The sequence below is a fragment of the Musca autumnalis genome, unplaced genomic scaffold (assembly GCF_047663935.1).
Source record: "Musca autumnalis isolate F117 unplaced genomic scaffold, ASM4766393v1 scaffold_4, whole genome shotgun sequence".
Classification (NCBI taxonomy): Eukaryota; Metazoa; Arthropoda; class Insecta; order Diptera; family Muscidae; genus Musca; species Musca autumnalis.
The window spans coordinates 137,228,661-137,300,749 of record NW_027411977.1 but is presented as its reverse complement, the minus strand read 5'-3'; the positions used below and the strand labels follow the sequence as shown (position 1 = coordinate 137,300,749).

Here is a 72,089-nt window from a genome sequence, read left to right as displayed (position 1 = left end):
TACTTTGCACATTATTAAATTTCTACCAGACTAAGATGAGGTTCCAATATGGACTCAATCGGCAAACTCCTTCGAGTACCTCCCACACAAAATTTCGGAAAAGTTCAGTTTAGGACCTGCTCTCGAATCGCCTTGGTTTTTGTTGTAACATCTTGTATTCACTGTCCCCTATACGAAGGTACAAGTTTCCTCAGGGGCAAGTCCATACTTCCTGAAATAATAGCCTGAAAGTTGGAAACAAACCCTATGACACCATGTTTATGGGTGGAAGCGCAAGATAATTCTCGAACGGAAATGCCGATTCCGGCCAAAATTTGGCATTCGTAACATTGTTTCCAAACTTAGTTAAAGTTCGTAGATAAGCCAAATCGGTCCAATCCTTCAGGTACCTACCCCACAAAAGTTCAAAAATATTCGGAAAAATTGTGCGCACGATAACTCTTGATGGGAGTGACCGCTTTGGTCCATACTTTACACATTCTCATAATATCTACCAGATATAGATCAGGTTCGAATATGGACTATATTTGTCCACTCCATCCCGTACCTCCCACACAAAATTTTGGATAAGTTCACTTTAAGACCTGCTATTGAATCACTCTGATTTTTGTTGAAGCAACTTACATTCGTTGCCGCAATTACGACGGTAAAATTTGTTTCAGGGGCAAATTCATACTTCTTGAGAAAACAGCCCGAAGGGTGTAAAAAGCCCCTATGGCACCCCCATGGTCTATGTCGGTCCATTCCTTTAAGTACCTTTTCCGCAAAATTTTTGAACTTTAATCCTAATCAACATTTTTGTCGGTTCATACGACCAAAATTTTGAAACCCCCTAAATACATAAGTTTTTTGTGAAAAAAAAATTTTCAATTTACACAGGCTGAGGGTATATCTCTGTCGGCAAAGCCGACTGATACTTTTTTACTTGTTTTTGTTGCAAAAACTTGTATTTGGCACACATGGAATTCTCGAACGGAGCAACCAGTTCGGTCCAAAATCGAACATACTTAACTAACGATCAGACCTCATAATCCTAAGCAGCGTGTAATTAATCGATATAGCCATAGTGGTTCAGAATCGTTTTTTCCTGGTAAAAACTCTGCAACTTTTGAAACGTTGGAGATATTTTCATATTTTTTTCGACAGCTAACACAATCAGCTTTCCTGTGCAAAAAGGTCAAATTCGGTGTAGCAGTGCCAGAGGAATTCAAGGTGAAAAATAAAATTTTGAGTTTTTTTTTAATATTTTGCATCAAAATATGAGTGTTATTGAGTTTTTCATATGTCCCAATCAATCAATAGGCTTCTTCCTCTGTGGGGCCCCATTAACCCTCAAAATTTCGTGACGATCTCAACATAAATCTATGCCAAATTTTTGATATCGAAATTAAATTTAATCGATATATAGGCATCCTCCTGAAAGACCCTTTAAAAATGACAAGCACATTATCTAAATGAAGAATCTAGGGATCCTCATAAAAGAAATCAGCAACAAGTTCAGTAGGTTTCCTAGTAGGATAACAATGTCACTTCTGTAAGAGTTCAGGTTTTCCTCTTATTGAAAATCAGTAGGGTTTTTCTTAAAATGCCACAATAGAGCCCATAAAAGCCAATAGAGCCCTTCATAGAAAACAAGAATGACTTCTCATAGAAGACAAGATTAACGACAAGATGAGAAAAACAGTGGACCTCTGTTGGAGTAGTTACATCAATTTGTTAGGCATACTGTATTCATATAAATCGGCCTAAAGGCTTTGGATACATGTTAAATAACAAATAAAAATAAATAGTAGAAATGAAAATAAAAATAGCTGTAAAATACGTTAGAATATCAATGCCTATATTCTTGTTTCATTTACACCAAACAATGCTTTATGTTTGCATTGCGGCCGGTATGTGTCCATAATCTATATTGTAAAAGTCTTAAAAAAAATTTATGAATTTCCGTTAAAAAAATTTTTTTGATAAATAGTGTCTATTCTCGTAAACATGAGTACTTTATTCTTATGATTGGATGTAATAGAGATTTTAAAAGGTGATACATTTGAACTGTGATCTCAATATTGTGTTCGTGCACTTTTACTTTGGGCAAATATAAAAATTTTTAATGGTTTAACCAGTAATCGAATGATGACGTGAAAAAACTCGTTAGCTTGAACGTAGAGTTCAGTTTTGAGCATTATTCAAAAACACTTTATTTGGTCCAGTTATATTTTATAGTATATTACACAAGGGCGTAGCCAGGATCAAAATTAGGGGGGGAGGGGGCAAGTTGTGTTTTTTTTTGTGATGAGTATAGTTTTTACATACAACATTTTAAAACCTTTATTTAGGTATTTACCTAATGAAAAACAAGTAAAAACGTACACGTTGAAATATTCTAAACTAATATGGAATAATTAGTTATCTTTCCGTTACGGAAGTAACATTGCCCACAATTTTAGGTGAATTTACTTGACCACTGCGTAAACCAATTATCTATCACCTAACCAAATCCGGTCAGCTACAATTTCGTACAATTCTTGATATTGGGCGGTATCGTTGTTTAAGGGCTATACCAAAACGTGGACCTATGTCCACAACTATTGTCGGAGAAGTCTTTTCGTCACTACGAACCCTAAATGCTGGATTGCTCCCAATTTAAACAGAAAATTTAAATAAAAGGTAAGAAAGTCAGTCCGCTGTGCTGACGGAGGGTATATCTCCTCTATACCCTATATCCTCTGAAAAAGAAGCAAAGTCAATAACTATGCCATATACAATATATATTGATCACGAGTTTGTTTCAAAATATGTGGAAACTCTACCGTTGAGCTATACTAAATCATTGACATATAGTCTAAAAATATTTAGTAAGCAATGTTCTGAATCACAGAGAACTTGAAATATTAAATTAAGTTGAACTAAGTATATTGAGAGTTACCTTGTATACTAGCTAATTTAGAATGTAGGGTTTTTTGTGCTTTTGGGACCGTTATCTCAAGAAGTATGGACTAAATCCGGACTACACTGTTCCCAAATTTTGAATGTGAGGTACCCGAAGGACGGGATTTATATTGTCCATTTTCCAACTTGATACATGACTGGATGAAATAATACGGCAAATTTTGGAGCAAATCGATTGCTCCTTTCGAGAGTTATCGTTCACACCATTTTAGAGAATGTATTCCGAAATAAGCAAAATATACAGCTAATGACATTGGAAGCACATCCTCTTGTTGTGCGAGCATAGTAATTTCTTAACAGATCACGGTGCGCCTTAACTAACATTAAATGAAAGGTACTTACACCTGGGAAGTTTTTGCGGATTTTGAAACTACAATGTTTATATATGAGAAAAATAAAAACAAACAATCGCCAGAGGGTAAAAGTTCACAATTTTAGGTGTATCTTATGTTTTCAGGATTTTGTTTGGAAGCGGCAAATCCGATAGAAATGGGACTAAAGAAAATTTTTTAGAGGGCTTTCATTGCTACAACATTTTCTTTAGTGCCATTTCGATAGGACTTGCTGCTTCCAAGCAAAATCCTGAAAACCTGAGTTAAACCTAAAATTGTGAACTTTGACCGCGATTTATTTAAAGCGATTTTTTCATGTTTTTGGATTTTTCTCATCTATGAACATTGCTATTTTAGAATCCCCAAAACTTTCCAGGTGTAAGCGTTTTCATTCAAAGTTAGTTAAGGGGCACCGTACTTGACTTTGTTTTATATGGAGGCGATACAATCAGTGCATTGTCCAAATTTGAATTTCTATATCTCAACAAGTAAAAAACTATAAGTCGGCTTTGCCGACACAGATATACCCACAGCCAATGTCAATTGAAACTTTCCTCTTCGGACAGATCGAATGTATTTAGAATCTTTTCAGAATTTTGTGGCCCTTTTTGGACATTTGCATTTGCCGACAAAAATTGGGATTAGGATTTAAGTTCAAAAGTGTTGCGGAGGAGGTACTTGAAGGAATGGACCGACATGGACAATTATGGAAGTGGATCTTATTGTGGGAGTCAAATTTTGAAGCAAATCGGTTGATCAGTTCGAGAGTTGTCGTGTTCTCCAGCCACTACATATGGTGTCATAGGGGGTTTTTCACCTTTTGGGCTGTTTTCTCAAGAAGTTGTTGCCCCGATTTCAGCTACAAACACGATTAAGAAGGAAAGCGGAAATGATGCGTGGCCGGTTGGCATGGTAGATAGGGGTGTTGCCAAACCATATTTAATTCGAAAATACAACACTGGGGGCTTATAGGAATCTGTAGGTACGACTCGATGGGACTCAAAGGGTTCTATAGAGGAGCTCAAAAAAGGAAAATGCGATAAATGTCGGGAAATTTGCGGAAAGGTTGGAAAAGAGGGAAAATTGGCTTCGGTTTTGGCTTGAGGAGGAAAAATGGCTTCCTTATTTGTCTTCAAGGTGCAGGAAAAGCAGTAGTCTTTCCAACAAAAGGTGTCAAAAAGAAAAAAAAAACTCCCAAAAAAATAAAATAGCAGTTTTTTATTGTATACCAAAATATTGGTGTTATTTTTATTGTGTTGGAGCAGTGCCTGTTTAATTTAAGCTTTGATGCGAATAAATACAAGTAAGATACTTTTTATTTGTTTGCCATTGCAAGGCCAATATTTGAATGTGTGTTATTTTGTCTTGTTAAAGATATCGCCAAAAGAAGAGTGCAATATTGCTTATTCCGCTGCCAGATTATGATGTGGCCTAAAATCCTGGTGATGTAAAGGGTGCTGATTATTTGTGAACAGAAACAGCAACGCCCGCAAGAAAAGTAAAAAGTAAAATTAAGTACCAGAAAAAACCAGGTAAAAGTCTGTTATAGTACATACCGAGTTTTGTGAAAAATTAAAAATTGATTTGCCAAGAGTCTGAGTGCCAAAATAATTATCCAGACAGTCCGCCGAAAAGAAGAAATAGATTAATTATTAATACTACTTTTAACAAAAAAAAAAAAGGAAAACTGAAACTTAATGACTAAAATATAACTAAAATGGGTAATTAAATTTAAAAAATCGCGCGATTTTTAAATATATTGTTCTTCAGCTACTCCCCTAATTCTGTTTGACTTGATTTGGAGAGAAAGAATATACTAAAAAAAATCGCGCGATTTTTTATTTTTTATTTTTATTATATTTTTCTTCAGCTACTCTCCCTTTTTTTCTAAATCTGTTTGAATGGATTTGGAATGAAAAAATATATTAACCCCCAGTTTATGTATTTCGAAACGAAAATGTGTGCGCATGAAAGACACCCAAACTTTGGTTTTTGAAATATTATTTCATTTGCTTTTGCTTCAAAACAAAAAACAAATTTGAAATACACACTCAAATTTGGTAGTTTTTCTTCCGCATTCGTTTTCTTATCGACATACATAAACAGGCCCTAAAACAAGTAAAAAGTCGTTAAGTTCGGCCGGGCCGAACTTTTTATACCCTCCACCATAAAATAGTCTTAATTAAAATGGAATAATTAGGGTCCTTTTACAATTTTAGGTGGAACATCTTTTCGACAATGGTTAGACTTCTACTGCCTCCCACTATTGTGAACACAAATGTTGGGGCAGATATAATTCCTTTTGGAGATGAAAGCCCTTGGTATGTGTATATTAAAAACCCCGAAGGACAGATGCGCCGTGATTGGAACTTCCGCGTTATGGCGTGGTGAAGTTTTTGCAAGAGACCCTGTAATCCATCATGAATTAGCATTATATCTTTGTTTGTGGTTTTTGTAGAGCACTTAAGCAACAGTGAACAAAGATATAACGCTAATTCCTTATGCCCCACAGGGTCTCTAACAAAAATTTCATCACGCCATAACGCGGAAGTTCGACTGACGGGGGATCTGTCCTTCGGGGTTCATAATATACTCACCAAGGCCTTTCTTACCCAAGAGGAATTTTCCGTGCCCCAGACTTTCAACTCCGTTTTGTTGCACAGTGTTTTCTGATCTAATCTAAAAAAATGTGTTCAGCTAGGTGAAAGGTACCACCTACGGGGCTATATCAAAGAGTCAACCTATCCTGCAGGGAACTTCGAGAGTCAAATTGAGGGTAGTTTCATCAATACAATGTAGACCCTCAAAAATTGACCCATGTTGACGAATTTTAGTGAAGAAATTTCGTGACCACTGAAAATTCCCGAAAATCGGTAGGTACAGTTATATGGGGGGATATACCAAAACATGGACCTATATTGACGATTATTTTTGAATAGACAAAATTGTAGCTAAAATTCTCAAAATGACGATCATTACAGCTAGTTCGGTTAAAAATTGCAGCTAAAATTCTCAAAATACCGAAAATCGGGAGATACCTTTATATGGGGGCTATACCAAAACATGGACCTATGTTGACGATGTTTCGTTGGAGATGTTTTATGACCACTGAGAACTTCAACTGTCAAATTACAGCTATTTCGGTTAAAAACTGTAGCTAAAATTCTCAAAATACCGAAAATAGGGAGGTACCGTTATATGGGGGCTATACCAAAACATGGACCTAGGTTGACGATGTTTGGTGGAGATGTTTCATGACCACTGCGAACCTCAAATGTCAAATTGCAGATATTTCGGTTACAAATTGTGGCTAAAATTCTCAAAATACCGAAAATCGGGAGGTACCGTTATATGGGGGCTATACCAAAAAATGGACCTATGTTGACTATGCTTGGTGGAGATATTTCATGACCACTGAGAACCTCAAATGGCAAATTACAGCTAGTTCGGTTAAAAATTGTTGCTGAAATTCTCAAAATACCGAAAATCGGGAGGTACCGTTATATGGGGGCTATACCAAAACATGGACCTATGTTGATGATGTTTCGTGGAGATGTTTCATGACCACTGAGAACCTCAAATGTCAAATTGCAGATAGTTCGGTTAAAAACTGTGGCTAAAATTCTCAAAATACCGAAAATCGGGAGGTACCGTTATATGGGGACTATACCAAAACATGGATCTATGCCCATATCCTTTGGGATATAAGTTTGTTGATCACTAGGAACCCTAAGTGCCAAATTATAGCTAATTCGGTCTGCAAATGTGGCGAAGGACGTCAAAATACCTCAAATCCGGAGGTACCGTTATATGGGGGCTATACCAAAAAGTGGACCGATATTGCCCATCTTCGAACTTGACCTGCCTATGGAAAAAATACCCTCGGGTGCAAAATTTCAGCACTCTATCTCAATTATTGCGGACGCTAGAGTGATTACAACAGACGGACAGACAGACGGACAGACGGACATGGCTAGATCGTCTTAGAATTTTATCCTGATCAAGAATATATATACTTTATAGGGTCGCAAATGATTAGTTCGATGTGTTACAAACAGAATGACAAACATAATATACCCTCCATACTATGGTGGAGGGTATAAAAATCGCGCGATTTTTTTTAGTATATTCTTTCTCTCCAAATCAAGTCAAACAGAATTAGGGGAGTAGCTGAAGAAAAATATATTTAAAAAATCGCGCGATTTTTTTAAATGTATTTTTTCTCTCCAAATCAATTCAAACAGAATTAAAAAAATGGAGAGTAGCTGAAGAAAAATATATTTAAAAAATCGCGCGATTTTTTTAAATATATTTTTCTTCAGCTACTCTCCACTTTTTCTAATTCTGTTTGATTTTTTAAATTATTTTTTTAAAATATTTTTCTTCAGCTACTTTCCATTTCTTTCTAATTCTGTTTGACTTGAGTTGGAGACATGGAGTAGTTAAAGTCTGTCTCGGGTTTGTTTGGTTTTTGGTCAGACCGAAATTTGTCCACACCTTTTCGAGCATGAATGCTTCAACTATTTGATGGGGAGTTTTTGGAACCGGCACAAATTTTTTGCTAACGATGTGATGCAAACTTCTTTGTATTTTGTTAAAATATATACTTTGTGATTCTTGCTGAAAACTATAAAAATATATACATACATATATGCATATAGACATTGGTACAGAAATACTCACTTATCACAATGTTTCTGAAAAACATTACGAACGGTACTTGATGCCGACGATCCACTTCCCAAAGATTTTGCGATTCCTACGCAATCGTCTTTAATTTTATTTAAAATTTTAATTTTTATCACATTCATAGACGCCTGCTAGTACACTTGAAAATAAGAGCTTGTTTCTAGGTGGCTTTAACATGCTACAATCGTAAAAAAGTACAGTCATCAATTAGTTACATATTACAAACTATTGAATGAATATCTTTAAAAATATTTTTTGAAATTACACCCCAAATTTAGGGCTTCATTTACACCCCAAATTTAAGTGAATAAATATTTTGGTGCGTGTATGCATACTTTGGGGCCTAATTGCATTTTCGTTGTTTGGGGTGATAATGCATTTTGCAAATGCACCCAAATTTCAAAAATGCATTTTGGCCCCAATGAAATTATGGGGCATAATTGCAATACTTTTTTGGGGCCAAATTTCCTAGTTTGGGGCCTTTTTGTATTGGGGCAATTTTTCAAATTGTAAAAACACCCCAAAATTTGGGGTCCATTTTCATTCCCGTTTGGGGCGTTATTTCTTGGGGCTTTATTTCTGTACGCCATGCCAACCATCAATAGGCTTCTTTCTCTGTTAGACCCCCATCAACCCCCAAAATTTCGTGAGGATCCGATAAAAATTTCGTAGTGTGACTGCACAAAAATTGAAAAAGGGATGCATTGATTATTGCGATATCTCTGTTGTTTGACCACCTATGACAACCTACTTCACATCGTTGTAAAAGTGATATTTTCTACTTTCCTTGCCAGGTTTTGCTTTCGATATACCTCCTACAGAAGGGAGATATTTACTTTGAAATAAAACGTTGGTCTTTTTTCAAAATATTTTTTTTTCACATTCCAACGCCAGAATAATATCCGACCTTTATCAAAAATCAAAAGGTTTTTTCCTCTGTGGGACCCCCAATAACATGACATGACATGACTATGTGGACTCAGGATTTTATCCTGATCAAAAATATGTATACTTTATAGGGTGGCAAATAAGGATTTCAAGGCGTTACAAGCGGAAAAACAAACTTAATATACCCTCCATACTATGGTGGCGTGTATAAAAATTGCATATCTCATCTACTTTTCAACCGAAATCATTGGTTTTTCCAATTTTCGAAAGCTTACTTACAAATAATAAATTAAATATTATAAAAGAAGAAATAAATTATACTGTTTGGTTTCTTCTAAGCAGCCTTGAGAACAAGGAATCTCATTTTCCTGTTTTTAATGCGTTTTTTACACTTCAACCACTATAAACTATCCACTTGTTAACCGCTTTAAAAAAATATAGCTTATTCGAAAGATATTAGTCGTCCATGTGCAGTTATAAAATAAAAAATAGTACATCAGAACAACTGCAAAAATTTTTTCAACTTTCGTATCACATTATAATTTTCCAAAACTTTTTGAAGGCTCCAGGGAGGGGGGGGGCGGTAGCTGCCCGCTTTTAGGGCTTGTCGTTTTCTAGACTACAGTAGGTTGTTCCCTGGCTTGTTTTGCCAACGATTTTGCTATCTCGTTACCCTTAATCCCTATTGCCCTGGTACCCATCTCATGTTAACCATATCATGTTGCGAGTACTTATTTAAATACTTTATGCATTCAAGAACTGTCCAGCTGGCTGCTTTGATATCCGTTAGGATGTTAACAGTGGTAGGCTTTGTGTGATTGTGAAACTAGTTCAGACACTCTGTTACCGCTCGGATTTCTGCCGTAAAATCGTGTTATAATCCGGCAGTTGGAGGGAGATTCTTGTTTCCCGTAATTTAGGTATTCCTTAGCCGAAATTATAGAAATCCGTCCCAATTATGTCCGCTTAGAGTTGAATATTTATGAAAGCCATTTTTCCCTTATAAAATGACATTTCGATGAATCTGGAAAACCCATAGGTATTTTCTTCCATGAACTCCAACAAAACTAAATTGGTGCATCAGAACTCCTGCAGTTTTTGTCGAATGTTGTAACATAGTGTAATTAAGTAATATGTTTATGTAAATTGCCTTCAAATTTTAACAATAACTAAAATTGGAGGAATGCACAGTGGCCAATTTTACGAAAAACCTGGCCAAAAGTCTAAAAATGAATAGATTAGACCTAACCTTGGGTTCTTATGTTTATCTATAAGAAATTACATGAGTTGTCTACAGTTTGTCAGTAGTACTGATGACAATGTCAATAGTAAGTCAGTATAGATTCACTATTAACATTTCCAGCAGGGTATATATAGTAACATGGGGCGCCTTCTCTCGAACTACAAGTGCTAGAAAAAATCCTTTAAAGGAAAAATTGTGAGTTTAATGAAGGACTATCATCTCCCAAAATTTGGCAGTTGTGTCATAGGTATGATAGCGGACTCATGCGGTTTTGTATTTCCAGGGTATTGGGAAAAACAATTATGGTAGGTAAGTTTTGTGATATCTTCTTTACCTTTTGTGATATCAAAAACATACTTTATACTGTTAGAAGACAGTTACTGAAGAATATAAATCGCAATATTTCGCATGAAAAAAAAGTAATTACAAAAGTCACTATGTTATAATAATATACGCTAGCGATCATCTGAATAGGGTTGAATTTTTTTCTTTTTATATGTTAAGGTATCTTCTGATGTGTTCGTATTGCAGATCCATACTATTTACTTTTTTAAAGTCCTATACTATGCCAACATTCCCAAGAAAAAACTTGACGGTGTTGCCATATTTTCGGAAAATATCCCAATTATAATAAATATATAATAATTCGCAATATATAATAAAAAGCAATAACATGTGAAGTTAAAATCAAATATTATCCTAAACGTGTCCTCTTTTAGTAGTATTATGATTTTTGTACATAAATTCAAGGTACCTAGTTCAATTAAGTACTAGAATCTGGCTGTTTTTGTGAATTTGAGAATCATGTATGATTATTCAATAGAAAACATGTTCCTTTTTCGCATAATATTGATATTTAAAGAAGAAGTATGGTAAATTACAGTTTTAGAGTCCGCTGGGGAATGTTCCATATCGATGACGAAACTGCCTCGTGTAAATTCTCAAAAACAGTATTTTAAATTATAACCATTTATATATCAAAACTTATAGCCAAGATATGCTAATATTTTTACCAAAAATAATATTTGAAAAAAACTTTAACGGGGTCGATATGGGAACATTTTGAATAAAAACGTGGCGAATATAGGGAGCCATGTTACCAAATATAAAATAATCCAGTCACAGTATTCGGAATTGAACTCCTCCGTAACGGCTGGACCGAATTTGCTGAAATGTTTATACGAAGTTTTTAGGTCAGAGAATAGAGCTTTGTTCCTTTACTTTTTTACTTTGCCCAAAATTGCTCTCTCATGAACATTTTTACCAGAATAGTAAAGGAACGGAAAAATGGTAGATCTGGCAGCAATATCAAAAAGAAACAGAAAAAATCAATTTCGTCTTTTATTTCACATTTTTTAATTTAAATTAATGCATTTTCTTCTTCATTGTAAAATAATCGTCAAACAAAAGTCGAAAAATCAATTCTGCCATTTTTTACCTGCAGAAATTTTTCTGGTAGCCTGTGGTAGAAGAGAAAGGCATAAGTGCTCTCTCTCCTCTCTCACTCTCTTAAAAATTGCTTCCAGTTTTGCCACTTTTTGGGGTTAAGGAACGCTTTGCAGGTTAAAAATGGTACAAATGGTAAAAATGGTAACCTCAGGTAAGTAAAGGAACACAGCTTAGGTTTTTAGCTATTTTTCATACTGGTCAATGGAGTGACCATTGTACCTCCCCCACAATGTTTTTTTTTTAAGAAAACGTGAAATCAAACGTTTGAAATAGAATATCGCGATCGCGTCCAATTGTTATACCCTCAGCCTTTAGGCTAAGGAGGGTATTTACACTTTGATACGACCAAAAATGTGCCTCATCGAAATAATGGTTTTAGACCACTTGGGGTTTTTACGATATCCGTTTCAGACAATTTTGAGTAGATCTAGCAATGTCCGTCCGTCTGTCTGTCTGTCTATCTGTCGGTCTGTCTGGCTGGCTGGTGCGCACGATAACTCTCGAACGGATCAATCGATTCGGTTCACATTTTGGGTATCAAAATATTTTGTCCAGATTCGATTTAAGTTCGAAGATGGGCCATATAGGTCCACTCCTTCAGGTACCTCCCCACAAATGTTCAAAAATTGTCGCAAAACTTGTGCGCACGATAACTCTTGTAGGGAATAACCGATTTGGTCCATACTTTGCACATCGTGAAATTTCTACCAAACTTAGATTAGGTTCCAATATGGACACAATCGGTCCACTCCTTCGGGTACCTCCCACACAAAATTTCGGAAAAGTTCAGTTTAGGACCTGGTCTCGAATCGCTTTGATTTTTGTTTACGCAAGTTGTATTCGCTGTCCTCTATACGACGCTGTAAGTTTCATTAGGGGCAAGTCCATACTTCCTGAGAAAATAGCCTGAAAGTTGCAAAAAACCCTATGACACCGTGTGTAGTGGTTGGAGCGCAAGATAACTCTCGAACGGATCTGCCGATTCGGTCCAAAATTTGGCTTTCGTAATATTTTGTCCAAACTTAGTTCAAGTTCAAAGATGGATTATATCGGTCCACTCCCTCCGGTACCTCCCCCACGGAAGTTCGAAAATGTTCGGAAAATTTGTGCGTACGATAACTCTTGAAGGGAGTAACCGATTTGGTCCATACTTTGCACATTATGAAATTTCTACCAGACTTAGATGAGGTTCCAATATGGACTCAATCGGTAAACTCCTTCGAGTATCTCCCACACAAAATTTCGGAAAAGTTCAGTTTAGGACCTGCTCTCGAATCGCCTTGGTTTTTGTTGTACCATCTTTTATTCCCTGTCCCCTATACGAAGGTACAAGTTTCCTCAGGGGCAAGTCCATACTTCCTGAAAAAATAGCCTGAAAGTTGAAAAACAAACCCTATGACACCATGTTTACGGGTGGAAGCGCAAGATAATTCTTGAACGGAAATGCCGGTTCCGGCCAAAATTTGGCCTTCGTAATATTGTTTCCAAACTTAGTTTAAGTTCGTAGAAAAGCCGTATCGGTCCACTCCTTCAGGTACCTACCCCACAAAAGTTCAAAAATATTCGGAAAAATTTTTATTTGAAAATTTTGCCTATTAGGCGAAGGTCATTTTTTATTAATTTTTTTAATTAATTTCTCGTTAGAGACGAGCTTACTGACCAAGATGCTTTTTGAAAAAGGAAAGCCGACGATACGAACCCACACAATCACCACTGTGTGACATGCATGTTTCGCCTTTGGTTTAGGAAGGCTCCTCAGACACATCGACTGTGGGGCGGCTTCGCTATCCTCTAACTTATTTCCTCTTTCAAATGCAAGTTGTTTTTTTTACAAAGTTGAATTTTTTGTTCAAATCTTTGTATGGCTTTCATGACAAACGCTTAGCGTAGCCTTTGAAAGTTATGAGTTTGGTTCTGAACACTAACACACCGTGACAACACTTTTTTCCATGTGTTTTTCAAGGACGTGGGTTCGAACCCCAGCCTGGCTCAAGCTGATTTTTATTTTTATTTGAAAATTTTGCCTATTAGGCGAAGGTCATTTTTTATTAATTTTTTTAATTAATTTCTCGTTAGAGACGAGCTTACTGACCAAGATGCTTTTTGAAAAAGGAAAGCCGACGATACGAACCCACACAATCACCACTGTGTGACATGCATGTTTCGCCTTTGGTTTAGGAAGGCTCCTCAGACACATCGACTGTGGGGCGGCTTCGCTATCCTCTAACTTATTTCCTCTTTCAGCTTGAGCCAGGCTGGGGTTCGAACCCACGTCCTTGAAAAACACATGGAAAAAAGTGTTGTCACGGTGTGTTAGTGTTCAGAACCAAACTCATAACTTTCAAAGGCTACGCTAAGCGTTTGTCATGAAAGCCATACAAAGATTTGAACAAAAAATTCAACTTTGTAAAAAAACAACTTGCATTTGAAAGAGGAAATAAGTTAGAGGATAGCGAAGCCGCCCCACAGTCGATGTGTCTGAGGAGCCTTCCTAAACCAAAGGCGAAACATGCATGTCACACAGTGGTGATTGTGTGGATTCGTATCGTCGGCTTTCCTTTTTCAAAAAGCATCTTGGTCAGTAAGCTCGTCTCTAACGAGAAATTAATTAGAAAAATTGTGGGCACGATAACTCTTGATGGGAGTGACCGATTTGGTCCATACTTTACACATTCTCATAATATCTACCAGATATAGATCAGGTTCGAATATGGACTATATTTGTCCAATCCATCCCGTACCTCCCACACAAAATTTTGGATAAGTTCACTTTAAGACCTGCTATTGAATCACTTTAATTTTTGTTGAAGCAACTTACATTCGCTGCCTCAATTACGATGGTAAAAGTTGTTTCAGGGGCAAGTCCATACCTCTTGAGAAAACATCCCGAAGGGTGTAAAAACCCCCTATGGCACCCCCATGGTCTATGTCGGTCCATTCCTTTAAGTACCTTTTCAGCAAAATTTTTGAACTTTAATCCTAACCAACATTTTTGTCGGTTCATACGAGACCAAAATTTTGAAACCCCCTAAATACATAAGTTTTTTGTGCAAAAGTGTTTCAATTTGCACAGGCTGAGGGTATATCTCTGTCGGCAAACCCGACTGATACTTTTTTACTTGTTTTAATATCACAATTAGATATAAAATTTCTAAATTTATCAAGTGGGTCGCAACAACGCCTTGTATATTGTTTTCAATGCTTGGAATAGCTCGATAAAGATCACGTTTTGTAATACATTAAAGTCCCGATTATTTAAACTTATGTTTAAAAGTCATTGTTTGTAAATTACTGAGTTTTTAATGTTAACGATTTTAAAATGTTGAAGTGTTCAATGAAATGCGATTTTCTATCATAAATCTGGAGATACGATTGCCTGAGGGTTATGCCAAAGTGCTTAGTTATGGTAAATTTGGTTTGAAAATTTTACCGAAAATTAAAATAAAGTAAATAATGAAGTATTAATACTTTGGCCTTTTTTAAAATAGGGGAAATTTGTACAGAAACTTTTGCGTATTGAAAAAGTTTGGCAGGGAGGATTCCTTATAGCAAAAGGTAAGAAAACTAAATTACATATATAGATAGATAGGTTTGAGAGGCCCAATTGAGATAAGACGGAGGTAACTAGCTGCAGTAGCGTATGTGCAAGTGACGTACGTGGCTCCTATCTGCAGCGAGAATATTGCAGGAAGCAAGCAACTGCGTAATCACCTAGGAACAGTTAATGAAAAAGCTGTTTCGGAATGGTTGTTCCGGTGTAGGGCTACAATTGAGAGAGCTATCATCACGCCTATTAAAAGAAAGGAAAAAAGATAACTAGATATATTCATTCAATTTTAAGATCCTCCTTTCCACTTAATGAAGTAATCATTATCTTTAACAGTGATGACTATGACTTTGATCCAAAAATGCAATCAAAAAACAATGGTATCTTTCAAAAAACGGCTGTTTGAGATCCATCTTTTTTAAACATTAAAGTTGCAAAAATTGTGCACGCGTCCATTCAGCTATCAATCAAAAAACAATCGATTCGAAAGACCCAGTAATGTATTTGTTTTGTTTTCATTCGAAACAAAATTCATAATTGACTTCAAACTCAATTGCATATCAAAAGAAAAACCAGCAACTAGAATAACATTTGTTTCCCATGGACCAAGAATATGGCAATGCAAACACCAAAAAGGAAAGAAACAAAAAAGCAAACTCTCAATCAAAAGTTCAAAAGAAAACTAAAATTCTCGGTGCGAAGAAAATTGACAATAACAAAAACGGCAACAAAATTTACCATTTAAAAATAATTTTTACGCACTTTTGGCAAAACCCAAAGAATCTCTAAATGACGAAGTTGGGGTGCGGCATAACAGGGGGTGATATATGTAGATGCCCAGAAGTTGTTGCCACACGGCTGCTTGCATGCCTGCCTGCCTAATTACAGGTGAATCTATAGGGGATAGTAGTCCATGTTGTGTGTAGTTCTAAACAAAGTTGTGATAGACAAGACCGATCGAAAGATACGCAAACAGCAAAAAAAAAACGCAGATAGTACGAACGATAGACAAACACACATGTTGCTCAATTTAAAAATGAGAAAAAAAAATACAAAATGCAAAAAAAATAAAAAAATCAACAACAACAAAATCAAAAGAATTTCCCTCTAAAATACAGGAGAACTACAAATGCAGCAACAACAACAGCAGCAACACATAATGATATAAACGGCAATTAACACAAATATTTGAAAGTGTGAGTAGGAAAAAGCGTGAAAAATCCATTTGAAAAATGAAGAAAAAAAGATAAAGCAATTTTGAAATCCAACAAAAACAACAGCAACAACACCAATTCTAATAACGAGCAGCTAAAGTAGCCGCCAAAAAGCCTCCATCAAGAAATAACAGCAACAACAACAATAAGAACAGGCTAAGGAAGACAGCATCCCAACGAACAAACAAACCACTCAACTGCCAAAAAAAAACTCAAAGTTCAACTCAACACACACACATGGCCAAACAACTGTTGGCCAAGGGGTGGTCGGGACACTGTGCGTGCGGTCAGTGGAATGGGAAAAACGAGAAAAACTTTGGCGTTGAGGAAAAACAAAAATTTTGGGTAGAAATAGACGAAAACGTTGGTCATACCGACAATAACACGAAATACTCTTTATTCGAACGACACCGGGATCTCTCGTTCAGTAGATCACCAGCCTTACTCCGACGTTTATTACGAATTATTCGGTGACTCGGTGACAACTACTTTTTGACTTTTCTGTTGCGTGTGGAAAAAAGGAAATTATTCTGTTGGAAGAGCCAAAGAAAAAGCGCTAACGCGAACGAAGTGAAATTTTTTTACTTTAAACCAAAAAAACAAACCAAATTTCAATTCTAATTTAAATTAAATAAAACAAAAACACAAACATGTCTTCATCACAAGCTGTACGTACTTCCAAATACTCTTATAGAGCCACCTCCACTGGACCCGGTGTTGAGAACATCAACATTGAATATACTGCCGATATGAGCGCCCTCCATCGTCTTGAGGTAAGAAGAAGAAGGAAGAGAAGAAGAAGTTTTGCCACTTAAAGTCATGGCACGATCAATGAAACGGAAAAAGGACTTAAATCAACAAGCTGGGCAGACAGCAAGCTTTCAAAAAGGACTTAACAAAAGAAAAAGAGAATTTGCAAAAAAATCTAAAGAAACAAAATGAAAAATTAAACGAAAATGTTTTCTATACGCAATAAAAAGAAAAAATACTAAAAAATACGCCCAAAATCTACAAAAGAATAGTGAAGACCAGAAAAAAACTGAACAAAATAAGAAAAGAAATGAACGAAAAAATGTTATGAAATGAGTGCAAAAGTTCTAAAATTTAATGTGTATGATGAAAAAAGAAGAAAATTAAGCAACCAATACCAGAAAAAAATTATACATACACACATTTATAAACGAGAGTGTATGATCACATATGTGTGTGTATGTGAAGACTGAAGTAAAAAAATTAAAGACAAAAAAAGAAACGAAACGAAAGATGATGATGAACCAACCACAAAATTGTACATACCGTTAAATATACATATATAGAGATATATATGTTTGTATATGCATATTCATATACATGTGTATATGATTATTAAAATAAAGGCGTTGAAAGAAATATGTATATACGTATATTTTTAATGGAAATATTATGTAATGAATATTTTTAATTTTTTTTTTTCAATTTCAAAATCAAAAAAGTGGCAATTAAAATTAAAAAAAAATTAATTTAATTAAAAATTCCAAAACAAGGACGTTCTTAATTGGAAAGACTTTATTTTTGTTTGAGGATATTGTTATCCTGTAAATACTCTCAGTGTCTCTAATACGTGTAAATATTTAATATTTCCAGGATAAAATCCGTTTGCTCCAGGATGATCTTGAAGCCGAACGTGAATTGCGCCAAAGGGTAAGTTTTAAAGAAAAATATAAAATAATTTATTAAATGAAATTAAAAAAAAAACTTGCAAATTAGAAAATAATTAGGGTTTGGAAATAATACTTTATATAAAGTATGTAAAATTTAAAAAAATAAATATATAAAAAAATAATTTAAATATTAATTCCAAAATTTATAAAAAAGGTCAGGTTTTATTGGATAACTTTGTGTCCTTTGGAGTTTACTGTATTGAAAACAAAAATTAAGTTTGAATTGCCTTTATAGGGTTTGACTTTAAATTTTACACATCAAATTCATGTTTTTTTTGGAATTTTTCTCTGTTGACCTGAAAGGGCATACATATTTGCCACCAAAAATATGGATTTGGATTAAAGCTCAAAAGTTTGCAGAGGTACCTAATGGAATTGATCACACTGTCCATTTTGGAAGTGAATTTTTTGGGAGACCTTCCTTTTGATATATATCGCGCTCATAACGCATATAAGTTGGCCAGGGCTTAATGTAGAGCTTTTGGTAGAGTTGGGCAATCTCGTTCAATTGAACGATCCGGATCACTGTCCTCGTTCAAAGACGAATGAGTAACATCATAAAAACCAACGCTAATTTCTTTGACAAAACTGCGTATACTTAATATCATACGCAGTTTTGTCAAAGAAATTACCGGTGTCCATTGAGCGAAATAGTGATCCGGATCGTTCAATTGAACGAGATTGCCCAACTCTAGCTTTTAGGCCATTATATCGGGAAGCATGGATTTCTCCACGATAATCTTAATATTGCTGTAAACGGGACCACAAGGAGTACCTTCGGTAAAAAATTTCCAAAGGATCCTCGAACAGACGTTAAACTGTTCTTAAACAAATATCGGTGTGGACCGATATGGTCTATTTTCACACTTAATCGAAGTTTGGACAAAATATTGCTAGATTCAAAGTGTGGACCACATCGGTTGGTCCCTTTTGGAGATATCACACGTATTACTTTTCCAAAAATATTTTTGAACCTTTGTGGGGACGATCGGAAGGATTTTCTCCAAACATACTGGATGTTGTTGTAACAGCATTTGATACGATTGTATATGCGATTTCCTGCCTTATCCCGCTCTGGCTCTCTCTCCATGTTCAGGAATGTGGCTGCTTCGATGGGATGTAATCTCAAAGCTACTGGAGTTAGTTGAGTAGGTTTGACAGGACATTTGGAAAGGTGTAATGTGTTGTGCGAACCTGTACCGTATACTGGGCAAATGATTTGCACTGTGTCAACAATCCTTTTCCTACATAAATTTTTACGCCAGCTTCATCCCGAACGTTGCTGATCCTAAATTACTCTGATTTGTCGTAACAACGGATGGTCTTCAGCTGCTATCTGCGACTGCGCCTGTGTAAATATTATCCAAACCTACGTTTTTGTACATTGAGGAGTATTTTTGGTTTTCCGGGTATACAGTGTGCAAGGCTGGTGTGCGTACCACTGCACCATGGGATCACCTTGGCCTTGCCCTTCTTGTTTATTACAAGTAGAGTGGAACATAAGCATTGCACATTAGGGTGGACACCTTATTGGGCGCTTCTCGTTTCTGATTCCTGGGATTGTACTGAGCAAAAAAGTCTACTAGACCATATGTCTATAGTGAAAATCGTGCCTGCCGATTTTGATTTGAAGTTTTTTACCCACAAGGCCAAAACTGCCTGAAGGAGCGTTCCAATGCTTTTGCAATGCAATAGAAAGCTCTTAACTGTTGTCTTGGCTAAAATTTTTGTCTCAGTTATGAATCGAAAATCTCAATGGTTTGGCTGTTATATGCCAAAATATCAAAAAAACGTGGATAAAAAAACTTCAAAATCGGGAGGCTCGATCTTCTCCGTAGATATAGGGTCCGGCGGACTTTTTTGCTTAGTACAATCCCTGGAATCAGAAACGCGAAGGGCTTAATAAGGTGTTTTTTCTTCCATATAAATCGCCCCTGGCTCTAAATTATAACCTGTTTCTGTCTCGGCCTCATATGAGAGAATGACGCTACTTTTTAACGTCGAACCCGAATCCCTTAGTATAGCATTTCTGAAAGACACGTTTCCAATGGCTGGAGTCTAAACATGGCTGAAAATGCCAGATTAGCGGATCCACAAACTTTAGTGTCCAGAGCAGAGCTACTGACCATCGAACAACAGCACTCCTTCAGTCCTAGTATCGAAGTTTGCTTAAAAAATAATGCTTGAAATTCAAGATAAGATTTTAACCATGTATTACTTCATTTATGCAGCCGGAGAAATTTCAAAAAGTCTACCGGACCTTAATCTATTGTCTCGGTAAGATTGTAAAGGAAAGATCTTCCTAGAACTTTAATTCTCCATTGTATTAGTGGAGAGTCACCTTTCAAAACAGCAGAAACACTTTCTCTTCAACAGATTTCTTCTCCTTCTCATTGGAGAAACTTTTTTTAATGATAAATGGGATTTCCAATGCCTTGCATAATTGCCAATAAACCAGTTGTCAGCTAGCACAAAGACTATTCTTAATAAGTTTCATCGATTTTAGTTCCATCGCTTGAAGTTGCAGGCTTGCTGGGTTTCAAAATATATAGAACAAGGATATCTATAGAACAAGATTCCAGCCCTTGATCTCACCATGTTAAAAATAAAACGATTGGTGTGTGTAACGACTGATGCATTGTTCTGGGGGTCATCCAAACAGTTTTCTGTTCAGGTCATAAAACGCCAGTGATCTGATTTAGAGGCCTAAACAAGTCATGAAGTGACCATACGAGATATTAGCTCAAGGGATGACTGTTACCGACTTATTTCCATTAATGATTATGCTGCAGAAATGCCAGAAATGTGCATTAAAAACTCCCACGAGTTAAAAGATTCTCCAAAAAGACACACATCAATTAGATGACTAATTTATTTCACCTGGCAACATAGACCAAATGACAAAAATTCCATCGTTGTCATCCATTCTTGTTCCAATTCATTAAATATGTACACTAGGGTTAGTCATTTTTTTAGATTCAAAATCTGTGGGAATAGCATATAGGGCAGGCAAAAACAAGCAGAATTGCGTTTTTACTTTTTCGAAATTGTGAAAAAACGTTCCGCACAAAATGCAATTACTTTAGCTCAAAACCAACTTTTTTATTTGAATTTTTTTGTGATTTTTAAAATTTGATAATATTTTTTTTAAATTTTTTTTTTTAGATTTCTCAAGCACTAATCCTCTATATCTTTCAATTATATTGATTTCATTCGGAAATTCGTATAAATGGTATAGCGGCAAAACAGCTTCTTTTATTTCATTCTGTCTTTCTGCTTTAAAATTTTTGACCCAGTTATCACTGTTTTTTTTGGACATTTTTGCAACTTTTTTTAAAGGACATGGCGATGTGAACACAAACTATGAAAAAATAATTTAAAACTCAAAACGATATAAATTATGTATTATGACATTACTTCTGTATTGTCAAACTTTTATTAGAGCAACTCGTTTTGTTTTTAAAAACTGGGAAATGAAATCGGTGTAGCTTAAAAACTGAATGACAGATTTTTGATCAAATTGCATATTTGAAATCGATGCACTAAAACGAACTAAAAAAAATTATTTCCAAGAACAACTATTGCAGAAAAAAATTTCTCAAATTTAAAAATTTTAAAAAAAGTAAACTGAAAAAGTTTGTTTTTAGCTAAAGTAATTGCATTTTGTGCGGAAGGTTTTTTCACAATTTCGAAAAAGTAAAAACGCAATTCTTATTATTTTTGCCTGCCCTACATGCCATTTCCACAGATTTTTGATATTCGAAAAAAAAAGAAAAAATGACTAACCCTAATGTACACATGTACATACATGTTGATCTAAAGAAAGATTTGCACACACAAGACTTTCTAGAAAAATTCACAATTTCTCTCATTTCACATCTATATCTATAATTCCAAGGAACAAACATATAAAACCCCGCCAACATAAATTTCACATCAGGTTAATCGCACATGCCAGCCGTGACTGTCACACCGGCAAAAAAAAGAACACATTCACATAGATTATATTTTTTTATTTGCTTTTCTTAGCCGATATTTGTCACTCATAGAAATTTCAACATTTCTCATTAACACCCACAGCCGCCAACGAGTGTCCACCTTTCACAGAGAAAACAAAATTGAATAATAACAAAAAACCATAAACCAAAAATAAATATTGTGTAATTATGGTAGGCATGTGTGTGAGTGAAATATCTATACACACAAAGATATTTGATGTGCATGTGTCTGTATGTGTGTGTGCGAGCGTTTCAGTATAGGTAAACATTCACACAAAATTCATCAAAACGCCTACCTAAAAATTTTTAATGCAATCATTAAATTATGCACAGTGGAACAGAAATGACAAATTTAAGATAATTGTTCTGCTCCAGAACTAGAATGAATCTGTTATTTTTGAATTTTTGCAAAATTAAAAAGGAAAAAAGTTTCAAATTTTAAAAATATCACATTCTTGTAGGTTCGGAAACGGGGCAAATATTTTTAATCATTCAAACAGTTAAGATAATTATTTGATTTGTCAAATCAAAAAATCTGATTATCTTCACTGTGCAGCTTGTAGGAGGATTTCATACGTTTAACTAGTGTAGATTTAAATTCTCCCCCCCCCCCATTTGTTGGATATCATGGGTTCCTCCAATTCACGATTCTGCAATCGTGAGAATGAGAACTTCCTCAGGTAAACTTTCAAAAGATGCCGAGTCTGGGTATTAATATGCATTTGAGGCCAAAAATTGGCTTCAAAAAAAAAAAATGTCTGAAAGGTATAAAGGCAAGGTGAGGATATAATCGAGACTTTTAAGGCTTCAATACTGAGATGTATGGACCATACCATACATATCAATATTAAAGCTCAAATTATACCCTCACTTATCCATATGACTAAATCTGTATACACAATTTGCCAGTATTGGCAAGTAAGTTAATAAATATCAGCCGCTCTACAGCAATATATCCTCAGCTTATGACTGTAAAAAATAGACGAATATCAGCAGTATAGGACATAAATGAACCATGAACCGATTCGATACTTGTGAGAATTTGTTCGACTTGATTCGATGCAGTGAAATAACTCCCAAAGGACCCAACTCCCAAACCACTTATGGTACTAATGATTTTGGCACTTTTGCGCAATGTAATGAAGCGGACATAACTCAACCTCAACCCTTGGAGAGATACAAAAATCTCCGGCGTGCAAAATTTCCCTTTCCTTAAAAAATCTATGATGTAAACATAAGGTCTTCGGTCGGCATTTGAGACTTCAATCCTTGTACAGATAAAAACACCGGCTTCCAATTCGGTTTTACCTTACAAAATCCTTTAAACATAAAAATATGAAGAAGACGGTCGGATCCAAAAACGTCAAGGAGTGGAGAATCTTCTTCGAAAATTTTATTTGGCTATTATATCACAGATCACTTTGTGCTAGGAATATCGACATAATTGAGCATTAAATGACTATCTGCGTTGGCCTGACCTCAAAGTGCACACAAGCCTAAAAATTTTGAAATTTTGAGATGAAGGTATTAGAAGGAGGTGCTACAAATATTCGACTGACATATCCAACTGGGCCTACTTAAACAAGATCAACCGTCCTCTACTTAATAATTTTTGCGCTCGCGTGACTTTTTTCCGAAGTCAGGCCAAGTTCGAAGATGGGTTATAACGGGCCAAATTTTGGTATAGCTCTCATATATGTATACTTCCCTATTTACAGTATTTTGAGGATATTAGCACCATCTTTTGACCGAACTACCTCTTACTTGATATTTCAGGTTACCAGTCGCCACGAAACTTCTCCAGTGGTCGCAAAACTTCTCCACCAAAAATTCTGAACAGAGGTCTATATTTTGGAGTAAACCCAATGTAACGGTACCCTCCGATTTCAGTATTTAGGCCCACATTTTGGTATGACCCCCATAAAACGGAACCGCCATATTTCTGGCATTTAGAAATTTTTAGCTACATTTTCAGACCGGATTAGCCATAATTTGCCATTGAGGGATCGAAGTGGTCAAAAACTTATATATTACAAATTGTGAACGTAGTTCTATGTTTTGGAAGAACCTCCATAATAAGGTACCGCTTGATTTCTGGTATTTTTAAGGTTTTAGCTGACTGAATTAGCAAAGATGAGGTACTTTGGGTTACCAGCGTTTAACATATTTTCTCTACCTAAAATTATGGGCATTGGTACTCTCGTAAAAGAAGGAATATTTAACACGAGCAGAAAAGTGGCCCTAAACCTTTTTAAACAGCAAAATTTTTCAATTTTTGTAGGAGGAGATAACCGAAGGAATTGACCGTCTTCGAATTTAATTTAACATTTTAGTTGGTGTACGAAGGGTTCTTGATATATCTCAAAAAAACAGTAAAACCTACGAAAATATTATCCAGGTCAATCTTGTACAGAATTTTCACTGCTACAACATTTTCTTTAGTCTCATTTCAATAGGACTTGTGGTTTCCAAGCAAAATCTTTAAAACCTAAAAAAACCTACAAATGTGAACTTTGACCGCGATTTATTTAAAAATCCCTCCAGCGATTTTATCTTGTTTTTGGATTATTTTCACCTATGAACATTGCTGTTTCAAAATCCACAAAAACTTTCCAGGTATATGCGGTTTTCACTTAAAGTTAGTTAAGGCGAACCATGTACGACATTGTTTTATAAGGTAGCAATACAGTCAATTCATTGTCCCAATTTGAACTTCTATATTTCAGTAACGGTAAAACCTACGAAATTATTATAAAGTTCGAATTTGTAGAGAATTTTCATAGCTACAACATTCTCCTTAGCTCCATTTCGATAGGACTTGCGGTGTACAAGCAAGATATATAAAAGAGCTATATCCAAATTTGAACCGATTTTTACCAAAATAGAGTTCGGCGTTTGGCCAAACAAATGATATTGCCCAAGTTTTATTTGAATCGGACAATAAATGCGACATATACTTTGATTACAAATATATATGGACTGGCGGACAGACGGACGGACGTGCACAAATCGACTCAGAAAGTGATTCTATGTATATCCCTAAAATGAACTATGGGTTTATCTCATTTCCTGTGGTATGTTACATACAAATGCACAAAGACATGATATAAATATATTTTAAGCTCCTTATTATAACAGAGATCTAACGACATATTACACATAGTGCGGCCCCTCATATACATACATCCTTGCTGAAATACTCAGACAAGACGGCTAGCATTTTGCTGAGGGAATCGAACCCAGTTATGCAGTGAGGCATCACCATAGCACACTTTACTTGAAATCACAAATGGTATCGCTCTGTGCCAAATGTCAAGCTTCTACATTTAAAAATAACGATCCTATTCAAGAAATTACATTTCGGAAAATGGTATACATCGCAGATGTGATCCAGCGTTTTATTGGTTTTAGTTTCATTACTTTCTCCCATTCGTACATGATCGATAATATTCCAAAAATCGCCCTCATAAGATGCATATTCTATAAAACAGTTCTAAATTTTATAACGTTTTTTGCTTCTCTTGTAAACTTATGGTGTTGTGGGTTACGGCTTTGGACATTTCAGGTGACGATATGTATATTGTTGTTTCTGCTCAAACCGTTTTTTTCCTTATTTCCTTATTAATATTAATACGAGGGAAAGGATATTCCATACGGTACGGAATTGAGCAGTTTTTTAGTCAATGTCAAAGTTCTCGTGGCTTATAAGACAATAGAAAAAGCATTGACGAAAAAAAACGAACAAAAAAACATGACCTTGTTATTGCTGGTTATCATTGTTCTTTTGTGTTAACTCTCGTTTTCAATTTGTGTTCGCAATGTATGGCTTTTTTTTGTAAAAAAAAAAACTGTCACCTAACAAAAAAGATAAAATCTACAATTTCTTTTTCAAGTAATTTCTTTATGCTTTGCAACGAAAATGCGATAAAAAAAGAATAACATAAGAAAATCAATACATACACACATGAAAAAAGTAAACAAATTACTGTATAAATAAAAAAGCGCCATGATTTAGAACAAAAACTCACACCTTACAGCAGCTGTTGTTGCTGTTATTGCTGGTGTTGCATTCAACAAATAAGGGGCATCTAAATTTAAAATACAATGCCTTGCAACGCCAGCAACAAACAACCCAGCATAGATTGTTGTTGACCGATAACAATGGGTGATAATGGTGTGCATTGAACTTCAATTGCTGCTGTTGCACTTTGCATGATGACGATGGACAGGCACAATAGGCAGGCGGTGGGTTTATAGTCACATATCATCAGCCACTTTGGTGTGAGCTATTTAGTTTTCCTAGTCCACAACACATGATTGTTTATCAGAACAGAAGAAGAAGATATAATTTTGGGCCAACTGGTAAAAGAGCAAATTTACAATAAATAACATTTAGAAAACGATAAAACCTAAAGATTGCCGATGCTGGCTGGCATTTATATTGTTTAGAGTTTTGTAAATTTTCTTTTTCTCACATTTTGCTATTCGAAAGTGAATTCTCTTTCACTCTCTTGGTCTCTCTGTAGACAACGAAAAAAACTACACACCACAGAAAATGTTAACGCCACAATTTTTTGTTTGTCTTTACAAAAAAAAACAGCATCCAAGTGGTGCTTGAAATAACAACAAATATTTTCATACGAAATTAGAAAATATTTTTGGCCTGGGCCAAAACCTATGAATGCAACACAAAAAAAAAATTGGGAATACGCACGGCAACAAAAACAATGTAGGGTGTATATGATGAAGATTTTAGGTTACATGCAAAACTCCCCCCCTTTTTATTCCCCTCCCTCTTGGTTCATTCCTTTGAGTTTAGTTGAGTGTCCACTTGCCGTAAGTTACCTAGGTGGCGGAAATGACTACAAAATTTGTAATAGTCTGGCTAAAATTAATGATAATCACCATTGAAGAGACACATTCCTTAGTATTTTGGGAAACAAAACTTTTTGTTTTTTTTTTTTTGCGTGTTTTTGTAAAAAGAAATACGTGCATGACTTGAAACAAGTCATAGGAAATGTGCGTGCAACTATGTTTTTTGTTCATAAGAAAATTTGAATATTTTGCATATTTCGCTTCGTATCTCAAGACAAGGCTTTTGTAAAGGCCAATTAAAACCATTTTCAAGAAATTGTTCTAAAAAAACTACGAAACTTCAGTCTACTCTCTGAATTTATTTATGAAAAGTATTACCTTGTTTTGTAGCAAATGGCCTTCTACGAAACCCTGTTTTTCTTAAAGCGTTTTCGGTGCCAACTCTAGCTCGAAAGCTAATAAACTGATCTTCATAAATTTTTGTGGGGAAAATCGTTTCTTCAAGTGGTGTCTTAAGACACGTCGTTCGAACTCGGCTATATATAATCGGGACACTTAATAATATGATAGAAGTCTTCCTGTCCATTCGGGTTTATCTGACCTTTAGAGAAATAAATATTTTCAGAACCATAGAAGGGACCAGAGGAACCGTCTCTCACATTAAGTAGTGCTCCCATATTCTACTTTTAGCTAAATAATATGGATCTAACCTCTGAACACGTATTGAAAACAATACAACAACTCTTATAGATAAGTTGTAAACGGCTGAAATACTCAGAAACATTAGAAAGGATATCTTACCCGCAACCTGAGTGACATCCATTCTACTATGAATAATTTACCAGTTTCAACCTTGTTGAAATGTCTTTCTTTTCAGCAACAGAAAGCTAAAAAGAAAGACATTACAACAAGGTACCATTGAAGCTAACGAAACATATTTCAAATATTTATCATACGTCCTCACGTACGCAGAATTTAAATTACTTATACGCCACCATGTACTTTTCAAATGCATGATTTATTCTGCATATTCGGTAACAAGAAAAAAGTGTCGATCGAAATCACAACTGTTTACGATTGTTAAACCAAGAGGAAGTAATTCTTCAATTAATGTCATTTTCAAGATATCGAACAATTTTTTTATCAACTATTTTGGTAATTCCATGCCTTATTTTTGCGTTCCGGTCCCGTGTTTTTATACCCTCAGCATTTATACTAACGGGAGTATATACACTTTCATACGGGCAAAATGGGTCTCATCGAAATAATGGTTTAAGACTCCAACTATGTTTGGACGAACTCCGTTTCAGACAATTTGGAGTCGATTTAGCTAACTCCGATTTAGCTAATGTCCATCCGTCTGGCTGGATGGCTGAAGTGCACGATAACACTCCAACAAATTAAACGATTGGGTTCAAAATTTGGTTTTCGTAATATGTTGTCTAAACCTAGTTTAAGCTTGAAGATGAGCCACATTGGTCTACTGCTACCCCACAAAAATTCGAAAATGTTCGGAAAAACTGTGCGCACGATAACTTTCGAACTTTAGTCCATACTTTGCAGATTGTAAAGTTTCTACCAGACATAGATGAGGTTCCCAGATGGACTCTATCGGCCCACTCCTTCGGGTACCTCCCATACAAAATTTCGGAAAGTTCAGTTTAGGACCTGTTCCCTATTCGGTTTGAATTTCGTTGTAACAACTTGTATTCGCTGTCCCCATTACGACGGTACAAGTTTTATCAGGGGCAAGTCCATACTCCCTAGCCCGTAAGGTATAAAAAAACTTCTAAATGCGTAGCCGGTATTAGATTCGATATTGTCAATAGACGAAAGTTTCAATTCACACAGCCTGAGGGTATATCTCTGTCAGCAAAGCCGACTGATATTTTTTTACTTATTGCAAATTCTCATTATCTGGAAATTCTTTAAATAAAATCAAAGTTTTGATTTTTGGAAGTAGAGCATTTTTTCAGAACTTTGTAACCCTATTACCGCTGTAATCGCGACCCTAAGTTCTTAATGCAGTAAAAATATCAAAGCAACCCAAACCTAAGCATTAAACATCTAGGCGAATTTTTTTAATATAATTAAAGTTTTGATTTGTGGTTGTAGGGATTTTTGGAATTTTATGGGCCCCTCCCAAAGCAATCAAAATTTAATTGTTTCAAGGCGCAAAATATTTGACGTTTGCCAGGAGGTACCCGAATGAACTGTCCTTTATACTTAATACCCTAACTTACTGTATGTTTGGAATAAATATAAATGAGAAGTTTTCACATGGCCGCGTATACCCTTCGTGCTAACCATTCATTGGAGTTGTTCGTTGTTAGCTCAACTGGCATTATCTAAGGAAGTGGGGGTTCCACATATAAAATAAAAATTAAAAAATTTGAAAACAATACTACTCGAACTGATCTAATACTATAGAATTCCAGATAAGTCATTAAACTACACTTGGGGATATATTTTAGAGGTTTTGGGGAACGATGTCGTCCACCTTCATACTTCACCTATATTCATTTGAAAAAAAAAATAAAAAATTGAAACTCCATTAGACCTACATACATAGATATTTTTTAATTCACAAAAAGATAAATAAATTAAACAATATTATGGTTATCATACCCTTTGTGAGAACCGGAAATATTCATGTTTGTGATGAACAGGGAAAAATTTCGTCTTAAAAATAATTCTTAATACACTGAATGTTGCAGAACCATATAATTTTAACTTCGAGTGGTGTTTTAGGACACACCGTTCGGACTCGGCGATTAACTGTAGGTCCCATATAATTGAGTTAATATGAATCGGGGTGCACACATTGATATGAGAGAAGTCTCCCTTGTCCCTTTCGAGATGTTTGTGGAACAATTATATGTATAATACATATGTAAGGCAGGGTACATTCCGATGGTTATTCCCTTTGTAACTCCCTGAAATAGACATTTCGGCATTAAATTCGAACTTAATTTGGATCCTCCTAAATTATGTTCGTCTGTGGTCATGACGGCAAAATATTGTCCGTAAAATCGTCCATTTGAGTCAAGATTTTAGTGTAGACCTCATCTACTGATAATATTTGATTTACGTTATTGGCACATATAGAATTAATATAATTGAAAATGTTTATAAAGGTCGACCTTTGTACAAAAAGTTGTAGGTAAAAGTCCACGTTTATATACACCATCCATTAAACAATTAATTTCGATTTAAGGTGATTTGAAGATTTTTGTTTTGAAACAGAAATTACAGTAAATTGGCTTGCTGATTAAAGGTATTTCCACATCTTTCTTATTTATGGTATTTTAATGTTTTTACGACATTTCAACCCAAGAGCACCTCCATTCAGAAAATTGTCAATATAATAGGTCCATGGTCCACTTAAGCCCCATTTAAATATAAAATTACCACGTTTCATTTAAACTCCATATAATTGTATTTAGGATATTTCCAAATTTTAATGTTTTCCCATGATGTAGCACAAAATGTTTTCGGGCAGTGGAACTTAATTTCTGTTTTCATTGTCTAAACTAATGCTGATATCAGGGTCAGATCGACATAAGATGTTGCGCTCCTAAATATATGTCTATGCACCACAGTTCTCTATTAAATGTAAAGGTATAACAGGGTATGAGAAAAATTACGTTTCTGCTTCCAAGATTTTTTTTGTTTCTTCTTTCAACACATTTCCTGGAATCCGTACGAAAAAATATACTTTTTTTAGAGCCAGTTCAATATGGCTTATGTATTTCATAGTTTTGCATTTTACATTGAGGAGAACAATTTTTGAAATGTTGAAATTACATACGTGTAAGTTCACTGTTTAAGTCTTACGCCAAGTATAAATGTGTGTACCCATCCAGAGTATGTATAAATTTTGTAAAATATATGCTATAGTTGCCATAAATGTTTATAGACATTCATACATACACACGTTGCCTTTTGTGTTATGGGGGATTTCCATGACCTTAGATTTTCCAACTAATTTTTGTATAAGATCCACAGGAGGAAAAGTGTTATTTTATGGCATTTCTGAAGATAAAGATTTTAAAGCCTATGTGAAAATTCACATAGGCTTTAACATCTTGTACAAAAACACTATGGTGTTCAAAGTTTCTGAATAATATCTCATTTTATAGCACAAATCTGAGAAATGATTTATATTGGATTTAATTTATTTCTAAAATTCATTAATTTTCAAAAATAATACTACTCGTATGTATGTACATTGGAAATGAAAATTCATCTTATTGCAATTAGTATCACATCAAACACCCAAGCGTATAAAAATAATAATCACAATACACCATCTGTGAACAATTTCTTTATTATAACCACATTATGTGACTCATACGCCCCATTGTAGCACATATTACAATTACTTATACGACCTCCTTTCCAAGTATCTAGTAAAAACCAGATCATTTGTTATTCATTATTCATAACAAAACAAAGAATACGAATACAAATATGATTAATACAAAAATCTTTTACCTTATTTATGAAATAAACAGAATAAAACAAGAAAAACCTCTTTTCTAAAATAAAAATACCCTTAATATTCATTTCTTGGTAGCTAAATTTAAAAGGCAAATTAAAACATGTGTTTGTTTTTCAATCTCTGACTCATTGAACTACTACAAAATACAGAAGAAGAAAAAATCATAGCTATTTTTCTATAGCAACATGTGCTAGAAACCAAAACAAAAATAGAAATTGTATTTCATTTGCACGTTTCTTTCAAAATACAAAAAAGCACAATTTTTTCTCATCTGGCCACAATATTCAATACGATTTTCCAAGAAATTACTTTTGTATGCATCACCTTAAATGCTAAACAATTTTTTTTTTGAAATTTATATATCAACAAGTTATAAATTTGCAACACATGTTTTTTGTTGTTATCGTTTGTGGACCACAATAAAAATTTATTTATGCAAAACTCTTCCACACAGTTTATGCCACATACTCTAGAGAAATCCCAAAACTTATTTTCCAAATGAAACTATTTGAAATGTACTTATTTTACAATTCAATGGAAAAAGTTAGGTTTTGTGATTTAAAGAAAACTTTATTTGTAGTTTACTATTTTTTGTAAAAATTGAAATAAATTTTTATTGTTTTAAAATTTGTTATATAATGCGTATAAAATGTATGAAATCATACAAATGACATAAATATCCATAAACTATACGTTATTTCAAATTAAGATTTTTTTATGTATTGAAGAATGAGTAGGAGGAGACAAGGACTTTTCCATAAGTCCCTACAACACTGCAAAGTTTAAGAACAAATTATAAAATAAAAAAGCTTGGAGCCAATAACTTTGTGTGTGTTTCATACCACAAGGGTTGCACCCTTATTCATATTGGCTCAATGACTTAGGTGGTCACAGGCGGAGACATTTTCCCTAAAACCGCAGAAAGTATTGTCTTGCACATACTCCAATCATTGATGCTGTGGTCTCTGGACAGAATTTTAGGAGGGGCAACATTTCGACCAAATCGGATCATTCGTTCGAGAACAATCAGCCAAAATATTTTCACGGCAGTGGGGCTCTCGCCGCCTGTGTTTGTGCACCCATGGGTAGCTGAGGAAGAAAGTTCTCTGGGTGGTTGGGATGGGATAATTGTAGCCTAAAGATCCATGGTACAAAATATCTGAAATCAGTAGGTATTCATATATGGGGGCTATATCGAAACCTAGACCCATGGTAATGAAAAAAATTCCCCCTTAAACGTGAAATTACAGCCGCATATAATTTACTTAAAAAATTAAGATCTAGTCTCTAGACAAAGCGGTGGATAGGAATCTCATACAACTCATTTTTTTCAGCAGAATCTTGTATGGAACTCACGTTGAAAATATGTGTTCCGAAATCACATTTTATATTGAAATGCTAAGTTTTGTATCAGTTAAAGTTTTCCAGCATAGTCCTAATAATAATGTAGGTTACATGGTGCGTATTATAGCTGACGTCCTTCATACGCACAGGGGTCGAAAATGTATAACTATAACGCATCTTTAGTCAAGAGCAGGCGAAAGCTAAAAAAAATTGCACATGAGGGCACGTTATGGGCTGGAAAAATGTTAATGTATTTGGTTTGCGAAAGCTGAATTCTGCCAGTGTGGTATTTTAATGGAGTTGGTGTAGGGCGAAAATTTGGTCAAAGATGGATTGATCCTGTCCAAAATCGCATTGGCCCGATTATTTCGAACACCATGCAATGCGATCCAATATCTCTGTGGTTCGTATATATTATCTTATTTGCTTCCTTAAGTACGGGAGATAGTAAGCTGCGTTTACAATCATTGTTCGTTCGTGATTGTTTTTCGGGATTTGGTTTAGGATGAAGTTCTGCGGGTCACAATTTGTCCAAGAGACTCCTAGATATCATTCCATATCTTTAGCCCACTATACTATCAGTTACCAGATTCCCTTTTAGTTTCTAAAATGCTCATTCCAAACGCTTAGTACACTATCTGTATCAGATGCCAAATATCCTTCCTCGTTAATGCATGAGTATGTGTTTCTACCAAATTTTTGAATTTTGTTCTAATATACATTTACTTCGATATTTTGCCGATCAAGGTATTCGAAAGCCTATGGCAATTTATGTTACCTGAAAATCTATTAAAAATTAACGATAAATATTAAATTAAACAAATTTGACTTGTTAAATCTTACACAATTCTTCTCAACAACAACAAAAAGAACATATAAAATATCTTCGAAATCAAAATAAATTATAAAACTATTCAAAATGTGTTTATCATTGCCAGCAAATTTGCATTTCATAAGAAAATCAAAATCAATTTAAATTTTCTACTAATATCCACCGCCAAAATCTGCATGCATCGGTATGCATTGGTGCAATTGTTGTGTTCCGATGCACCAACAATAAGACGGCCAATGCAGAGTAGAGAGTAAAGGATTTATGGTTTCTTCTTATTTTCCTTTCACATTAATAAAAATATCAACAAAAATCATTTTTAATGCATGGCATGGTTGGCGACTGGCTATATTTTACCTTCTGTTAATAATAAAAATTCTTTTGCATTCACTGACGTCGTCGTCGTCGCCGCCGTACGGCCAATGTGTCGGAGTAATTAATTTGGGTCATTTCGAATGTTTATAATTAAATTTGTTGTTATTTGCTGGTAGTGTTTTTCTTTTTGGTGATGATTGTTTTTGTTGTTCTTGCTGCTTCATATTGGTTTTAATTAGAATTTTGCTGGTATTTTTGTTTTTGGCTGAGATCTTTGAGCTCTGTAGTTGTTGTTGTTCTGTTACCATCTATCTATGAAATATTCCTTGAGCTTTGTGCCCATGCAAACATTAGTGGCCAATAATAATAATGGTGGTTGGTGGTGGTGTTGCTGGTGGCGGCAGTGATGCCATGTCTAAGTGTCGTTTGATTAAATTTGCTTTTGGAAGTTGTATTGTGGACCACAATGGCCATTTACCATACATTTGGCATATTGCTCTGGCCATTTAATGTTGCCATTTTTTCTTTATTTTTTGTTTTATTCACATTACATGTGGTGCAGAAAAAACTAGTTGTTGTTGTCAATATTTTCTCCCTCTAACATTCCCATTTTAACGTGCAATTCTATTTTTTAGTATATGTGTTTTTGGTTTTTCTTCTTGGTTTTTTTTTTCTTGGGGTATTCTTTGGCATTTTGCCGCACACATTTTTTTCATTGATGCGTTACCTTAAAATGAGCAATAACCGCAACAAATGTTATGGTAGTTTTGTTTGTAAATGATTTATAACCGAACATGTTTTTTTGGTTCAGGTCTATTTGAATCAATAATAATTTTTTAATGTCCGTTTTGTCTTTTTGGTTTTAATTTTCAAATTATTTAATGACAGTTGCAGTGAATAATTGAATATTTTAAAGGACTATTAAAGGTCATACATACACATGTATTATGTCCCCCAAAATTGGAAAATTGTTTTGATCAGAAATCATTTTTTTAGTTATGAAACATACAGAATATTTCCAGATTTTTATATTTATGATATGATTTTACATTTGCCATCCAAATATGGCGTATACGTGTTGTTGTTATTCATACCCTAGGGGGTATTTTGTATACAAATATAAGTCAATGTTTAAGTGTAATCTTACTAAAAACTGTTCTCTATGTATGGTTGGATACATTTCCGATATATAATAGCCATGCAAAACTTCCCTATGATATTTTGTAAATTTTATCGATTGAAAAGTTGTTTACATTTCTTTTCTTTTTATAACAACTAAAAAACAAACAAACAAATGAAATTTTTGTAAAATCAACAATGAGTAAAGTACTTAAAAGTTACAGAATAGGTACCCAGATCTCTTCAAATTTCGTTTGAATTGAGTGTTAAATACGAGTTCCATATCATATGACTAATAATAAAGTCGTTTAGGACTATATGATATGAGAGAACTGAAAACCCTTATTAACTAAGATGTTCCTTGCGAAATAGTAAGTCTACTATGTATAATTACTTTCCGTTAAATATACACAATTATTTCATATCTACATCATAAATATCAAATATCATAAAAAGTAGTATCACTATCGAAATACTTTTAGAATATAGCTATAAAAACTCTACACATTTTTGCAAGTTTTTTTTCTAAATTTCAGTTGAAAAAAATATTACAAAACCAAATCCCTTATATTACCAAACACAACTAATAATTTAATTTTATATTTTTACAGATTGAACGCGAGAAAGCCGACCTCAGTGTCCAAGTCATTCAGATGTCTGAACGTCTTGAAGAAGCCGAAGGTGGTGCTGAACATCAAGTAAGTTAACCAAAGAAAAATTCAATAAATTCAAAAAACTAACATACATTATTTGTTTTTTGTTATCATAGTTCGAAGCTAACCGCAAACGTGATACTGAATTGTTGAAATTGCGTAAAATGCTCGAAGATGTCCATTTGGAATCCGAAGAAACCACAATGATGCTCAAGAAGAAGCACAACGAAATCATTGCCGACTTCCAAGAACAAATTGAAATCCTCACCAAATCGAAGAGCAGGTAATTTTGAAAATGTGCTCCATAAAAATAGGCTTACAGAAATATGTGTGCGCGTGCGTTTTTGCTAGCTTTATTGATGCCAAATATGGAATTTTTTTCTTTTCATCAGTCATCACTACAATTGTTTAAATGTTGGATAATTCTTTAAAATGAAAATGTTTCTGGGCAAAATTGTGCATCCTATCAAAACTCTCTTAACAAGATCCCCACAATGTTTTAAATTTCATATAATAGGTATTTGCTGCGTATTATAGCTGATGTTATTTATACGCAACAGGGGCCGAAGGTAAAAAATGAAGGGTATTCTTAAATTTTATATTGGTGTTGTGAGGCAGTACTGGGATTAAGAATGATTTAATAGCAAATCTTGTTTAAGCTTTAAATTGAACGAAACATTCTGATCTTTAAAATTGAAATGTTTCTGGACAAAATAGTATATCCTACATCGATTCTCTTTATCTTGATCCCTAAAATGTCTGAAAATTCATATAAAGGTAACTTGGTGCGTATTATAGTTGACGTGCTTCATACGCACAGAGGTCAAAAGTAAGTAGCCATTACGTGTCTTCAGATTTAGTTGTCCCACTCTGATTCCTGAACATTGTTCTCATCATGTTTGATGTAAAAGGATTCATTTAGTTATTTTTCAACATGGTACATAAATGTGAACCCAGAGGTGAGGGAACATGGTAAAAAAATTCTGAAAATGTAAAATATATAGCAGTTATCTCAAACTTTAATTGAAATCTGAATTTAGAAAATTAGAAGTAAACCAATTCTCATAAAGAGCAAATTAAGTTTACCTTTTCTCAATCAATTTTTTCTGAAGAGAGATAGGCAACAATGTATTTATCCAAACATGTTTCGTTGGTCCTACAAAGGGATTAGGATTTAGAAACCTGTTCATTCTATGAAATAAAAGGTTAATGGGTTATTAGCGTATTCCGCAAAATATTATAAACTCTCTTCAGTGGAAAGTTACTTTATGCGTATACCTGCTGACGTCATTCATTTCCAGATGCCCTCGGAAAATAGTCAGAACAAGTAACTTAAATTAGATTAATTTTCTCATTTTTGAGGCAAATTTCAGAAGAGTTCTCTAGGATCAAATGGATTAAAAGGTAAAGTAAAACAATGACCCTATATAATTGTTACTACAACTATTATAATCAAGTATCTGAGTCCTGATAAGCGCAGATGTAAAAGTAATGTCATATCGAAATATAAAGCCAAGAAAAGACCTGCTTCGCTAATTAGCACCGTAATACTCCCATCAGGGCAATGTAAATAATTTAATACCCCTTGGGTATGATGAAGGTGATAGAAAAAGTCATTCGGATCAGAGAGATAATTGTTTAAAAATGGTTTCATTCTATGGAACAAATAGGATAATTTACCGATATTAATGTATGTGTTCCACAAAACATTATTTTACCTCAATCCCCATAAACGGTCTCAATAAGAAAGAAAGTTACGTTGTGCATATAATTGTTGACATCATTCATACGCATGGATGCTCAAACAAGATAATCAGAACAAGTAACTTAAATGAGAAGACCAATAAAGCAAATTTCAGATGAACTGTTCGATCAAATGGGTCCTTATTAGACCTATCATAACCAAAGTGTCTGCAGTCTGGTAATTGTCGATAAAATACAAAAACAATGTTACATCAAAATGTAAAAAAATCCAAATCTCTTCAATGTCATGTCACGTTCAATGTCATGTTAGATAGACCAAAGATCTCGAGCATGTGTTCCATCATTTGGTCCAGTTGGGAGAAGAATATCGTTGCTTCATCGCCAGTTTGACTTACCATACATTGTTGTGCTTTGATTAGCATACCCGCCGTGCAAATAGAGGGTCGGTCAGTGATTCGATCCTGTCTATTCTCATTATAATTCACACTACTTTTAGATTCGGCAATAAAAAGGGGGTTCAATAGCATACAGTTTTTCACAAAATCGGATTGCACTCATTTGTTCATGAAACCAATCAGCTGGGCTTAGTGTCCAACTGCATAAACTGTGCAAGAAACGTTTCCCTTGTCTCTTCGGCTATATTCGGGGGAATTATTTTTACCAAAAGTGTGAATTCAAACTTTACTGGTCTCTCTCTTTCTCTCTCTCTTTTTCAACTGGCTTAGATCACAGAATTTTTTCACGTATCTTTGAATTTTTTTATTGTTTACGAAACAATCTTCCTCATGTATAGTCCAAATTTCTTCGAAATGGTCCAGAAATCTTCTTTAGACTCCCACTGTTGAATATGTCATGACGGAACTCACGTTTTTATGCTTATGCTTACATTCTCCCAAAGGAACAGCCACATTTCAGAGATACTTGGCATTGAAAGGGATGAGTCAAGTTTTCTTTTCCCAGATTTTCCAAAGATCTTCTAACTTTTCTGGTTCAGCTTTAGACGTAAGATAGTCAGTCTGCACAGTGAAATTTTTCCTTCTAAATGATTCAGGATTCCACTTCAGAATCCCCCTTTTGAAGATTCCAAAGCTAAACTCACTTTTGTGATGTTTAAGCTTACATTGTCCCAAAGGGGCTGTCTTAATTTACAGATACTTGACATTGAAAGGGACGAAACAATTTGTACTTTTAAAGATTTCCCAAATATCAAATGATCTTCAGAGAGAAGCATCTGGTTTCTTACTATTCCAGTTCAGCTTCAGATTTCATCTGACTTTGCAAATACCTTCCATGTGCACCAAGATTTTCTTACCTTTGTATTGTATTGGAAGTACTATGGTATTTGAAATTTGAGTCACCATCCGTCTCTGAAGATTGTATCGAGGCAAAATACTTCCATAAAAAATTTGGAAAGATCAATTCAAAAGACTGACTTCTTAATTTGGAAAATAGAAACTTAAAAGACATCTTAAATCGTGTTTCCCGCAAAATCAATTTTTTCGCGTTAGGTAATTCTTTGAGAGGACAATCGAAATTATTGGTCAGCATTATCGTAGTACATATTTGTTTTAATAAACTTAAGAAAACATGACAGAATTGATACTTGAATGTACATTAGTGCGTATAAGTGTTGGCGCCAATTATACGTCACAGTGTCAATTTTAAAAAAAAAATCAGAAATTTTTTACTATTTCGGACAATACGATATTGTTGGATGTACTCTTTAATTTTTCTAATTTCTTATAATTAGCAATGTCCTTGATTTGAATTATTTGGCTTTGCCCAGAAATAAATTGAACACTTTTCAATACTTAAGTTTTTCCAAAACTGTTCATTTATTCTATTGCTGGCCAACTGACAGTAATAAATTTTTATAATTTACATTTCGAAAGATTGTTTCCTTATTGATTTATCATGAATGTCGATTAAGTCATACCTAGAAAATATTCAGAGCAATAGAAAATTGTATTTTTGGTATCGATGTCTAATCTTAAAATCACATATTGAACATATGTATGTTTGTATAATTAACTTTTCCTCTATAAATATGTTGCAATGATCAAAGGCAAGGCAATGAATAAATATTCCAGATTTGTTTATAGTCTATTTAATTTATAAATTCAACTCTTAAGAAAGTGTCTGTGAAGTAAGATGGAAGTGTAATTAAAAATAAAAGAAAAAACATAAACATTTCACAATCTCACATATGCTTGTATACTCCATGTATAACCACACACATATATATAATAATGTTTGAGTCTTCTGCATACATTTGGAATTTTCAATGTTTGTTGGTTGGTTGTGCACAAACAAAAATAGAACTAAAAATGTAACAATAAACCAAATTTCAAGGCCGCATTTTTTTCATTTTCTTTCATGAAGTTTCCAAAAAGATCAAATCTCTTGGAAAAAGACAATAATCGCTTTGGAAAATACACTCAATGAAGAATAAACAAAAGCTTTCATTGATCTCACTGAAATCACTCAAAAGCTTTTTGTTATAGGGAGTATGCGCAATGTGTACACAACAGCACTTATACGTTCCAATAGAGAAGAGAAGATCTTTTGAGTGGTATTTTCACCATAAACACTTAATGCAATTAGTACCCACGCCCATGCCAAAACAAAAAACACTTTAAAATATTTACTTAAAATATAATTTATAAAGTGTTAATAATTTTTTGGGGTTTCCATTTTATGATACTCAATAGAGAAAGAAAAACACTTGAGTATAATTTTGGTTAATTTTATAAAAGCTTTTCGAAAGCCATAAAATGTTTGCTTTCCATTTGCATAGACCCCCACCTTTGTTGTGGATTTTTTTTTCTTTTCAATTGTTTTCTTGGCATATTTTTAACAAACTGCGTATGTGTGTAGGAAAAAATAATTGAAAATGGGTTTCTTCCCAAATATGTCTTGAATATTTCGAATATTTTCGCTATATTTTTGGTTTGTGTTGTTTTTGCCTTCCTTCAATGTTGTTGTCTCTCTTCTTTTTTGTTTTGTACATATATTTTGCTCACCTTTATGGAAATTTGATATTTATATTGTGTGTGTTTGTGTTTGGGCTTTCAAAACAAATTTCCACGTAGCTGAGTGGAAAAAAGCTGACAGCGTAGGAAGACTGAAGAGAAACACACAGTGTATTCTTTTAGAAAAATATATTTAAATTTGTTTCAAAATTTCCTCTAGCTAGAAAAAATCAAACATTGTTTTTATTGAATAAAAACCAAAATATTTGTTCATTTCTTTTTTTTTTCTTTTGTCTTAAAGAATTTAAATTTAAAAAAAACTCTGCTAAGAGTTATGACATACTCTAGCCATTTGGTGTTTGCCAAATCTGTTTTCCCCATAGAGATAATCTCAAAATAAATGTTGTGTTTTGTCAGACATTAATATGTATTACAGACACATATGTTGGGCGTATGTGTTTCTTCTTTTAATATTATTAGACATTGTTTTCGTCTAGAATTTTTGTTTCTAAATATACATCAACTGAATGTGTTCGCAAGTACAAACATACATACAACCATATGTATGCATGTCTGTTTAAGTGTGTGAAAATGGCAATACTTCACTCATAGAACTGACACATTTATTTTATTTCTTTTTTACAAATCAGAAACATATTTCCCCCCATTTCTTTTGTTTGGTATTTATTTCTATCATCATATGCTTGGTTTTCATAAAATTGGGCCAATGATTTTTGAAAAATTCAATTTGAATTTATTTCAGAATAAATAAGAAATATATTTCATTATGTGCATACGTTTTCATTGCGTATCATATTTATGTGTTCTCACAATTAAGCCAAGAAGGGGTTATAGCCAGATACTAGACGTGTGTATAGTTATGCGTATGAATCATAGCTTTGTTTACGAACATTTTGTTTGTTTTCTGCACAACAAGGCCAATGATATTTCGAAAATAAAAATGAAATGTAAAATAAAATACATTTTATAACAATGCGTATTAGTATTGTCATCACTAATACGCCAAGGTGGTCGAAACTCAATTGTTTTTATAGATATTATTTTAAAGAAGGACAAAGTTAATGCAGTTTAACGCATACCAAGATCTTCTTCTCTGTACTTCTCTCTCCAACAAACTGACAATTGGCTACGGGAAATTAACCTTTTTCAAGGATCTGATAAAACCTATAAGATTTAAATTTATGTAATAAATACAGCCGCATTTATCAGACACCAAAGGTTCATTGTCTTTACCTTATAAATAGCAGAGAAAAGACGGAAAGGAAGATTTGTAAAAAAATAAATAAAGTTAGATGGCGGTTAGTTCGAAAGGATACTTAGGACTTCAACGAGGAAGTCGTAGGTTGTTGCATTTTAGTTTAAAGCTTGAAGGCGCTCATAACCATCTAAGACTTATTGAGAAAGGGACAATGACTGTGGGGTCCATGTCTGATAGTTTTGAGCCACACGAAAACTTATAAACAACGAAAATCCTGTATCTACGCTGCGTTGTTTAACGTTGGACTCTGGCATAGTATGTGCTCGATTAGACCGGTTTCAACTGAAAGGGAAAAATCGATGTCGAATTTTTTTATACGGCACCCCTTAAGTGTTTAGTTTTGTTATTAGATTTTAAGATTGGCAAAGTTTGAGCACAATCGCAATATGTTAACACGTATCACTGAGGCCTCAAAGTTTCCAAAGTAATTTGTATGTGGCCAAAGGTGAATTTTCACGAAATTGCTCTAAAGGCCACATTTACTGTCCAATCGAAGAGAAAATTCTACCAGTTGATTGTTGTGGCTAAAAAAATCCTATCCTACAAAAATGTATGTAAATCGGGTAAGATTTTGCCTCTGGGCAATCTCGTTCCTTTTAATACGACAGTGTCCCGGTCATTCTGAGAGAGTGGTTTCATTCTGTAGCCTTCCTAACCGATCTATACACATGTTAAAAACCTTCGATTGGATCAAGCTGAATTTGAGTGCCAAAAGTGCAGCCCTGGCTGTCGACAAAAACCACTAGCGACCTCTCAAAACCACTTATGTTGACTTGTAACAGAGGCTTTAAAATTAGAATTTCCGCTATGAAGACGTTAATATCTGATTCAAGTTATATGAACCGAGCTCCACTTAAAAAAGTGCAGCCCCAGTGCTTTCTTCCATTTTGGATCAATCCATATAAACGACGAAGGGTGGGGGTTTTCCAAGGGTGAAGTCACTCCTAGTTCGAATCAAGATACTAGCCGCTCTGAAGTAATCTCTGAACTGATCTCCAGAGGGTCCAGACAGCATCCTTTGTGGAGGATGGAAGCGTGTTCAAAACGCGACTTGCACCACATCTTCATCTCCTGAGCCTCAAAGCGCTTCTGGCTGCGGTACTTTCAACTTGAATACTCAAAAGTTTGATATCCCGCATTGCATTTAACGCAGCCTGCGAAGTGGTGAGCTCCTCAATGATAGAACCTATTTATAGAACTCTATACCAAAATAAAAAGTGGGCTTTCTCATTTCACACAAACCCATGATGCAACCTCTATAAACTCTTTTGGGGGTTTAATAGTGCGTATTAGTATTATCATCACTTACACGCCAGTATGTCCAAAACAAAACTTTTCAGATTGGTTCATTCGACCAAGGATATGCTTTAAAAGCTGACACGTTGAACTGTACTCTTCTACGTTCCTCATTTAATAGTACATTCGACGCATTTACCCTATTATTATCCAGAATGGGACTAAATGAATACCCTGTATCCAATAACAGATGGTATATTAATCAGTCATGCATTGAATATATATTTATAATTATTACTTCGAAGACATCCAATTGGAATTTATCCAACAACATAAACAACATAACATTTTCAACGGTGGCCAAATAACCCTCAGCGTAATGTTGGCAACGTTTCCTGAGTATGCTTCAGTCATATAAAACTTCTCTACAAGTTGTGTCGTAAAACTCGCTTCCTTGAGTTAATATGAATTGGGGTGCACTTATTAATATGAGAAAAGGATCCCCTGTCCCTACGGTGACGTTAGTGGGAGCATATATAAGTCATTGACTACCTTAAAATAATAGTTTCCAACATCCAGAGTTTGTCCGAGTTTACAGGACTTCCACTGGATTTTACTGTCATTAACAGACTGACTAACTTTGGCAGACGCTTACCTATGCATAGGTTTTAAGGCTTCAAAAGCAAAAAATCATACTAAAGTCAAAATGTGTGCCCGGTTAGTTTTTTATTTATAATGAAATTAAATTTTAAGCTATTTTTCCATTAGTTCATTCGGTCGTATACATCACGTCACAACTCATACGCAGTTCAGTTTTAGGCAAAATTTTTTCCATGTACATGAGGTCGTATACTTAACGACACAACTCATACACAATGGTGTGTAGTTTAATGAATTTAATAAAATATACTATGCCAACATCACATGTTTTCCTCGCATAATTCATCTATCACTTTCATGATATCTACTTCATCAACATGTTTTACATGCCGTTGTAATAAGAGCGTAATTTACATTCTCTGTTTTTTCAATTAACATCACATTTATCTTTATTGTTTTTACCAAGAAAAGTGAAACGAAAACAAAATCATTTAGGCCATGCTGGGGCATAATCATCAAGCTTTTTCCAACAATGCTAAGTATTCTGCTTACAACGCTTTTGATTTCAAATTACACACTTAATTTCAATATTTAATTCTATAATTTCCTTTTGTTTGTTTTGTTAATCAAATTTAGAGCCGAAAAAGAAAAATCCAAATTCCAAGCCGAAATCTATGAATTGCTTAGCCAAATCGAATCCTTCAACAAGGAAAAGATCATGTCCACCAAACACATTGAAAAGTTGGAAGTTAGCATTACCGAATTGAATGTTAAGATCGAAGAGCTTAACCGCACCGTTATCGACATTACCTCGCACAAGACTCGCCTTTCACAAGAAAACCTTGAATTGACCAAGGATGTCCAAGATCTCAAGTCACAATTGGACACCGTCTCATTCTCCAAGAGCCAGGTTATCTCCCAATTGGAAGATTGCCGTCGCCGTTTGGAAGATGAAGATCGTCGTCGCTCAATGTTGGAGTCCTCCCTTCATCAAGCTGAAACCGATTTGCAATCGCTTCGCATTCAACTTGAAGAAGAAACCGAGGCTCGCATAGACTTGGAACGTCAGTTGGTCAAGGCCAATGGTGATGCTGCTTCTTGGCAAAACAAATACTCTGCTGAGGTAGCAGCTCGTGCCGAGGAGTGCGAGGAAATCCGTCGTAAATACCAAATTCGTATTACCGAATTGGAGGAACATTTGGAATCTTTGGTCGTTAAGCTTAACAACTTGGAGAAACAAAAGACCCGTTTGACCAGCGAAGTCGAAGTCCTTATTATCGATTTGGAGAAATCCAACAATACCTGCCGCGAATTGACCAAGTCTGTCAACACCTTGGAGAAACACAATGTTGAATTGAAGAGCCGCTATGAAGAGACCGTCATCTTGTACGAGAACAGCCAACGCGATTTGAAGAACAAGCAATTGGACTTGCAACGTACCGTCCATGAATTGGACAAGGTTAAGGATGCTAATAACCAATTGGGTCGTGAGAACAAGAAATTGGGAGGTAATATTGGCGTCAAATGACTTCTCTTTGAAATAATGAGTTCCATTAATGATAATTTGTTTAAACATTTTCAGATGATCTCCATGATGCTAAGGGTACAATCAACGAATTGAACCGTCGCATGCATGAATTGGAATTGGAATTGCGTCGCTTGGAAAATGAACGTGAAGAATTGACTGCCGCCTACAAGGAAGCTGAAGCTGTAAGTAGTTATTTGTCTCATATAATGTCGGTTCCAAAACGCAAGAATCTACAAATTTTTATCAATTTTTTCTATAATGTAAAGGAAAGAAAGTTATCGGAGTAAAATTAGTAGCTTCTTGTAGAAATATATTTGTGACCTAGGCACCAAATAAAATATTATGTCCTCATTAAGTAAACTAATGTTTCCTCAATTCTCTATCTCTTTTTGTAACACAGGGTCGCAAGGCTGAAGAACAACGTGCCCAACGTGTTGCAGCTGATTTCAACCAATACCGTCATGAAGCCGAACGTCGCATTGCCGAGAAGGAAGAAGAAGTTGAACTCATCCGGTAAGTGTTTTGTTTGCCAAATTTCTTATATAATGTCCAATATCGAATTTTCTAAAGAAATTGATTTGTTCCAAAGTGAAATTTAGTTACGAGGATTTGTAGCTCTTGAAATCTAATTTTGAAATATTTACTACAGTTAAATCATTTTTTAATTATAGTTTTACTTTTGGACAGACTTGCAAGAGCTTTGGAAGTCAATTTTATTTTCTTTAGTTATTATTTTATTTTAATTGTAAATGTCATGATATGGAACATTATAAGTAACAAGTGTGAATTGATGATGAGGGACCAATTTGGTTACTTGGTCTTGGTACCATCATGTGGTGTTATGTGTAATTCTTGTTCTTGTTATTAACCCCGCGTCCGTCTTTTTCATTTTGTTATAGAATTTCTTATTATGGGTCCAATTTTTTAGAAAAAAATTAATATCAATGTCTGGTTAATGGCATGGTCGAAGATAAAGCAGATGTTAATAAATTTACTTTTTATCCGAATTCTTTCTATACACCCCGAATTTCATAATCAGCAGTTTCTCTGTAGAAAAGCCGCTTATGTCCTGGGAAGTTTCACAGATCATGGCTTTTAAAAGATTTGCATGAATCGGAAACCTCTCCTATTTTCATTCTTTTTTAATAGTAAGGAACTTTCTTCAAAATTGATCCTCTGACACCTAAACACAAGTTTTCTGTTTGAATTTTGTACGTCCCACACGCAACTCTTAATTTAGATAAGGCAATGTTACTTGTGGCAATTCAGGATTGGAGAGACAGGGGTGAGGATAATGGCAACCATCCACCTCTCAAAGACCACTTTCACAGACACGAACATGTGGTTGCTGGGGTGACGGCTCTTGGCCGAGATTTTGTTTCCTAAGGCCAATTCGCATTACGCAGGGCAAAAGCATCGAAATCACCATAGGGTAGATACCAAGATTAGAGTCCGAGGCATTTAAAGAAAGATCTTCATGATCTAGAGAGGGAGATCCAAAAACACTAAAGAGAGCCTCTAGGACAATAGACATATCAGTCAGGTTTGAGAGGAATTCATTCCGATGCAGTCGTGGAGACTATAAGAGCCTATCGTGTGAATATCGTCTTCGGAGATCACCCATCTTCCGTGGCAATTGAAGAACAACTGCTGCCTAGACAAACAAGAGTTGTGCAGTTGCCTCAACTCTTACTGGGTCAGGATTGATGGAGTAAGCCAGAACATCTGCCTTGCATGCGATAACGGTACGCATGATTAATGTTTCATTATGAACTAATCCAAATCTATATTTCAAAGAGGCCAGGGTTAATACAGGTACCATTAAAAATCCTGGACTTTACCAAAAAATAGAGACCAATTAAATTGTTTGCCATTTGGAAGCTTATCAAGACTGTACCTCATGGTTGAACAATATACGGTAACAGCAATACCCAGCTGACTGAACCGAGCTGTAACGTTAGTGTCAAGTTCCATACGACATTAAATATATTTATTTCTATTTTCGGTGTACATGAGAGATATATATTTTTTGAAGAAAAAATATATCATTCCGAAAAAAAACTATTTCCCATAAAGAGTTCTTCATATCAATGACATGTAACCTCCTCCAAGTCCGAACGACGTGCCGCACACTAAAACACCGCTTATAGAGGCGGTAAAACATTTGTTAATATGTGTGATATTTTGTTAAATTTAAAAAAAAATCTAAAGCCCTATTAAACATGTGCTTTTTTGATTTCAAAAACAAAAGATTCAAACACCTTCTCCTTTTTCGATGATTTTCCAGCAACCCCAAACTTTTTGCAAGAATTCTACTTTCCGCGAGGAATTATCCATTTAGTGGGATGATATGGAAACATGCAAAATATTCAATCAAAATAAAAATATTCATAGACCTTTACATATACCGATGACACTAACATTACAAACAAAAACAACACTCTGTATGGTTGTGGTTGAGTTGTATTTGTTGTAGTATTTACTTTACCTTGTTTGTTCTACCATGACTGTACCTAGGAATCTTTCGTTCCTTACCTCTATAATATCTTCTCGACTTTTAGTTATGTTGACAAACATTGCTTTTATATGTAATATCCACAACATTTTTAACGGTATATTTATGTTTTTATGGTAATTTCACCACCGTGAATGCCACCGTGGTGCAATGGTATGCACGCCCGCCTTGCACGCAGAAGGTCGGGGGTTCGATTCCCCGGCCAGGCAAAATCAAACATTTTTCAACGGTGGCAAAATACCCCTCAGTAATGTTGGCTACATTTTCTGAGTATTTCAGCCTTGAAAAACTTCTCCATAAGTGGTGTCTTAAGACACGCCGTTCTGACTCGGCGATAAACAGTAGGTCCCATATCATTGAGCTAAATATGAATCGGCGAGCACTCATTGATATGAGAGAAGTCTCCCTTGTTTATGGTAATTTCATATTTGTTTACTGTGCAAAGTAATTTTTGATACACTGTACTTTATTAAATTTCCATTTGTTTCGTTTGTTATCATTAAAATATCAAAATGTGTGAACCGCACATTGGTTCTACTGTGTTTTATAGCAAAAGGCCTAAAAGTATGCTTTAAATTTTCGAATGGTTTTGCTCTAACAGTGCAGGTGCAATTCAAAGATAGAGAGAAAATAGCTTTTTAAAATCTTTAAATATTAATTAAAAATATACAAAAATTACACAAAATATTTTTAAAATTTTGAATAATTATAAAAATATTTACCTTTTATTAATTCATATCTAATATAATGAATATTTGTAAATACTTTCACTTTATCTTATCTACAAATATTTAAAATTTTGAATAATTTTTAATTTTTAAAATTTTGAATATTTATAAAACTATTTACTTTTTATTAATTCATGTCTAAAATAATGAATATTTGTATATGGTTTCACTTTATTTTATCTACAAACAAGTAAAATCCCAATTAAATACGGAAACTCCTTGTAGTAGTTACGACCGTATATTAGCATTGACATCGAGATCTTAATACGCAACATCTAACGCACATACATACATATGCATACAGTTTTGGGTTGCTGCGTTTGGTTTCAGTATTTAGAACGGGAAGTAATTTAAAATGAAAGTTCATTGTTTTTTTTTTTTTTTTTGGCAGAGAGATATTTAACAAATGTTGTTGATTAAAAAACAATAAAAAAATTCGCAGTACACAGAAAGAAAAATTTAAAACTGTTTACTACAAATTTCAAATAATTTTTTTAATAAATTGAAATATTTTAAATTTGCCTTGGAAAGGATAATTAATTTTTATATATTTGAACAGTTTTTTTTTCAATGTTTTAATCAAAAAATATAATTAAAGAAAATTGCAGCGTTTTTTTTAAGTAAGGAAGGGAAGATTGGATCTCGTTGAATACAAATGCGTACTTATGAATTATTTTATTTTTAGGAATATCAGTTTAGAAAACAGATTATTGTTTTCTTTACTAAAAATTACAACGATTTGTTTCCATTTAATCCCTCCCCCTTTCCCCTTTTGCACTTTTCATTTCTATTGCAAGCGTGGTATTTCCTCAGGGTTTTCTGTTTTGTTCGATTTTTATTTTTAATTTCAATTGTTTTGCCTCGCATTGTCAATATGTCACGACAAAAGAGAATTACAATTGAAATGAATTGGCTCATTACCGACAATCAAACCACATTGCCAGTCTTTTTTATATAGTTCATCTAGCAGGAAGTTAGCACCCACTATATTACTTTTTGAACAAAGTCAATTTTAAAAGGATTTATTTTTAATTTTTTGTTAAAATAAAAAAACCGAAAATAAAAATTCGCCTACAAAAATAAATACTAAGTGTAGCAAAGAGAAAAAGGAAGTCATAGTTCTCAAAACGGTATGATGGCACAAGTGAATTACAAAAGTTAAAAAATTAATGTTAACTTTTTTTCTGAAAATTTTTAGAAATTCTTTACTAACGGTGGTGTTATACAATCAATTGAAGGCACAAAGCAATTACAAGAAAATAATTTTATTACGAAAAAAAACTTGGAAAATTTGAACAAAAAGAAATCTCAAACGAATACTGATGCTTTGCTGACATTTTGGATGATGAAATTCAAGTTTTGAAATTAAGAGGTGGGTGGACGTTTCATGTTTTTTTCCATACTGGATAAAGTGTAAAACGAGAGAGAGAGTGAAAATAAGAAAAAGAGAGAAGTACAGGAAATGAGATGGAGATTGAGAGTGTGAATGAATGCAATGCAGATCCTTTTTCGTTCAAATGGATAAAGGCTTCTTCATGTAATATGATTTATAATTGTGCATACAAAGATATGTATGTATGTATATGTAAAAATCCTCAAGTTCTAGTGTGTGTGAAATGATAAATAGATAAATTTAGAAAAACTGAGGGGCGTTTCTCTCGTGAAATGCTGCAGGTGGCTTTAAATTCTAAAGACATATGCACGTTTATATACATACAAACGTACATACATATATATTTATATATATGTTTATTTTCACGGTAGAGAAATAGTTTGAACCATTGTACATTAGGGATATACATATTTTTGCATGTCAAGAATGTTGTCGAAAAATTTGAATTTTTTGTGATATTTTTAATTTTCCAAAAAGTAATACCTTGTCTGCAAAGAGCTAAAAATATCTATCCCAACTGAAAAAAATAAAAATAATAATTTAAAATTGAAAATTATATTAGCCCCATTCAGGAAAAACTTAAAAATTATCTGACATATGCCTGGCTGGATCCACAACCTCAGGAACAAGTGTTATTATCAAGTCAATTTCATGTTTCAAACCAAACTCATAACTTCCGCTGGCTAAATGTGAAATCGAAGTTCGATAACGATCTTGAACTGTTAATTATCACACTTCGGAGTTACCCATACGAAGTGTCTCCAAAAAGGCCCCTTCCACATCCAATGCACCTGATACGTTCAAATAACACGTGACCGATCCCATAATTTGGTGGATGTTTCACCGTGGTGCAAGGGTAAGCAAACTCACCTTGCACACTGCAGGCCAGAATACATCAAATTTTCAACAATGGCAATAATACCCCTCAGCGTAATATTGGAGACACCAATGTAAAACTTCTCTGCCAATGGTGTTGTAAGAAACGCCGTATGGACACTCTGTTATAAAATGCAGGTCCAATATGATTGAGTTAATATAAATCGGGGTGTACATTAGGGTTATGACTTTTTCACAACCTTATATCACAGTGGCATAGGCATTAACAGGCAAATGTTCTTTCATTCTCGCAACAGGAAATCGTTTTTGAGAAAAAAAGGTCAAAAAGTCATAACCCTAGTGTATACATTGATATGAGAGAAATCTTTCTTGGCCCATCGGGGATGTATGGATGTGGTATTTCTGTGGTATTTCGCTTACAAAAAAACCAATACACAATTTTTAAAAATGTTGTGATAAGCTATATTAACCAACAGCAACCCCAGTACACGATACCTAACTAACCACTCACAAAAAAATGCCAATTAAATTTGCTGAGTATTTGGCGAAATAACATATTCTAAAGGTAAGGTCACGTTAGGCAAATATTTGCTCCGGCTGTATGCGCTTACTTAGAGCTAGTGAGAATAAATTTCAACGCATTATTTACGCTCACAGTAAGCGCACACTGTCGGACGCTGGAGCAAATACTTGCCTAATAGCGTAGTGCTATGTTCGTCAAGCCGTTTCGACTTGGCACGACCAACGATATCCCATAGTTCCTTATGTGAGACTTTACCGAAACGTGATCCTATGTATGTTTTTAATTATTGGAAATGAGATTTTTGTTCACTCAGACAATCAGATGAGATTTTGAGTCTTTTAACTTCTTTTAATACCACACTATATGAACACAGGACGTTCCTGGGCATCGGTTTAGTCTCCATCACAACTGAAAAATATTTTTAAAAAAATAACAAATCGAAAATTCTAAAAAAGTTTTAAGGGCACCTGAGTCAGTACCGCCCACTTCTTTAATTAATTTTATTAATGGCTGAACAAAACACAATATTGACTGTGTTAAACTTCAAATACGAGTTTAAAAAGTTATTTTTCAATTTTTTTTTCGTTGGAAAAATTGTTGCTTTTACCAAACTTATTGTCGTTTTGGCTCCCAGCTGCAGAAACTGTCCAAAATTGTTCAATAGTACAACTTCCTGCTTTGTATAATGGACTACATAACTTATACTTGAATCTCTTATTTATGTTCTGTTTTTTTTTTTTTTTTGCTTTCATTTAAAACACTTGTCTCTGATCATTCAAAACAGATGGGATTTGATTTTTTGGTATTTTCGTGTTTTGCCAAGCAGATTTATGCGCAAATGCCTGTCAACATAAATCTATCAATCAATTTGTTTTTTCTTTAATGGGGTCTTTGTCGTCATTCTCTTGCACTCTCTCCTTCTCTTCACTATTTCTTTCACTTACTCTTTATCGGATGGAATTAGCTAAATGGAAAATGTTAAATATTTTTCTTGAACAAAAAAAACTTATGAACTCTTTTTATAGATCAAGAAATTCGAAAGAAATATAAAAAAACGAAACTCAACGCTTTTTTTGCCAACTACCACGTCAACAAAGGCACTGCCATCACACAACCTTCGCGATTTGATTAACGACTGGGAAACGGAAGTCAACAACGTAGAGTGGAAAACGAACAACATTGATTGTTATCGGAGCCAGCTACAAACATATCAGCTGTTTTTGCCGCAAGCTTTTTTTGCAGCAGCAACAACAATAGCAGCAAGACAACTTTGTACATCATCACTTGCAGCATTAAATAATATTTTTTTGTTTCTCTTTTAAGACGACAATTATTGTAGCAATCAACGCACAACAACAACACCAACACACAGATAACAATTTGTAGTTTCTATAAAATCTCAAAAGCTACATAGCATAAGCGATCACACACACAGGCACGCACACACACTTGGCTAATCCTCAAGCATTAAAGGTTTCAACAAAAAAACACTTTTCTTTTCACAGTTTCTGTTGTTGTTATTGTTGTTTAACACAACATCGAACACGAACATAAACCCAAACCCCTTACTCATTCATACCAATTTACCTAACTAAGATACCTGATAATTCCTCTTGCACTCCCTCACCCCTTTGCTTCACTGAAATATGTCTTTGGTCTACAGTTGTCGCCCTCCCACCCGTGTTCGCCGCCATGGCACAGCATATGAAGACAACTATGGCTATACCATGAACTACTACCAACCAATGTTAGACTATTTAGATGCAAAGGCAAAACGTCTCGACGTATCACCGCCCCACTTGCCGTGGACCAGTGAACGTGGCCTCAAGCAGTATCGACCCTCGAACCCCGTACGCAAGTACAACATTGACGACATCTTGCGACTATCTCGCTCTGTTGCCGCTAGGGCCGATGAGATTTTATTAGACTTTCGTGTTAAAAAGCGTTCACCATTCAGTGTCGTTAAGTTGGTGGACGCGTCGCGTGTTACCAAGCACATAGCTCCCGACTCGATATTAGAAAGAGCGCGTGAACGTTCCCGCCGTCGTCAGCGTGAATTCGAGGAACAGATACGCCAAGATACCCAGAAAATCTTACAACGCATACGTCGCATAGAATTGGATACCGTGGAAATGTCGGAGGATTTTAAACGTTCGATTCGCGGCAAATCCGCATCGGCCATAGCTAAGGCATTGCTCTCCGAGTCCTCGCGCAATATGACCCAGGCGAGGAAAGATGAGGAGAACCTCATGTCTCAGACCATGGTGCGCTCCTCGAGTCGCGCTGGCTCCTGTTATCGTTCCACATCACCTGAGGGTGGCCGCCTAACCACCCACACGTATCATGTGGAGCTAATGGACGATCGCATGGTGGACAAATTGGATCACCGTGTATCGTCCTCACTCTACAATGTCAAGCGTCAGCTGACCAATTTGAATCAAAGAACTGCTGAATTCTATGCTGATTCCAGGTGCGATTTAGATACTAAGTGTTGGTTGTGTCGTAAAGTTTTGCGTAATCATCCACGAATCAAGGATTACAGTTCAAGTTATTTGTACACCCACTAGAGTGGGTGGTGGATGGTGGTGAACCATAATAATTTAAGCTAAGAATATTTAGTGCTTAAATTTCAGTAGACTAAAAGAATGACCACAAATGTGGGTCGGCAGGTGTAAATTTTGTGGGAGAAACGAGAAACTGTGTGTGTGCTTTATGTTATTTTGACATGTTAGAAATTTATGTAGGTGTTTGGCTGCAACAATTTTCAACAACTGTTGCCAATTTATTTGACATATGCTTTTCCTTGCTTCCTTCCATCCCTCTGTTTGTTGTTTGTTATCCCAACATCCACGAACGACAATTGCACACAAATGACAAAATTCTGCCACATTTAACCCATTTTCATTTGTGGCCAGGAAAAGAAAACAACATCATAGATTTATTATTCGAACAGAACAATTTTTTATAAAAAACAACAAATACAACACTTTTCATTTACAGTTGTTAATGCCTTCAATTAAAAGCCACATAAAATAATCTAAATGAGTATTTTCTTTCTGTTTTTTTTTCTAGCTTTCTTTTAGTTTGTTTGGTTTTCAATATGTTTTCAAATCTTTTCGTTGTTTTTTTTTTTGTGATTTTTGTGGGGTTCACCAAATTTATTTTTAATTCTATTTTATCGAGTGTACAAGAACACGGCATGCAGAGTATTGTCGACAAATAGCTCAGATGTTGAGCAGCAAGTACATTGTTTCTGTTTTATTTGTTGGCTTATTTATTGTATCTATTGAATATTTGCTCTCCCGGGCCATTGTCTTCTTTTCTTGTTTGTTCTGCACTCTTTTCATTTGATTTGACAGCCAACCACCCAGCCAGCCACCCATATGTGTACTATTTTCCTGGCTATGGTTTATTTCTAATGAAAAATGTTATTAAATCTGATAGCTATGTTAATTAGCCATGATTTTCTATTAACATTGACGTATGTTTGTAAGAATGTTCGATTTTCTCTAGAAAATATTTCTGGCACGAAGATTTTGAAAACAAAAAGTATAAGTGTATTTAATAAATGCTGCTCATATTGGGCTCATGTTTTTACGAAAGCCACAGGGAAAGGCTTGCTATTACCTAAAGTGTATGCAAAAGATCTCGATCTTGTCCCTAGTGAAGCATCTTTAGTAATTCTGTGTCAAATTAATAGAAGAAACCTTTTCCCAAAAGGAACAATATGAGATTTGTATGTATATTTCAATCAATCGAAGGCATAAATAAATGCTTTTCTTGAGAAAATCATATATTCCGAGGTTTGAGAAAATTATACATATAAAAAAGTCCGATTAAAAACAATCCTCACTACTTTTTTCATATCAGAATACTTTAGACAAAAATGGCCTGTAGTTAGAGGGAGTTTAAGCATTAAAAGTTTACTTCTTTTAATCGATATTTCAAAAAGGATTCTGGTCGATTTGTCTGGGAAGAGTCTGATGAAGTTTGTAATATCATTCACGAAATCTGCGGATAATAAAAATTGTTCTTCAGTTAGCGACACTTCTTTCCTCCAATGCTCAATACTCTTTACTGCTAATTTTTTACGAATATTGAACGACATTTCTATTAAAAGTCTGATGGAATTTGAATTTTATTCATAAAAATCTGAAAACATAAGAGAAAGTGGACTGTAGTTAGTGAGGTTTTAAGCATCTATAATTAACAGATACTTCTATACGAATTCTGAGCTAAAGACACTTCGTAAAGACTGGTGACATTTCTAATTTTATTAATGTAAACCGGAATATCGTCAGTATATTGGTAATAAATAATAATAAAAATTGTATTGCAGTTGGCAGAGTTTTTAGCACCAAATGTTACTTCCATATGACATCTGAACGACTTGTCTAGGAAAAGTCTGGTGAAATTGGTAAATTAATTCCTGTAAATCTAAATACTTTGACAATTTCAATATACACTTCACCTAAAATACTTAGAAAAAGAAAAAATGAAAGTACATAATAAGATTTCTTAGCTCCGATATCCTGCTACTCTCTGGAGATACTTCTGAATGAATTCGGAAAGACTTGCCGTGGACAAGTCTGTTATTTTATTCATGAATATTGGCATATTCCAACTAAGCTTCTTTACTCAAATGCAATGCCACAAAGCCTATGACCCTTGGTGTGATCTCTCCTTATTCATATCTTCTTCCACACGGTGCACCCACAATCGATGGTTATATTTGTTCTTTCCCCCTTCCTGACGTTGATCCCAAACTATTTACTTTGAATTAGAGAAGCAAAAATATTTGATAATTGATTTAATGGCATAATTCGTGAAAATAAGGAAATGTAGTCTCCGACATCCTTAAGCGGCTCTAATAAATCTGAACTACGATTCAAAATTCCAATAACTACACATAGGAATCAGATTTCGTACATACGACATGTCTAAAGAAAGTCTGAATAGTTTCTAGAATTGGTCTATTCAAATTCTACTGGACATTAGTGTGAGATATTTTCCCAGAGTTCTGAATGAATTTTGAACAATGTCTGTAGGACTTTCTTCGGATATCCCTGAGTGAATTTTGTAGGAACGCAAAATTTTGAGTCTTACGATCTATGGTTCATAAGGTAATGAAGTATAAGACACTCTTGAACATATATAAAAAAATCTGAAATAAGATTCAAAATTCCAATATTCACATATCGAACCAAAGTTTTGATGTCCAAAACAACTGAACAGAGTCTGAATAGCCCTTAAAAAATGTTAAATTCAAACTGAGTCTTCAATGGATTTTGTATGAATTCTGTGAGATTTTCTTCAGACAGATATGAAGGCAAGAGCTTATGGTTCTCCTTGGTGGGTGCCGTGGTGCAATGGTAGGATCGATTCCCCGTCTAAGCAACATCAAATTTTCAACGGTGGCAAAATACCCCTCAGTGTAATGTAGGCGACATTTTCTGAGTATTTCACCCACAAGTGGTGTACCAAGACACGCCGTTCGAACTCGGCGATAAACTGTAGGGCCCATATCATTGAGCTAGTATGAATCGGGGTGCACTTTGTCCCTTCTGGGATGATAGTGGAACAATTACATTATGTTTCTCTTTCAAATTATTTTAATGCAGAGAGAGAAACCTAAAGTATTAAAATTCATTGTTCAGAATTGGTACTGAATTCTATCAGACATGTCTTAAGAAAATCCTGCAGAATTCATACAAACTCCATTGTCTGAATATTTAGATTTCTCTAAACCTCTTACATACAACTTTATTCGATATGCATTAAAATATGCTGAGAGGGAAACCTAAATTCTTAAAACTCTTTGTTCAGAATTTAAACAGAATTCCATCAGACATGTCTTAAGAAAATCCTGCAGCATTCATACAAAATCCATTGAAGACACATTCTGAATCGAACATTTGTAAAATGTATTCAAACATTGTGTCCGACATACAAAATGTAGTTTGATGTGTATGGACTTTCTATGAACAAATGAATGAATATAAATTCTGAAGGATTTTCTTAAGACATGTCTGATGGAATTCTGTTTAAATTCTGAACAAAGAGTTTTAAGAATTTAGGTTTCTCTTTCAGCATATTTTAATGCATACCGAATAAAGTAAAATGTAAGAGGTTTAGAGAAATCTCAAATTCGACGATAAATATTCAAACAGTTCTGATGGAATTCGAATGGATTTTGTATGAATTCTGCAGGATTTTCTTAAGACATGTCTGATGGAATTCTTTTCAAATTCTGGACAACAAAATTAATTAGTTTATATTTCTCTTTTAGCATTTTTAAGGAATATCGATGAAATCTAAATAAAAATTGATTCAGTTCTGATGAAATTCTGTAGAAATTATAAGCAAGGAATTTTAAGGTTTTTTTTTTCATTTTTTTCATTTTTAGATTATTTTTATGCTTATATTAGCAATTAGCTGATTAGTTATACCAGTGGCTAAGCTATACTTTTCATTTTTTTTCAATGCTGTGACAGACCAAGAACTTTGTTAAATAAACAAGAAATGTGTCCAATTTGGTCCAATTCCAGCATAGGTCGAAAGGGCAAATACAATTTTGGGAGTTTGGCGAACAGGAATTACTGAGATTTGTTATAAGAAACAGAACAGAATTTGATGATATTTTCTGTCAGAATTCTGTATCTCTTGCGTGTACTTTTATAATTTAAGAGAAGTCCGTCCAATCTTGTATGCGAATATCGAAAATCTTCCCAACATTTATATTTACTATAAGCAGATCTTCGATCAACAACCTGTTTATTTAAAATCTGAACTGATAATCCCTAACCTTCATATTTACTGCAGAATAATCACTGACCGTCAAACTGTCAATTTGAAATTGAGGAGAAGTCCTTTCACAGTATTGAGTTGTTTCTCGCATTCATTCCAACTCTCTGACGGTGGAGACATTGTGGCAAAGTGACTAGGGTACTCTCAATATGACTATAACCACATTTTATGAGTATTTTGGCTTTTTGCCTTACTCCGTTCTGACTCGGGGATAAAAATACGGATTTTACTGAGAATTCTGGCCAGACAACTCCGCTATTTACAACGATGGTTAAACCCCCCAGAGGGTAATTTCAGTTTCCTTTGTCTGAGCACTTTAATGATGTAAAATATCTCGACAAGTGTCAATGATAAAATGGAAAGTATTTTTTCATCTCGCTGTTTCCCAAGCATAATCGTGGAAATAGTTTTTCGATCACTGATCGTCAACCTATAAAATAATTTGAATATATATTTATTAAAATAAAAATAAATTAAAAATATAAGCCTTTGGACCATTCCTGACATTTCGTATTCTAATTTTGTGTTAATTCACAAAAATATATAATTTCTATCGACTCGAAACAGTTTCCATCTCATAGCAGATATATTTGAATAAAAATTACTGTCGCTTTTTAATAAAATATATTTCTAAATATTATAGTACATTTGCATTATTTATAAAATGTTATTTTGCGAAACTTAACAACACAATTGTTTTCTTTAAATAAAAATATTTTTTCTATTGTTCTTTACACCTAAACAACTATATATTTCAAATGCTCAGAAATTTCAAATATATTTTAGGTTCATCATGTGACAAGGTCCTTGAGAAGTTTAACTAAAAAATAATTTTGCAAAGAAAAGAATAGAAAAATATCAAATAAAATCATCATCCATCAAAAAAGACAATGAAATGAAATAATAGAAATTTACACATAAACATACATAAGTATGTTCATATGTACGTATATAAATATGTTAATATAAGTAAAAGACATTTTGATTTATATCATAGCTGTGCGTAAATGCATAGAAAAATTTGTCTGGCTTCTTCTTTATTTCTGGGGAAAAACAATTTCTAACACCCCCAATATGTCCGTTCATATGTTCAGCTATGAGGATTTTTACATACATATTTATATGTATATAGTGCATGTGAGCGGAACCTGTGTGCTTCAATAGAGCTATTGTTGTGTGGTGATTTGCTCATTTTTGTATTTTCACAAACGTTGCCAAGTTTTTTCAGATTAAGTAATTGAAAGCAAACAACAACTGATATTTGTCATAGTGTACTGATTATTTCTGTTGTTGTTATTGTTTTAGTTTTATCTTTTTTGAACGAACAGAAATGGCAAATTTTTGAAATGTTATGCAAATTTCATGTACATTGTCCCTCCCTATGAAATATGTTTTCGTACATATGTACATACATCTAATATTTGAGAAAATATTTTAAATAATGTTGTTAAGTAATTTTGAAAAAATAAGATAACAACAACTACTACATACATATATACATACAGTATGTATAGTTAATGCTACCTGTAAGAGGTGTTGTTTGTGCGCTATTGAGGAATGTTGTAGGTGATATTTCACTAGCTCTTGTCTGACTCAAAAATTACCCCTTCCCAACAATGAAAACTTTAAGCAAATACCTTAACATTGTTTTAGCCAATGATTATCAATAAATTTTATTTTAAACACTATTTTACCCTGTAATTTATATCAAAGACTTTTTTCGCTTGAAGGTTGTACATTATTCAGCCAACCAACCCCATTACATGCCATGTAAATTAGTCATCCTGTCAGCGTAAGAAACATGCTTGTAACACAATACATAAGTTAGAAAAAATGCATCATAGATGAGTCATGATGAACCAAATCAATTTGTCAAAATCATGTTCGAAATGTAACAAAAAATGCGACTATTTAAAGAAGTGATGCATGCCACCATCATCGCTAACAATAGCCGGATCAAACGGTATTTAGCAGCTTGTCAGCACCTTAAGTATTTGTGTCGATTGTAACAAGTTCAGGACATGTCAATTATGTTACCCAAACCCATCCACAAACATGAATGACGAACAATATTGAAAAAAAAACTGTTACGATATTATTGATGATTTAGTCATGTCATGAATAATTAATTTAATTTTTAACAATAAAACTTTTCTAAATTCAATTTAAAGTTTTAAATTAAACTTCAAAAATAATTTAAAATTTATTTAAATTTTGTTAATATGCAAAATCTTTAATGCTATTCAAAACCTATATATCATGTGGTTAGTTTTTTTTAAACCACTTATTCGAAATTCATTTGAATTTATTTGACAAATTATTTGGATGACAACATTCATTATTAACAAAAATATATGTATTTCCAAATTGAACGAAATGGAAATAAAAATTTGAAAATTTTTTGTAAAATATTTTGTTATAACATTTGAAAAAAAGCAAAAATAAGATCATACTGAATTACTTTTTAAATAAAAAATTTATAAAGCTTTAGCAAAAGTGAAGGGATGTGTTGGACATCCTTAAGCTTATAATCTGAAACTTAATTTTAATTATTATATTCGAATGTAATTTAGATGCACATTAGCAGTTTACCTTAATTTTGGTTTTGGTGTTTTCAATATTAAAAAAATATTTATTTTTTTCAAGTTGTTTATTGTTAATTGTTTTGCTTGGAAAGGCAGAGAAGACTAGAGTTTCAAATATTGCAACATATCCGCATTAGTTCTCTTAGTTTTTGTATTGAAACAAGCTAAATTCTTCCCCAATTTTTATAACGACCCAAGCTCAAACACAAATGTTACTGGTGAACATTTGTTTCAATAAGAGAAGAATGTAATTTCGGATATCGCCACATTCTTGGGAATATGTGTCTCTTTCTTCTTTTCGGAAAGATTTCCCCCTCATAAATTTGCCTTTTTAGCGGAACACACAAAGATATTCAATTTTATACAAAATTTATTTAGAAACTGAAAATAATTAACAAATTGATATTGAGAGCAAGACTTAAAGACTGGAAAAACTATAATCAATAGAATGAAACAATATTTGACATTTTGAAAATACAATACACAATATTTTTCAAAGAAGAAAATGTTTGTTGAAACAATTTAAAGCGAAGTATTTTGATACAAAGTGTTTTCCTAACACACATATCCCCATTAGTTATTAACTTTTTTTATTTTATTATATTTTGTATTTTATTTCATTTTATTATAACTTATTTTATTTATTTATTTATTTATTTATTTATTTATTTATTTTTTTATTTATTTATTTATTTATTTATTTATTTATTTATTTATTTATTTATTTATTTATTTATTTATTTATTTATTTATTTATTTATTTATTTATTTATTTATTTATTTATTTATTTATTTATTTATTTATTTATTTATTTATTCATTTATTTATTTATTTATTTATTTATTTATTTATTCATTTATTTATTTATTTATTTATATATATATATATATATATATATATATATATATATATATATATATATATATATATATATATATATATTTATTGGTGTTGACAGAAAACAAACTCTTCCACAATATTATAACGACCAAAGTTCATGAATATATTTGACTAGTAAATGTTTTTCAATACACATTCGATATTCGAAACTACAGTCTTTCCGAATTTATTTTAAAAATTGTATAGTCTGTTTTGCTGCTCTAAAAATGCAATAATTAAAATCTCAAAACTGTACAAAGCCACAAAATTTTTTCTGCATAATGTATAATTTTTTTAAATAATTTCAATATACTTGTTATATCAAAAAACTTTCATACATATAACAGTTCTATCCTAAATTATTTAGGTGCTGTAAAAATTGCCATAATTTAAATCTTAAAATTACACAAAATCACAATAATCTTTTCTAATTTTATTAAATGAAAACAATATTTTATTTTAAATAAAAAACTCTTATAAAAAATAAAAGTTTTATCCTAGAAATCGTTGAAGCCGAAGTTGCCTTTTCTACTGGTGCAAAGCAACAAGTATGTAAAACTTTGTAATAAGATACAGAAGACAAAGCAGAAGATAGAACAAATCAATTTCTTTAAAATTCGTTTTCATCATAATTTTTAAATACTTTTTTTTTAAATATTCCAAACTAACTTCAATTATTTTTTTCACCAATCTTTAGCAAACAAACTTCCATTGAAATTGAACAATTGAATGCTCGCGTTGTTGAAGCCGAAACCCGTTTGAAGACCGAAGTCCAACGCATCAAGAAGAAGTTGCAAATCCAAATCACCGAATTGGAAATGTCCTTGGATGTTGCCAACAAGACCAACATCGACTTGCAAAAGGTTATCAAGAAACAATCTTTGCAATTGACCGAAATCCAAGCCCACTACGAAGATGTTCAACGCCAATTGCAATCCACTTTGGACTCGTATGCCGTTGCTCAACGTCGTTTGGCCGCCATGAACGGTGAATTGGACGAAGTTCGCGGCCAATTGGATAGCGCTATACGTGCCAAGCGTACCGTTGAATTGCAATTCGAAGAGGCCAATACCCGTATCAATGAATTGCACGTTGCCAATGTTAACTTGGTATCAACCAGATCGAAATTGGAACAAGAATTGAGCGTCATGTCCTCGGATTACGAAGAAGTAACCAAGGAATTGCGCATCAGTGACGAACGTTACCAAAAGGTTCAAGTAAGTGTTGCGGGGATGTTTTTATTTTTGTCAAGCACTTGTTGTAATTTATTATTCTTTTTGTAATTTGTTTTTAAGGTTGAACTTAAGCACAGCATTGAACAAATCCATGTTGAACAAGAGCGCATTCTTAAATTGGAAACCATCAAGAAGTCCTTGGAAGTTGAAGTTAAGGTAGGTTGAAAACTAATTTATTATTTTATACCATTTGATGAGCGTTATAGAAATTTGTTGTTTTGGGTTGGCCGCCAAAAATCTATCCTCAACCTATGACAGTATAGAACCTAGGGATATAACAGACTACTTTTACCGATCTTCCGATTATCGATCAGTTTTGCTCAAATTATCGGTTGCTTGTCAGTGTAGCCGCTCACTTTTGTCAGTCATCAGGCAACCAGTTTAGAAAGGGTCTCAAGAAGCACCCTTTCTTTCAGAAAATGTCTCGAGCAGCACCCTTTCAGAAAGTGTCTCAAGAAGCACCATAATTCATAAAGGGTCTCTAGAAGAACCCTTTCTTTTAGAAATAGTCTCTAAAAGCACCCCTTCTATCAGGAAGGGTCTCTAGAAGCACTCTTTCTTTCAGAAAGGGTATCTAGAATCACACATTCTTTCAGAAAGGGTCTCTAGGACCCTTCCTTTCAGAAGATTCTCTAGAAGCACCCTTTCCTTCAGACAGGATCTCTAATTTCTTGCAGAAAGGGTCTCTAGAAGCATCTTTTGTTCCAGAAAGGGTCTCTAGAAGTACCATTTCTTACATAAAAGGTCTTTAGAACCACCCTTTCTTTCAGAAAGGGCACATAGGAGCATCCTTTCTTTCATAAAAGGTTTTTAGAAGCACCCGTTCTTTCAGAAAGGGTTTCTAGAAGAACACTTTCTTTCAGAAATAGTCTCTAGAAGCAACCTTTCTTTCAGAAAGAGTTAGAGATAGAAGCACCCTTTTTTCAGAAAGGGTCTCTAGGAGCACCATGTCTTTCAAACGAGTCTTTGGAAACATCCTTTTGATTTATTTAGCGTTTATTTTAGGTATTTATTTATTTTATGTATTTTCTTTCTTGATTTTTTACTAAATTAATTTTTAATATTATTATCATATATTTTTATATAATTATTTTTATTTCATTTTCCAGAACTTGTCCGTTCGCTTGGAAGAAGTTGAATTGAATGCCGTTGCCGGTAGCAAGCGTATCATCAGCAAATTGGAAGCCCGCGTACGCGATTTGGAATTGGAATTGGAAGAAGAAAAGAGAAGACACGCCGAAACCATCAAGATCTTGAGAAAGAAGGAACGTACCGTCAAGGAAGTCATGGTACAATGCGAAGAAGATCAAAAGAACATTATGTTGTTGCAAGAAGCCTTGGACAAATCCAATGCTAAACTTCAAATGTTCAAGCGTCAAATGGTTGAACAAGTGAGTATAAAAAATAATTACAAATTTTTGAAATAGTTTTCTCACTCTCTCCCCGTATGTCTCTTTGCAGGAGGGTATGTCCCAACAAACCATTACCCGCGTACGCCGTTTCCAACGTGAATTGGAAGCTGCCGAAGATCGTGCTGAAAATGCCGAAACCAATTTGAACATGATCCGTGCCAAGCACCGCACCTTCGTCACCACCTCCACCGTTCCCGGTTCCCAAGTGTACATCCAAGAAACCACAAGAACGATCACCGAATAAATAAATTATTCATAATCTAAGCCAAACCAAAGAAACCAAGCTTCTTAAAAAAACATCACAACAATCACAATCAATCCTCAAGATAGCTAAACCAAACAAACACCACCAACAACAATCATCACTTTATCAAGTTTTTATATAAAAAACAAAACAAACAATGATGAACAACAGAAAACCTACACAAAATAAGAAGACTTCAACACACAACACCATCATTCGAAGTTCTTTTTTCTTATTTGCATATCCACTTGTTTCGAATAAATGTATTTTAATTTAATTTTTAATTAATCTCGCTAAAAAAATGAACAACAAATAAAATTTTAAATTTAAGAAACCCCCAAAAACCAAACATCTAAAATGAAAACAAAAAACAAACTTTTTTGTTGTACACACTTATTTCTTGTATTAGTTTAGAAGTTGTCGTTCGAACACTACCACTACGTTGCCATCACCGCCAACTACAACAGAGTATTTTAAGGATATTTCGTTTCGTTCGTTTAGAAATCAAATGCCTAAGCCCAAGTTTTTTAGGGGTGTTGGCCACATTAAAATGGGACAGTGCGCAGCAAATGCATTCAACAGCAATCACTTCGTAGTTTTTTTTTAATATTATTAAGCATTTTTTGTTTCAAATGAAAACACCTCAACACCATAGGTTTTCAAAAAATTGGAATCAATTTTTCCAGTAACTTGATTTTGTATTTTTTAATAATATTTTTTGCCTTTTTGTTTTTTCATTAATATATAATTTTAATATAAATAAAATAAAAATAAATTATAAAAACCCAATGAAAACTTTATTTTGGCATAGTTTTCAAAGGCCCTTATCATCATGTTACGTCTTTAGATCTGAACGCAATAAAACTCCTGTTGAAACATGTCTCAGATCCGATCATAATCATAATGCATATCACATACATATTTACTTACCTACAAAAACATACTACTACTAATTTTTAGTAATTATTAATTAATTTAATTGACAATAATTAACTACACAAATTCATTGTCATCATCATCATTATCGCAATGATCATTGATTGCACTTCAAAAGAAAAGTGTCGTAAATTGTTTTGTTTATTAATTTATACATTTTTTTTGTTAGTAATATTGTTTTTGCTCTTAGCTCATAAATAATTATTTTATTTTATTGAAACGTATTAATTATAATCACACAAACAAACAAGGCATACATACACATACATACATAAATCGAATAAATTTTTAATAATTTATATATGGAAATAATAAATCATTATCATGTAACATATAACAAATAAAAAAAAAATCATTTCATGTTTCAATATTCCTGGCTGGTTTGGAGCAGATTTCACCAGCGGCATCAATTTTAAAGTCAATCTTAAAAGATGTAAGCATGGATCTTTAGTCGAATGGGGGAGGGCGATCATGTGGTAAAAAGTAATTCTCTAACTTATTTCGAACGGGAACACGAAAACGAACGAATTTTTTCTTGGTGACAGAAGAGTGTTTTTTTCAAATTTTTGAACCCTAATTGCTAAATTATACACAAATCGTTTAGAAAAAAATTCAAAATATCTGAAATCGGGTGGTACCGTTATATGGAGGCTATTCCAAAACATAGACCTATGTTCACAATGTTTGTTGGAGAAGTTACTTATCCACTTTGAACCCTAAGTGCCAAGTTACATGCAATTTGAGCCCAAAACATAGATGGAAACTATAGTTTGGGAATTCCCGACTTTTTTTCATTCCCGGGAAATCGGGAACTATTTTTTAGCTCAACGATATGGAATGGTTCGAAAGGCGTATTGATCGTAGAAAAAGTCCATTTATAAAGGCCTTTTGGTTACATGGCTTCGCAATTGCATCAATCAAGGTGATTTTTCTCGAAATTGCTCCTAATGCCGCAAATATTGTCCAATCGACGAGCACATTTTAGGGGTTCGCTGTTGTGGCTAAAAAAAAAAACGAATACTACGGATTTTAATATTAGCTAAATTGCAGGGCCCAAATATGGATGCTTCATCTTACTTAGATGGCTTTTATACCATGTTTTGTGATATCTTCTTCAACTTGGTCTTTCCATCGGAGTTTTGGCCTTCCCTTGGGGCGTATACCGTCCAGTGGCTCGTATTCAAATGCCTTTTTGGCGGGGGCATCTTTATCCATCCTGCTGACATGGCCAAACCAACGCAATCGTTGTAGTTACTATATCGATGTCGGTCGGTTGGTATAGCTCGTGGTTCATACGACGTCGGTATTCACCTTCAACGCATATTGGTCCATAAATCTTTCGAAGAATTTTTCTCTCGAACACACCAAGTTCTGCCTCATCTGCTTTCGCAAGTACCCATGCTTCAGATCCATACAAAAGAACGGGTAGTATCAGTGTCCGGTAAAGTGTAAGTTTTGTTTGACGAGAGGTGGTTTTGCTTTTAAACTGTTTATTTAGACCAAAGTAGCATCTGTTGGCCAATATTATTCTTCTCTTTATTTCAAGGCTTATATTGTTGGTTTTATTTATGGCGGTGCCGAGGTAGATAAAGTCATTTACTATCTCAAATTTATAATTATCAACATCCACAGTTGGTCCGAGTCTACTGGACGACTTGCGTGTTGATAGCATAAACTTCGTCTTATCACCGTTGACTGCCAGACCCACTTTGGCAGACTCTTTTTCAATTTTTGCAAAGGTGGCTGGTACGGCTCGCGCTGATTTACCTATTATGTCTATGTCATCTGCGTATGCAAGCAACATTACGTCTTTATTGTATATCGTGCTGTTTTTGTCTCTGGCCGTATATATATTCGCATCTCGTATGACCTTTTCCAGTAGGATATTAAATAGGTCACACGACAGACTGTCACCTTGTCTGAAACCTCGTTTTGTGTTGAAAGGCTCGGAGAGGTTCTTTCCTATTTTTACCGTTGATCTTGTGTCAGCCAATGTCATCCTGCATAGTCGAATTAGTTTTGCAGGGATGCCAAACTCAGACATGGCTTGAAACACCTTTGCTCTAATTGGGCTGTCGAACACGGCCTTATAGGTGGTATGTGTCGATTTGTCTTTCGTGGGTCTTCTCCAATATTTGGCGCAGTGTGAAGATTTGGTCAATTGTCGACTTACCAGGTCTAAAACCGCATTGGTATGACCCGATTATTTCATTGACCATGGGTTTTAACCGTTCACACAGTATGCTAGACAACACTTTATATGCGATGGGAAGGAGACTTATACCTCGGTAATTTGCACGTAACCGTTTTGTCTCCTTTCTTATGTACGGGACATAGTAGGCTGAGGTTCCAATCGTTGGGTATGCTTTCTTCCTGCCAAATTTCGCAAATTAGCTGATGCATACTCCTTACCAGCATTTCGCCACCGGTCTTAAACAATTCGGCGGGAAGTCCATCAGCTCCTGCTGCCTTATTGTTTTTCAGCCGATTAATGGCTGTCGTAACCTCGCTTTGGCTATGTGGTAGACATTCAACATTGTCATTTACGATTGGTTCTGGGGTATCTTCATCGCCATCCATATTCGATACCAAAAACTTCATAAAGTGCTCCTTCCAGATCCTCAGTACGCTATCTGTATCAGTTACTAGATTCCCTTGGTCATCTTTGCAGGACAATGTGCCTGCACCATATCCTTCAGTCTGGTGTTTTACACTCTGGTAAAATTTTCGGACTTCATTCTGACTCCTGAACATCTCGAGTTTCTCACGCTCACGTTTTTCTTGCTCCTTCTTTTTTCTTCTGAAAATACGCTTTTCCTCTCTCCTCTTCTCCCGATAAGTTTTTTTCGTTCTTCGTGTTGCTACTGAATGCAGTGTTGCTCTATATGCTGCGTTCTTTTCTTCTGTAGCTTTACGACACTCCTGATCGTACCATAAATTTTTAGGTGGAGGTTTTTGGTACCCAAGTATGGTTTTTGCGGCAGTCTGAAGGGAGTGGGCTATTCTTTGCCAACGTGCTTCTACATTATCGGGACAAGGAGTGCTGTTTTCCAGCATGCGAGTCAGTTGAGCGGAGTAGGCTTGTGCTGTCTGTTGTGTTTGCAGCTTCTCGACATCCAGCTTCCGTCCTGTGTTAGATCGCACTTTTGCCGCAACATTAAGACGAGTGCGTACCTTGGCTGCCACAAGGAAATGGTCCGAATCGATGTTCGCACCTCGAATCGATCGGACATCTAACACACTGGACGAGTGTCTTCCATCTATCACAACATGATCAATCTGATTTTTTGTTTTCCCATCCGGGAATATCCAAGTAGCCTTGTGAATGTCGAGGTGTGGGAATCTGGTGCTGCTCACTACCATGTTCTTTGCCGCTGCAAAATCAATCAGCCTCATTCCGTTGTCGGATGTTACCTCATGAAGAGTGAATTTGCCGACCGTGGGACCGAATATATTTTCCCTTCCAATTTTAGCATTAAAATCTCCTAGAACAATCTTAATGTCGTGGCCAGGGCAGCGGTCATATACTTTCTCTAGGCGCTCGTAGAATATATCCTTGGTCTGTTCGTCTTTCTCTTCGGTCGGAGCATGAGCGCAGATGAGACTGATGTTAAAAAACTTTGCTTTTATACGGATTGTGGCAATTCTCTCATCAACCGGAGTAAAACTGGATACAAGATTTTTAAGCCTCCGGTTTACCATAAATCCAACACATAGCTCATGCTTCGTTTCATGGCAGCTATAATACATTGCGTAATCGTTTGTGATCTTTACGTCTGCCCGTTTCCATCGCACTTCCTGTAAGGCGATAATATCAGCATTGTACTTGTCAAGTACATCCGTCAATGTTAAGAGTCCTGACATTCCAGGTGCAGATTCGCAGATCATGGTCCTTAATACGTTTGCGGGGGTCGTCAACTTTAGAGCGGTTTGTTTTTCTTCTTTTTCTTTGTTTTTTCATAGTAAGCTGTTTTGACGGGGTGAGTTACTAGCCCAACGCCCAACCCAAGTTTTTATCGTTCTTATGGGTGAACGCGCGGCACATGTTAGCTCACTACCTTTAACGGGCGTTAAAGGCAGCTCCCCAGGTGACACCACGGGGAGGTCAGTGTCCACTTGAGATGAATGAGGGACCAAGATAAGTCCTGGGCTTTGCCATGTTAAAGCCGGTCAAGACCGTTCCTTGGTATCATTCACCCCCTACGTCACCCATCAAAATTACTATGGAAATAAATATCGGTCAGGAGGCATGGGTAAACAATAACGGATCGCCATAAAACTTCATATTGAGGGTTTTTGACTCAAATGGAAAAAATTAGACTTGCAATATACGCGATTCGCCACATTATACAGTTTTCAATATTGCATTTATTTATTTTTTTAGAGAAAAAAATTCTAATCGATCGCGCTTTTTATGTCTTAACAAATTAATATTCTTCAAAAATACCATTAACAACAAGGAAATGGCTTCAAAAAAGCGGAATGTAAGATTTTGTGATGAGAATATTTCAAAATGTACTTATTCATTGACGTAACCAAATAAAAAGAAAGAATTATGTGAGGTTATACAGACTTCGAATTCCAGAAAAATACTAACAGCCTGTTCATGTATGTCGACCGAAAGGTTTCTTGCGCTTCGGAAGTGGGAAAAAATCATTTTCTGTTCATGTAAACACCTTCGAAACGAAAATCTATGCGACCGACAAGCCCTACGAAATAACACGTAAACGTACACTTTTCCATTAAATTTGGGTTTATGTATTTCGAAAGGACTGTCTCTTATAGAAAGAGAATGTCAAAATCACTCACTTGCTTTGTAGCTGCCGAGTAGAATATAAACTCGCGAATAACACCGAAAATCTTAAAACAAATTTATGCAACACAATCTTGAAACAAAATAAAAATTTTTTAGACACGTTTCATGGTATAAGTAAAGAGGTAGATTTAAATGAAAAAATCTATAGAACCCTTGTTTTTCTTGAATTCTTAAAACTTCAAAATAAAAGCAACAAGTGGGTTTGTTTACAATGTATTTTTTGAGCATTTTATAAAAAACGCGAAAAATGAATGAAGAGTTAAGTTTTCTCCACATAATCGAGTTGAGAATATGATAAACTGATTGTTTCAATGCAAATCTTACCAATTTCTTCCATACAAATGGTCTAAAATTTTAAAAATCATTGAATTCGATTGTTTTTAAAATTGTTTGGCATATTATTCAAACACCACACACACATACACAGTTTGTTTATATTGTTTTGAAGTTTTAGGCATACTCGAATGAAAAAATTTAAATTGACATAAAGCTTTGGCTAACCTTTCTTATTAAACCATGACACGTTTTAATGGGGGTTTCATTGACTATTTTGAAGAAATCAATAAAATAAAATAATTCAAAATACCGACACATTTTATTTTTCAAACAAAACAAATCACACATATTCCAATATTTGTATGTATATGTGGATTTTGTTTTCATTTCTCATTTGGCTCTCATTTATGGAACATAGTTGTACAAATGTACATTCAAATTAGTAGTATTTCGGATAGGATACGTTACGGCAGTCGCACGATAGTTTGCGAAATACATGAACGCATTTTTAGACGGAAGCGAGTGACTGCTTTCCTTTCGTACGGGTTTCCGTGCGACATACATGAACAGGCGGTAAATATCGAGGGGACTAAAATGTATGTATGTATGTACTTTTTACGAACTATCGTGATTTTTACAAGGGACCCGCTATTTGTTACCAATTATCGAGACTCACGAATTATCAGGGCACGAATTATCGCTATTTCAATGTTGTTCTAACACTAAATAACTAGAAAGCAAATTTTAAAAAAATTTTCCGTGAAATTCCGTCCAAAAATTTTCCCGTCCCGAGAATTCCCGACCCCAAACTCTAATGGAAACATTAAAGTACCTAAAATCGGGACGTAACGTTATATGGGTGCTATTTCAAAACATGGGCCTTGGTCTACAATGTTTAGTAGAGAAATTTTCTGGTAACCATGGTTCGAAAATGTCAAATTATAGCTAATTCATGGTCTGTTCCAGAACTGCAAGAATCTACTAATTTTTACTATTTTTCCCGACAACATAAAGGAAAAATGTTATCGTAGTAAAAATATTAGCTTCTTGCAGGTTCTGGAACAGAGCATCAGTAGCAAAATGAAGCAAAATAACAAAAGAGAGAAACAGTCTGTAGCAAAAGTTAGTATAAAGCATTGAAATCAAAATGTATTAGGTATGTATTATGTATTAGGCACTATAACTTATTGAAAACAACAAACAATTAGTTTTATTTGATAGACATGAAAGACTACTTTGATAACAGTGTAAAGTGAGCAATATTTGCATTTATTAGAAAATGTGCGGTTCGAATTACAAAAAGCCCAAAATTTATATCGCAAAGGTTAGTATGCACCGCAGAACCCTTGGGGAACTGTGTAAAATTTTTTGATATTTTTGAAAAAATAAAACTAAATCTGTATTTAAGATCCTCAAGAGGATATTAATTAGTTTTAATGGCAGTTATAGTACTAATAGTGACAAGTCCGCTACACACTGGATCGTAATACCCAGAAAAATTATATATATATTATATATTATTTATAGATACAACTACTGTAGCGACAAAATTCCGGGTCTTATGTCCTGTTTATGAATTCTTAGCCATTAAATGCTCAGAAAAGCTATAAAGTGATCTTGATCGAGTTTCAACTTGTCCTGTTTCAAAAAACGGGAATTTCTTGAAGGAATCCCATACTTTTGGGCCTTAATCATTACACATAACAACTTTCCTTTTGAGTTAATTTTCTCAGAAATTGTGCCCCATTTCATATTCCCAACACCGAAGACTACCTTCGTGTCTATCAAATAAATCCAATTGTTTGTTGTTTTTAATAAGTTTAGTGCTATTTATACCTAATACATTTTGATTTCAATGCTACATGCTAACCTTTGCGACAGACTGTATACCCTCAGCCTATGAGAATTGAAACATTCATCGGACAGATCGAATACCGGCTCTACAAACAAAATACTGAATACAGATATGGACCATTAGTTAAACTAAATTTGGACAAA

At 34.3% G+C, this 72,089-nt stretch overlaps 1 protein-coding gene across 2 annotated transcripts; it reads left to right on the top strand.

Moving 5' to 3' along the window:
* The first annotated feature begins 15,975 nt into the window (after nt 1-15,975).
* Prm (Paramyosin) lies at nt 15,976-64,438 on the top strand. 2 transcript variants are annotated; one of them, XM_073981755.1, is made up of 11 exons: nt 15,976-17,081; nt 17,932-17,988; nt 35,544-35,630; nt 35,702-35,868; nt 44,013-44,884; nt 44,959-45,086; nt 45,305-45,417; nt 61,870-62,389; nt 62,468-62,563; nt 63,517-63,798; nt 63,869-64,438. In XM_073981755.1, exons 1-11 carry the CDS (start codon nt 16,959-16,961, stop codon nt 64,061-64,063), a joined length of 2,640 nt encoding a protein of 879 aa, XP_073837856.1. In that variant the 5' UTR covers nt 15,976-16,958; the 3' UTR covers nt 64,064-64,438. The 2 variants fall into 2 exon arrangements, with proteins under 2 accessions (XP_073837856.1, XP_073837857.1); XM_073981756.1 differs by lacking the exons at nt 15,976-17,081; nt 17,932-17,988; nt 35,544-35,630; ... (2 more) ...; nt 44,959-45,086; nt 45,305-45,417 and adding an exon at nt 52,547-53,370.
* The last annotated feature ends 7,651 nt before the right edge of the window (nt 64,439-72,089 follow it).

Bases quoted from the DNA above. Each gene is read 5' to 3' on its own strand.
- Prm (XM_073981755.1), top strand. From the start codon at position 16,959: ATGTCTTCATCACAAGCTGTACGTACTTCCAAATACTCTTATAGAGCC. The intron at 45,418-61,869 runs GTAAGTGTTTTG...ACCAATCTTTAG, and splicing joins GAAGAAGTTGAACTCATCCG to CAAACAAACTTCCATTGAAA. The intron at 63,799-63,868 runs GTGAGTATAAAA...GTCTCTTTGCAG, and splicing joins AGCGTCAAATGGTTGAACAA to GAGGGTATGTCCCAACAAAC.